Here is a 72,089-nt window from a genome sequence, read left to right on the forward strand (position 1 = left end):
GGTACCTGCAGCCCATACATAATGTAATCGCATATGACCTGCGGGTATATCCGCGACCATACAGCCCAATGGGCTCTATGGTCGCAGATTCTGCAGTAAAATAGAGCATGCTGCGATTTTTCTATTGCTCACATTTCATATCCACAAGTGTGAATGAATATTCGAAAATGCATGCCTTTCAAAGCCCGCATATTACCAGAGATCATCCGCGGAGACAGCGATCATGGAATCTGCAATTCAAATCTGGTCGTGTGAAAGCAGCCTTAGGGCAGTTGCTCCAGACGGAGATTCATAAAATTGAAATCTTAGTGACAAGATACGTTTCATTGCAGTTGATATTTTTAGATTTTTGTGTTTGTTATCTGCAAACAAATGTGATGAAGTCAAAGACAATTATGTCATTGATCCTTGCTTGACAGGTTACCTTTGGTGAACCTAATGTGAAAATTGAGTAAATTGTTTCTGGCATCAAAGATTGTTTTTATTTTAATTTCTTTACTTTTGTACACATTTTCTATGTTTCTCTGATAGGTCAGATACACAGACTGAGTCAACCTGTAAGTCAGACAATTTCTAAAGTTTATATAAAGTAGAACAAAAGTAATGACCACCCTTCTTATGAATTGAAAGAAGCCATTTAAAAACAAAATATTGCAAATGGAACACTTACAGTAAGTTAAAAAACAAACTTTTGGACTAGCTTGTACCTGCTTTGATCTTGTTGCTATGTTAGACATTCTATAGACCTACCGAACTTTCAGCATATCGTCAAGTCACATGATATTACATAAATATTAAAGTAATAATTCGAAACTAACAATGCTCACCATAGTATATAGACAACTAATTGTTTACATTGTACAACATAATCTAGCAGCATAGTCTGCTTCCTTTTATATGTATCTATTCTGTAGTATAGGTAGTATAGTCATGAGTGAAATGAAATCAGATCGTTCATCAGTTTTGTTTAAATTTACTGCATTCTTCCAACATACAATAAGATTACAGCTAAAAATAAAAGTCTAAAAATATATTCTACTTTTCTTCCTATAATGTATTTATATCACTATACAAGGATGCAGTTAGTTCACAGCGGGATTTCCCGCAGAATTTCCGCCTGTGCCTGCTACTATAGGATTGCAGTAGATAATGCAATCCTATGCAGACAGCCGTGATTTGACCGCGTGAAAACTCGCAGGTAAACAAATCACAGCATGTCCTATTTCTGTGCGAGCCGCACTGGCAATGTGCTGGCACTGATCTGCGCATGTGCGGCTGTGCAACAGCCGGCGCAGAGTGAGACACTGGGAGGAGGTGAGCGCCGGGTCACTGCAGGGGCATGGCTCGCATCCCACTGCGGGAATTCTTGCAACGGGAATGGACCCGGCCATCTGCAGGAGGCTTAAAGGCACTGGTAAATAGTCAGCCCATAGGCCAGATTCACCCAGCAGTAGGTTCCAGTGAAAGGATGTCAAAGACAATAAATCACAAAGGGTCATGGAACATGATGATAGCTTACTCAAACCACCCACATGCATCCAATCGAGCCCCTTCGTAAAAAGAATGCCTAATAATCAGAGATAATGAAATCCCTGAAAAAGTATGCCTAATGTCAGAGAGAATAACCCCTTTTCAACTATGTAGGTAAAACTACACAAGAGTAACATCCTGAGAGAGGAAGCAACTGCCCTTCATATGAAATCACATCATCCGCTACTCCTCAGATTCAAGGGGATTATTGTCAGCCATAAAAGTTCTTCTTCTTGAATTTATGCCATGTAAATAAAGGTGATTATTATTAAAATTATTATGAAAAAATAAGCCTCCTTCTGGGGAGAAGTAAGGTGGCTCAGCATTTTTGCAGTGCTGGGGTCCTAGCCTGAAATCTGACCAAGGACAACATCTGCATGGAGTTTGTATGTTCTCCCTTGTTTGTGTGGGTTTCTTCTTTATAATAATCACCTTTATTTATATAATGCATACATTGAAGCAGGAAAAGGGGAAGAAGAATAAATGGGTTTGATGGAAACTAACTGCCTGAGGTTTGGGTTTGCACTGAAGCAAACTTTTAGCAAAGTTCAGTCCAAAACAAGGTGCAACTGTTTCGGTTTGCACAACACTAGTTAGGAGTATACCCTTTTCAGTTGATAAAAAGGTGTCCCTCCGTTAGGTAAGCTGGAATCTGTGGTAGAGCAAGTGTTCAATTTCCCTGCCCTGCCAAGTAATAGGAAATAAACTTTACAAAATTCTCACTAAGATCATTGCAGTATGCGGAGTCCTTCAGAGTGAAAGATAATCTTTGTAGCTGTTCTTCACTGTAGCTAATTGATGCATTTTTTAAGTGCAAAGACCCCTACTATTAAAGAGAGCCTGTCATCGCCTTTAAGCCCTATAAGCTACATTATGGAGCTCAAAGGTATGGGAATGAGGGGTCCGGGAAACGGTGTTTCATGCTCACCGGGCGCTCCGTTCCAACACTGTGTCTCATGAAGTTGTCACACACAGCGTGACTCTTTTCAGCTGTGTGAGTGCGACTACCATAGAGATGAATGGGAGCATACATGCACACAGCCAGCTGAAAACATGCACGCTGTGTGTGCGGGGCAACTTCGCAGCGATACAGTGCTGGAACGGGCACCCAGTGAGTGTGCAACACTGCTCCCAAAATTCCCGTTCCATCATCTTTGAGCCCATAACATAGTTTGTGGGGCTCAAAGGTGATAACAGGTTCCCTTTAACTAAAAATTCCCTAATAAGGTACCTAAAAATTGGTTTTCTATATCAGACTACCTCTTTAAAGTGATGAATGTAACTTCTTAAGGTATACAGAGTGCAGAGAGAAACACAAACAGTATTTAAAGGTAGTCAAAAAAATAAAAAAGGTGTATTCAATCAATTGTTTCTTGTTGCTATGCTAGCTCTACTTCATGATTTGTTTCTTTCCACAGCACCATTGCTAAGCCTAGTAATTCATAATCTTGGGGGATGATTAGGTTAACAAGTGCACAGTCGAGTAGACTAGCAATCTACCGGTTAATTTGCTTCAGGACACTGATTCACATTTTTTAAGAAGATGTGCACAGCCAAATTCATTGAGTACACAATGTCTGGCGTAATCAGGTTTTATCTACAGAATGTGACGCAACTTGGATAGGTTTGGTCCTTCATGCAAGTTCTGATTGGTTTAGAACTTACACTCCCACTCATCTTTAAATATTACACTGCTATATGACACAGGAAAAGTCTTCACAATTGTAAGTGGCCCAAAAAATTTTTTGAAAGCGGTTGCCTAGAAAGTGTGCAAGGTGGATTTCGAGGTACAATTCTAAATTTATAATATTTCTTTGATGGTTTAGTTCTTTCACTTCGGAGTTTATGCAGTGTTCATAGAACGATACCATGTAATTTAGTTCATAAATTGGATTTAATAGAAAATTAGCCAACAAATCATTAATTCATATATTTTTTTAGCATATTCAAATTTATATCAATTTATTTTTCTATCATTATGCTAGATTTGATTTACTTTTAAATTGCTATTATCTGAAAACAATTTTTAAGTATTTGTAGAACTTGGTTGCTGATATAAGTCTATAAATATCTGTTTTGAATATCTGAATTTGAATTTACTCAAGAAATCTGTTCATGATATGTAAACCAATATGCTTTTTTGAATTCATTAATTTGATGTAATTTTGAGAACCCGTAGTTTAGTAAATTAGAATAAAGAAATGTCATGCTTCAGTTTTTTTGTACACATTCAGGATATCTTAACTACTTTAATACAACAGATTTATCACTTTTTTATTTTTGTTTTTTTTCATCCCCGCCTTCAAGGGCCATAACTTTTTAACTTTTCCGTTGATAGAGCCATACAAGGGCTTGCTTTTTGTGAGAGGAGTTGTATTTGTTAATGGTGCCAATTAATATACCATATAAGGTACAGAAAAACTTTTTAAAAGTTTTAAAGGGGGGAAAATAGAAATAAATGCAGTTGTGCCATTTTGGAGGAGTTCGGTTTTTATAGCATTCACATTGAAGCAAAAATAACATGAACTTTGTTCTGTGGGTTAGTACGATTATAGTGATACTAAAATTATATACTTTTTTATGCTTTTCTATTTTTAAAAAGTAAATACATTTTTTTCTTATACAAAAATAGCTTTCCATCACCATATTCTTAGACCTGTAAATTTTTTCATCAATTGGTCTGTTTGAGAGCTTCTTTTTTTCTGGAGTGAGCTGTAGTTTTTATTATTACTATTGTGGGGTGCATAAATCTGTTTGATTTCTTTTTATTTACATTTTTTGGGAGTCAATATTCCAAAAACAAAAAATCACAATTCTGACAATCCGTCCTATTTTATGGCCTTCACCATAAATATTGTGAAATTTTAATAGTTGGGATGTTTACGTACACGGCAATGCCAAATATGTGAGTTTTTATTTAATTGTTTACTTTTTTATAGGAAAAATAGAAAAAGGAGGGGTTTGAACTTGTAATAATTTTTAGTTTCTTTTTAACTGTTAAAAAAAGTTTTATAAAATCTTTTTAATCCTTGAACTTTGGAGCACATTGTACAAATAGCCAAACATATGATAAAGGAGTGTTCTTTTGGCATGTGCTTAGATATTGAAGTTTATGGGCATGTTAGATAGGAGATTTGTCTGCCTATCTAGATGTCTCTGTGCATATGCCCAATGTTTTTCACAGATGCGGCATGAATACAGCCTTAAGGGCTAGGGCAGATACGAACAGCATAAGGCTCCTATACAAGAACAGTCTCTAGGCCCCTTGACCTCCTATAGTTTATCATAGCATTCCAACGTTTATATTTCTTTAACAATAAACCAAAGATTAAGAACCATGAGGTTCATTAGCTCAGTCCCTTACATCTAATCTAATTGATAGTTGAAGGCTGTTTTTTAAGGTGGCATTTGGCTCTCCTTCCTACCTACTTAATTTATATAGGATTATTTTTACATAAATCATGGTAAAATAGCATAGTGGTTCATAGTAGTTCATGTTAAAATATCAAAGATGAACTAAAAAATCTTTCAATTTTGCCACAAATAAGCCCATTCATTTAGTAATCAATGGTCATCTGAGGGGATTGTAACATTTTCTTTATGTTTTGTTTGCAGTACAAAGTGTTCTGAAAGCGGACACATTGTGAGAGAACCTTTAATAAGAACAATAGTGTTTACTTTGAAGAAAAGTGTGCGTCAATTCATTAACTGCTGACTGCTTAAAATGGACCGCATGGAATTGCAAAGAGTCAGCACAGATCCTGATGATGACAGCAACAGTGGAGAAAGCAATGAAGATGGATATTGCAAAGATATGGATGCTGAGAAAGTTACTATAAGCAGGTGAGATGTGTAAATTAATAGATAAAAGCCTATATAGTTTATAGAAGACTGCTAAAGACCTACATACAATAACTGTCACGAGTGAAAATATATCTGACGCTAATCACTTAGCAAGAACCAAAGTATAATAGCTAAAAAAGCCTAACATACCTATTCGAACTTTGGGCCTTGCTTTCTTTTGAAGGTTGCCTTTAATGATAATGACATTCATGGTTAGCAATAGAAGTTTAAAAGTGACTCAGGTAGACACACCCAGGAGAACAAAAAGTTCATCTTTCTAGACAAATCTACAATGCTGATCCTCCACCCCCCATCCCATTGCAGACCCCACACTTTCCCAACCACGTCTTCTTTAAGCATGGTACTGTATGCCACTTCAATATGACGTAGCATTGTATGCAAAACTGAAAAAAGACCATTTCCATCCAGTTTACCCTGCTTCCACCCCTTCCTTGCTGATCCAGAGAAAGGCAAAAAAAACAATGAGGCATGTGCCAATTTACCCCATTTGGTGAAAAAATTCCTTCCTGACTGCATAATGACAGTCAGAGTAATCCCTGGATCAACATTTGAAAGTTCCTACCTGACTTCAAGACCCGGATCAACAACCCCTCTGGTCATTTAATGTCTATATCCTGCAATGTTGTAGTGCTCCAAAAAGACATCTAGTTCCCTCTTAAACTCCTCAATTGATTTTGCCATCACCACTTCCTCGAGCAGAGAGTTCCACAGTGTCACTGCTCTTACAGTAAAGAACCCTCTTCTAGTTGGTGATGAAACCTTCTTTCCTCTAGACGTAGCGGATGCCCTCTTGTTACCGTCGTAGTCCTGGGTATAAACAGATCATGGGAGAGATCCTTGTATTGTCCCCTCATGTATTTATACATAGTTATTTGGTCGCCCCTTAGCCATCTTTTTTCCATGGTAAATAATCCCAATTTTGACAGCCTCTCTGGGTATTCCAGTCCATCCATTATGTTTATTAGTTTAGTTGCCCTTCTTTGTACCCCTTCAAACACTGCAACATCTTTCCTGAGCACCGGTGACCAGAATTGTACGCAGTATTCCATGTGAGGCCTGACAAGTGCCTTATATAATGGAAGAATAATGTTCTCGTCCATTACTCCTATACCTCTTTTAATACACCCCAAAATTTTATTTGCTTTTACAGTAGATGACTGGCATTGATTGCTGTAGTTAAGCCTACAGTCAACTAGTACCCCCAGGTCTTTTTCCATCTCACTTTTCCCTAGCAGTACCCCATTTAGTGTATATTTGTGACATCCATTTCTCCTACCCATGTGCATAACCTTACATTTATCAATGTTAAACTTCATTTGGATTTTTTTACCCAAGCCCCCAGCTTATCTAGGTCCATCAGCATTGCGGTCCTCCGTTGTGTTAATTACCTTGTATAATTTTGTATCATCTGCAAATATCGATATTTTACTGTGCAGCCCCTCTATCAGGTCATAGATAAATATATTAAACAGAATGGGGCCTAATACTGAACCCTGTGGCACCCCACTAGCAATGGTGGCCCAATCAAAGTATGAACAATTTATTACCACCCTCTGCTTTTTATCTCCGAGCCAGTTCTTTACCCAGATACACACGTTTTAGCCCAGACTGAGCTGTATAATTTTATATATTAACCTATTCCCTTAGAACCCCTGGGTGTACCCCATCTGGGCCCAGTGATTTGTTGGTTTTAATCTTTTTTAGCCGGCTCTGCACTTAGTGGCAGTGTCATTTTATTCCCTTGCATCTCATGTGGCATTTATTTTTCTTTCATGAATATACTTGAGAAAAAATTATTTAATAGGTTTGCCTTCCCCCCCATCAACTTCTATGATTTCTCCTGCATTATTTGTTAAAGGGCCAGTACTTTCAGTGCAGATCCTTTTAGCATTTATGTAATTGAAAATTGGTTTGGGTTATTTTTGCTCTTCGGCAATCAGTCTCTCTGCCTCCTCCTTGTCAGTTTTTATCTTTTCCTTACATATTTAGTTGTTTTCCCTGTATGTTTTTAGCGCTTCTTCACTGCTTTCTTGTTTTAGTAATTTAAATGCTTTTTTTTCACTTATTTCCCCCCTTACAGTTTTGTTGAGCCACATTGGTTTCCGTCTATTCGTAGTTCTTTTATTTTTGAAGGGTATGAACTGCTCTCATGAGCTATTTAGGATGTTTTTAAACTTCTCCCATTTATTGCCTGTTCTGTTATTTTTGAGGACATTGTCCCATTTAATGTTACCGAGAGTAATTCTGAGCTGATCAAATTTTGCTTTACCAGAGTTCAGTTTTTTTTGTCACATTCTGATAAGGCTTCCTATTGAATGATAACTGGAAATTAATTATATTGTGGTCACTATTTCCCTAGTGTCTTTCTGTGCTATATAATAGTACAAGTATAAAAGCACTAAATGAATAGCACTGTATAATGAGCCTTAAAAATCCTCCAAGCTTCTCCTTAATAACGCCTGTTTGCCTAAGCATATGTGCAGAAATGGCCTGATAATCAATTTTTTTCAGTATCATTTTAGGGTACTTCTACACAGATCGACAGTCACCCAAGTAATCACTCAAAAGATAGATTACAGGTGACTGTCGTCCAATGCAAACATGGGACCCAATAGGAATCACTCACTTGTTGGATTGCTTGGTTTTTAGGTGAGGTAACCTAAAAACCAAGTGATTATCGGTCCATGTAAACAGGCAGTCGTTCATCTTTTACCTAACCTTTCCACCACAAGGTGGGCAGATCTCTTGACTGATTCAACTATAGTAAATATTTGACTGTAAAGACCCTTGGTCAATCTTGTATTAGGATCTCCCACTTATTCTACTAAATTGCATACATACTACTACGGTACTGCTAATGGTAATATTGATAATAAAACTATGTTCATTATTATGCATGCAGTTTGTTTTTTTAATAAACTGTGTATTACCCTAAACAAGTCAATGTTCATTATGTGTAATGGATATATTTCACCACTTTTCAACTCAGTCAATATGCTGAAGAAGACGCCGAAAGTCAAAAGTTTCTAACTAATGGAATGGACAGGAAGAAGAAATTAGATGACTACACAGAAGAGCATGTAAGTACTGTGCACTGAGACAATATACAGTTTAAAAAGACAACTTTGGAAATATCAGTGTTCTTCTATTTGATATATGGCAGAGTTTTCATTAAATCTCTTTTATTCTACTATACTTAGTCTTCCAAGAAATAATGCTTCCAGCGCTATCTAGTCACTAGCATATGTCATTTAACCAACACAAAGCTGGATCTAAACTGCCACTCTCATATTCCTCTTGTGAAACACTGCCCTTAACCCGCTGACCTTATCTATGTGGCTATGACACAGCAAGTAACAGCAAATGTAAGACTGTGTCAATAAGTTTGAATTGTGTATAATTATTAACTAAGACTTGCACTACGGTTCTGCACACATCATAGATAAAAATTGGCAGATGATTGAGAAATCCATGATTTCTTGGCAGAAAATGAGTCCATGTAAATTCCAACTAAAATGTAGATTCCGGAAAATGTAAATTCCAGCTATTAACAAACAGCAAGTTTTAGATTTTAAAAGTTTGCGCTCGTAGAATATGCAAGAAGATAACCCTAATAGGTATTCAATCCGAGATAAACAAGAAATAAGAACGGCACTTACTCCGGAGGAGGGGGATGTATAGAACAAGAAGCCCCCTCCTTGAAGTGCTGACTCTTCAAAGACTCTCCGATCGCAAGTATTTCTGCATGGCAAGTGGGTCAAGGCTTCACTTTATTTATAGGTGGCATAGGCAACGTGTTTCGGTGTGGCAAAAACACCTTTATCATATATATTGGCTTGATAAAGGTATTTTTGCCACACCGAAACGCGTTGCCTATGCCACCTATAAGTAAAGTGAAGACTTGTCCCGCTTGCCGTGCAGTAATACTTGCGATCGGAGAGTCTTTGAAGAGTCAGCACTTCAAGAAGGGGGCTTCTTGTTCTATACATCCCCCTCCTCTGGAGTAAGTGCCATTCTTATTTCTTGTTTATCTCGGATTGAATACCTATTAGGGTTATCTTCTTGCATATTCTACGAGTGCAAACTTTTTTATCTAAAACTTGCTGTTTGCTTCTTTTCTGGGGGCCTTGAGAGAAACCCCCACATTGTCGTTGCAGCTCTCCTTGACTATGAAGGATATGAAAATGCACAGACGGATAACCCACCATTAATCCTTTGGCGCTATCTGAACTGTTGTAGCTATTAACAAAGTCCCTTTACTTTTATCAAAAGCATCCTGGAACCACATCATTTGGAATGTCAGTGTTCAACCTGGGCAATGCCATCATGGGCAGTGGAATTCTTGGACTTTCCTATGCCATGGCTAATACAGGCATTGTATTGTTTGTGTAAGTACTGCTACATAATGATTCAGGCTACTGAAACAAATCATATAAATGTAACAGTAATTGAATATGTTAGACGTGGATACTTTTATGTTACACCTATTGGGATTTTACTAACCACAGTCCAGAGGTTAACATGTAACACTAAGATCTTTTTTCCAACCTGGCAAATATAAATATCTATTTTCAAGTCAGATTTAGAGCACTAACTTAGAAGAAAATATCATGGTGGAAATATTGAACTATTCCCTTTAGTATTTCATATTTACTGAAATCAGGTAATAGCGTAGACTTGGTTCATTAGTCCTTCCTATGTTACTCTCAGTATAATGTGGTTGTTCCCAGCAAGAGAAACCACATAATCTTGTGGATATGATACCTTTTAATGGCTAACAAAAATACATGTTGTTATAGCGAGCTTCCAAACCAACCCAGGGTTCTTCTTCAGGCTAAAATGAAATAGATCCGAAGAGACATGCATATTTATACACACATACTTATGATAAGGCACAGACATGGGTGTGAATAATTTGCACTTAAAGAAATACTATAATAGAAACACAAACATATTTAAATAGTCACTGATAAGGGAGCGAAGGTTTAAAGGTTCCTGAATTTCTGAATACATTACTATTAGAGATGAGCAAGCGTACTCGGTTCGGGTGTTTTTGCACTCGAGCACTGCTTTTTCCGAGTAACTGAAACTGGGGGGGGGGGGGGGCGGCGTGGTGGAGCGGGGGGCAGCAGTGGGGAACAGGGGGGGAGCACGCTCGCTCATCTCTAATTACTATGTTACGTAAACAGACAGGAAAACGTAAGAACATTCATGCTTTCAGCTTAGTTTCAACCCAGTGAACTCAATGACTTTTATTGGTCAGTACTTAGCATCTCATAGACTTACAAGAAGTAACATAGCATGGGCAATATGGTCTACTGAAGGAAGTATTGTGCACAGGGCTGCTCATTTTAAAGTGCTCAAGTTAACTGGTTTTGTTCAAGTCTTGATTGAGCACTTCGAGCAACCAGTTCACATATGTAGAGTTATTTTATTTATTCCGTAAAGTGTCTAATAATGATAAACCTACATAAACCATGACTAACAAAATATGTGTTTTGTTATCTTTAGGATTCTTCTGCTTGCAGTTGCCATTTTATCATTGTATTCGGTACATCTTTTATTAAAGACAGCAAAGGAAGGAGGTAAGACTATTTATATTTGTCATTATACCTAATAGAAGCATTAAAGCAACTTTCTGTTTTTGGGACAAAATTCTGTACCAGGACCGGAGAGGGAGGTTGTTCTTCTCTGCCATCTATCTGATTCAGTAGTTCTAGGTCTCATATTTAGCTGACCAAGAAGGCCAACACAATGTTAAAACTACCTAATCCTAATCTCCACAGTGCACTGGTAGTGTTAGACTACCAATGGACTATACCTGGTCACATGATCAGCACTGGCCAATCAGAGAGCAGTGCACAATGGGCAATAGGTTGTTACAAAATTGCTGGAACAACCTTGTACAGCCAAAAAAATGGGACCTGGAACTGACAAATTGGAATGGCTGCAGAGGAGAATAACTGTTTATAATATACCTCCTCCCCCTTTTGTTCCGGGACAGAATCTGGAGGTTAACTTTAAATTATAAAGTAATTTTACTCATATTACATTGACTGTATTTGCATGTGTTCCTGCCTTAAGCAATTGTACATCAAGCTCATATGCTTACAATATGCTAATCGGAATAAATATCAACTGCCCTAGAACCAGCTGATGGATATAAAATATGCTGTTACATTAGTATCACTTTAGCTTCTCAAATCATTATGAGCTCAAAAATATATATATTTTAACAGGTTCATTAATTTATGAGACATTGGGTGAAAAGGCCTTTGGATGGCCTGGAAAAGTTGCTGCTTTCGTGTCCATTACAATGCAGAACATTGGAGGTGAGCTCCTAATCACATTATTCAGTGGTACAAATATGTATTATAGTATTTTTCCTCTTAAAAGCACAAGGCGGATAAGCTCTGAGGCTCTTCCAAGACTTAACGCTGTTTTCAGACAGCTCCGTAGATTGTGAAGTGGCCCAGGTTGGAACTGCAGGCTGAGTCCCATTCACTGCAATAGGACTCAATCTTCAGTACCAATCTGGGCCACTGTGCAATGTTGGGCGCTGTCTGAAAAGTGCTAGAAATGGGAGAACCCCTTGAACACTAAGAATTCAGTGATCATTAGTTAATGAATGGACTTCCACTTATATGTCTCCAACCATATAAAAACATTAATAATGAAAGAGACTAATGGTCATTACTTTTTATTTAATAGTAGTACAAATTACTAATGTGTTAAACCGTGCCCTTTGTACACTGTTCAAACAATTAGCGAGATCCCAGAAATAAGATACCCCAAAAAGTCTGGTGGGGGCATCATAATAGCCAGCTGGGAACTAGTGGTGCTCAACCACAATGCTGCGGCACACTAGAGGTGCCGCAGGGAAATACAGAATTTTTGCCAAGGTGTACTGTGAGCTGAAAAAGGTTGGAAAACACTGCTGTGGACTTCCTTCTTCTTTGTGGGCCATCATTCAGAATAATCAGTTCTTACTGACATCCATACAATCAGCTATTACCGCTTTCTTTCAACCTTTTACTTTTGCAGCATACAGCTTCTATACAGAAGACTTTATCGTATACTGACACCTCTGCTAGTTCTTATTTTTAGAATCTCAGTGTTAATTAGAGATGAGCGAGTATACTCGCTAAGGCACATTACTCGAGCGAGTAGTGCCTTAGCCGAGTATCTCCTCGCTCGTCTCTAAAGATTCGGGGGCCGCCGCGGATGACAGGTGAGTTGCAGCGGGGAGCAGGGGGGGGGGGGGGGGAGAGGGAGAGGGAGATCTCCCCTCCATTCCTCCCCGCTTTCCCCGCCGCTCCCCCCCGGCCCCCGAATCTTTAGAGACGAGCGGGGAGATACTCGGCTAAGGCACTACTCGATCGAGTAATGTGCCTTAGCGAGTATACTCGCTCATCTCTAGTGTTAATCATTTGTCTTTTGTGAATGAGATGACAAAAACTTAAGTAATTTCTTCCTAATAAGATCAGTAAGCTTCTCATCTCCAGTTTCCCCATGAAAGTAAACATAGCATACAATTTCTCATGGGATAAATATAAAGCTAATAGCAATATGAGGTAATGGGAAACTTAGGACCGTCCAGAATACGGTAACATCGCAGTAAAGAAAGCGTAGCATGAATCGAATCCATTCAATTGCTCACAAAGAAATTTCTCAGTCAATTCTACTTTGGTTGTGACCTCAGGGGTACTACTGATATTTTTAGCATTTGTGGTTTAACTGTGTTGTCTCCAAAGGTTTTATAAATGAACCACAAAAAATTGAAAGAGACCTAAAATAATAGATTTTACAGCATTGTAAGTGATCATTTGCATTGTCTGTGATTTCTTTGCTGGCTTCTGATAATAATGAAAACGGTTTCCAACAGCTCTGCTATTGAGCTATGAAACCACTTAGGGCTCCTCCCCACGACCGTGGTGTTACAGTGTACTCCGCACGTGGGTTTTGCACATGGAATGCACTGTATCATCTGCATAGGCTCTCATGCTGCTGATCAATAACAATTATAATAATAATCTTTATTTGTATAGCGCCCACTTATTCCACAGCGCTTCCACACGTATCGGGCAAAATACATGTGCAATAAAGAACGCCTCATGTCCTATCTTTGCATGTATTACGCGCGAATACACGTCAGGATAGTGCATGGCAATTGGCAGCTAAATTGGAGGGTTGCAGTGCATTTGTGGAAGAGGGACCATTGGCTATGACCAATAACACATTTACAACATATCAAATTAATATGCCATAAATGGCTTTTGTGGCAAAAGCTATCAGAGTATCTATGCATGTCAGTTTTCTGTATGTCCTATATAATATACACCACTCCATCAAATCCACCAACCCAAAACTCTCAGTAGTATATTAATATATCCTTGTAATACACATAGCAGCAACAGGCTTGACTGGCGCCACATTCTACATAGTTGTGATAGTGTGCTTACACAACTCATGTTGCACTGTAGTCACTGCAAAGCAATGACTATGCAGATATTATAGCGCATTAAACAAACATGTACCACGCTGAACTTTCATTTGGTAATTTCTACATCTGTATATATACTTTGTAAAAAAATCCAGCACCTAGAAAGAGTTATCGTTTTGCTGCAAAACTCGGCATGCAGTTACATCTCAGGCAGATATACAAATGATTAGAGTTGTGGCGTGATTAGATGAACAGTTTTGCCACCTGACTCCCTATAAGAGGTTCCACCTATGATTAAGGGCTCTTTCACATGGGCGCCGACAGCCCGCAGTGTAGCTGCATGCATAGCTCGCTTATGCACTGCTCTAATGATCGCATGAACGTGCTAATTCAATCCGAGGTGCGGGCTGCGTGCTTTCCAGCTCCCACAGGAGTGTATGGAAAGCACGCAGCAAAGATAGGACAGGTCGTATCTTTGCGCGCACCTCTGAGCTGACATGCGAGTTTGCACTCAAATGTCCTATCTTTGCTAGATGCGCGGATTCCATGCATCTAACAATCATCCTTGTGAATTTAATATTGAAGTTGCGACCCCCTTTACTTTTCTTCTTTAGGACCTAAACAATGGTCTTGCAAATTTGCCGTTTGTGCAGTACAGATATGTGTTATTAGGTACATTACATAGGGAGTCGCTTACTCTTGCACATAGCATTGAATAATCAAGTTGTGACCCCTTTACTTTTCCTATTTAGGACCTAAACAATAGTTGTGCCAAATTTCAAATGTGCACAACGCCGGGAATTTAGAGAATTAGATTAAGTACATTACATAGTTACAGTACATTACATTATACATTAATAATGGTTGTGCCAAATTTGAAGTTTGTGCGGTATAGATGTGTGGTATTAGTTACATTACATAGGGGGGTCACTTACTTTTGCACTTAGCATTGAATAATCAAGTTGCGACCAGTTTACTTTTCCTATTTAAGACCTAAAGAATGGTCGTGCCAAATTTCATGTTTGTACGACACCGGGAAGTTAGAGAATTAGTCGCTTTCATATATATAGATTCACAAATACTTGCATACAGTACTAGCCATAATGTCCCTATTCAACTGTAGTCTCAGTGGTTACCATCAAAAACCGTGTCAAACAACATTCTAAACATCTGTGATGTCTTTTTATCATCCAAAGTAGATATCCAAGTACACTGATTATCTATACATTATATTTTGTACATACCATAAATGTTAAGTGGAAAGTATTATAAAGTATATGCATATACATTGTGACATAACCCAATTAAATAGACTATAAAAGCAACATGTCAGTAGATTGTGTCAGTCCTCACAGTCATTTAATAAGATAAAGGAATTAGCAGATATAAAAGTCACAGCAGTCTTTTGCATAACAAGGGATGTCCCATTAAGGCTATAATCACACCTGTCCAGGGCTTATGGCACAGATCTGGTAGAAAATCACAGAAGGAAAAGCATAGCAAGCTGCACAGCTTAGTCCAGAAAACTTTTGGCCAGCATGCCAGAAGTTGGACGAGCCCTATAATAGTCAATGGGGTCCAGTAGGCACTATTTGGACCCAGCATGTGCTGAATTCAGCATTTCCAATATTTTTGTTGTTTGACTCTGAAGATGGAGCTGAACACAAATCAGCTGGAGGCCTTAACACATGTCTGAATGTGGTCTAAGGTATCAGTCATGTTTCTAGAAAGCAAAGAGAATGGTAGAAAGTAGAACAGCCATTTATGAGTGCAGTAATATTCATTAGTTCTTCGGAAATGAAGATGTGTAGATGTTCTGATATGAAGAAACCATGTCCAAATGACACGTCTCACTTAAAATAGTATTTATGCAACAATTTTAGGTTATGTAACAGTTTGTTCATTTAATCTTTATTTTACTTTTTCAGCAATGTCAAGTTATTTGTTTATTGTCAAATATGAACTTCCAGAAGTGATAAAAACTTTCTTGAAACTAGAAGAAAATTCTGGGTATGTGTCTCTTGTTATTGTATTTTTTGTATGTATTCACTGAACTTGATTTTGCCCATTGCTGTTTTCTTCATGGTAATTCATGTTTTATCTGCAGGGAATGGTACCTAAATGGAAACTATTTGGTAATATTTGTGTCTATTGGAGTTATCCTTCCGTTGTCTCTTCTGAAGAATTTAGGTAAATTTGAAAGTTTGTCTTAAAATATGTAGAATGAATCAAGTATTGTACAAGCTAAAAAGCTACGGTTACGTTTGTGCGGGATGCAAATATGGTGTCCCTCATGGACATCTCTAACATATCAGATTCAGATGTAAGGATAGTCTACAATGGACCAACGTAAACATATTTTATCACTAAAACATGGGGCACAGAAAATAGGGCAAATAAAAGTAAGAGAAATATGGGGTTTGGGAATACTATCCCTAACCAACTTTGGTGTGGCAGACTCTGTCCAGAAGCAGGGCGATCGCCTTGATAGGTGCGGCCCCACGGCAGGAACATAGGTGGCCTGTCTTAGATGGAGAATAGGGAAGGGAAGATGTTTAATGCAGACGGAAAGAGCAATGTATATTAGATGGTATAAGGTAGAAATGAAAAAGTTCCACATCAGGAATCTAGATGGCCTAGCCTGTCCCTGGATGGAGCAGAAGATGTTTAATGCAGATGAAGATAGTAATATAAAACAGTATCTAGTAGACATAAATAAGCCCCACACAGAATGACTAGCCACAGATACTTAGCTGACAGGAGTTCACTGTCTCACCAAACACCTCAGGCAGAACAATAACGGTCACCCACGTGGAGGTGGACCAGAAATCAATACACTTCCATTCCGCTGATTGGCAGGGTAGGGGAAACACCTCCCTGTTGGCCAATCAGTCCATACACCACAGGAGATGTTGTAGCAGGGGTGTGAGGAAGGGTACATTGTACCCTGAGCCCACTGAGGGATTTCCAACAGACAACACCTCAGGGACTATCTGCAGTGACAGGAAGAAGGGAGCACAAGTGTTTTTCATTAGTTAGTTCATTTGAGTCTTCCACACAGGGGAGTCCAGTCTATGGACAGCTTGTATGCCATTATTTATTACATTCACTCCAAACCAAAAGTTGTAAAAGAGGATGAAAAACCTGTAATGTGTCTTGAGTGAAGGCACTCATCAAGTGCTAAATGACAGGGTTAAAGCGTGGTCACATGGGCAGGGGTCGACGTTGTGATGTCACCCTGGCTCCACTTCCTGATTGTTGCCGATGCGCCACAACAGATGACTTATGACTAGAGATGAGCGAACGTACTCGGATAGGCACTACTCGTCCGAGTAATGTGCCTTATCCGAGTACCTCCCCGCTCGTGCTGAAAGGTTCGGGTGCCGGCACGGAGCGGGGAGCTGCAGGGGAGAGCGGGGAGGAACGGAGGGGAGATCTTTCTCTCCTTCTCTCCCGCCCGCTCTGCCCCGCTCCCCGCTGCGACTCACCTGTCAGCAGCGGCAGCTCCCGAACCTTTCAGCACGAGCGGGGAGGTACTCGGATAAGGCACATTACTCGGACGAGTAGTGCCTATCCGAGTACGTTCGCTCATCTCTACTTATGACATGACAAATAATGTGTATGTCTAGCCTTCTCTAATATTATATTTATCCATTTATTAATATATTGTGTTTTCACATGAACAGGTTACCTTGGGTACACAAGTGGATTTTCGCTGTCTTGCATGGTGTTCTTTGTCAGTGTGGTAAGAGCTCTTTTCTAATTGTACTTAAATGTCTCCTTTCGTCTATATATTGAGCAAATGGAACATATTTGCTAATCTACATATTGTACAAATATATACCCATTACAGAATCAGAATGTTTGTACTCTTATTAACATATAAAACCAATTAGTTAAAAACACCATATTGTAAAACAAAGCAGCATAACCATAATTTAATGAATCTCCAACATCATTCCTTCCTACGATTAAGTTGTCTATGCAGTGGTTTGGGGAATATTCCTCACTTTACCTGTAATTGTTTGTCATTTATAATCATCGTGTCTTTGCATTAATAGAACTGACTTACTGATGAGCTTATGGTGGTCTTCTGCTTATTTATAGGGGCTAGTCTGAACAAGCAGAGCTGTTGTATCAGTTATAAGGCACAGAGCAGCAATCTGAACCTCCTAATAAAAAATAGATGGGTTTCAAAATGGTCCTCAACTATAAAATAGATGGGTTTCAAAATGGTCCTCACTGTGAATGTAAAGTTGTCATTTAAGGGCTCCTTCAGATGTATATATTTGCACAATACGCAAAGAATAGAACCCATAGATATCAATAGGCTTGTTTTCATTCCCCTTTTTTGTGTACTCATTTCTCGCATGCACAAAAAAATAGAACTCGCTCTATTTCCCTGTGTATTTCTGCACAAAGAGTTCCCATCGAAGTCTATGGGAGGTGTGCAAATGCGTACGCAATACGCAACAGGATGTACAATATGCCACGCAAACCCACCAGGAAAAGTTCACACTGGTGTGTCATTAGTCATTAAATCTTGGCAGGCGGGGAAGTTCCCCACTCATGTGAACATGTTGTGCCTGCACAAATACATACAACAATGTACGAAGACATGTGCGCAAACAAGCTTCGTTCACTGTGCAAATACATTGCACTGAGGCGAGCATGTTTGTACATATGCTTCTTTGAAGCTGCCCTTACTCTGTAGGTTAGTATTGAAATAAACACTTAACCCCTTTAGTGGCATGCCCGTAAAATCTCTGGGGCTTGCTGCACTGACCATGCAGTTAAATACTGGAAGATTTCCGTGGACAGCTCTAGTGCTGAAATGCTGGCCAGAACACACAGTTATTGTGCCACTGTACACGTTTTCCACTTTGAATTACCCCAGGAAAATCTCCAGGGCTTGCTGCGCTGACATGGTAATAAACCTGCCACTGAAGGGGTTAATGCACTTTACTATACCTACTGCAAAGTACGGAGAAGCAGCTCATGATGCAGGGATTTAAAATACACCAAACAGAGAATCGAAGCATAATACTGTGCATCAGGTTTATCTGGATGGTTCCTTTTAGGGTACATGCACACGGACGGATTTAAAGTTGTGTCCGTTATTCTCGCACAAGTCTGTTCTTCTCCCCTTATATGGCCATGAAAATCATGGCCATAAAATAAGACAAAACGAAACCACTGATTTCAATAGGAATTCAGTGGTTTCATTTTCACGATTGGAATTTCTCGACCATGAATATTATGGCTGAGAAAAAATGGGATCTGCCCTATGCTCCACACATGTACTGTTTACATTCAAAGGGCTTAAACTCATGCGCTAATACGTTCGCCGCTAGGGAGCGCATTTGTACATGGCCCAGTAATTTTTTTTGACTATTCTAACTCCACGCTATTGCACATGAGTTAAAAAAAAATAGGAAGATATGTGCTGCCCTATCTTTTTCTACTTGCAAGAAAAATAGGCCAAGTCCTATATTTTTTCATGCTTTGTATTTACACGCGAGAATCCAGCTAGTGAAATCAATGGTTTTGTTTCATCATGTCTGGTGGGCGTGAAAATCGTGACAAAATCACAGCCATCTAAAGGAGCCAAAACTTCCAAAAACTGATGTCAGGAAGCACCATATAATTGAGCAATCCTTCTGCATGTGACAACTCAGCTCTGCTTCTTCTGTATTCTTTTCTACAGGTCATCTATAAAAAGACGCAGATACCTTGCCCATTACCTATGTTGGATCACCATTCTGGAAATGTAACAAACAGCACTTATCATTTGCCCCCCGTTATGATGCACAACTATACCCCTAGTTCTGGTGTGAACTTCATGATGGACTACACTGAAGAAGGGACAAGCCTGAATCATGAGCACAAAGATAATAACCACAGAAGTGGAGTAGAGTTTGAAGCCCACACTGATGATAAATGCCAGCCCAAATATTTTATATTCAATTCCAAGGTAGGTGTATACTATGATACAGTCGGTCTATATCTGTTTTCACACTCAAATACATATATCAGCCTATATGCATGCAATGATTTCTATACAGGTGCTATATTTATAGCATGCTATGGAGACATTGCTGTAATGAAACACAGCCACCCAACAGCCAGGGTCCCTGAGATCAGCTCCATATCTGATACAGATTATCTTACAAACATAGGACACATTTAGTACTCTTTTAATTAACGCATACATTGTTAATATCCTCTGTCCTTAATTCCTATTGCTATTGCATACAACATATTTTTTTGTATTTACATTATGACAATATTATATGTTTAGAACCTTTTAGAACGTTGGAACATTTTGCTTCAGAGAACAACTGTCTGACCTTATATCTTTCAGACGGCTTATGCTATTCCTATACTGGCTTTTGCTTTCGTTTGCCATCCAGAAGTCTTACCAATCTACAGTGAGCTCAAAAGGTATGGGTATTAACTTGGGGAAGCGTTACATTGATCCTGTAGTAAAACGTAAGACATGCTAAAAAGTTCAATAGAGGGTGAGCACAAAAACAGTCCTTGATTTACATCCTATATCTGTTGGAAATCAAGGACTATTTATGTGCTCACCCTGTGTGTGCGCATAAAATAAAATAGCCGCCGAAGGAAAATGAAAATAAGACCCTTTGATCCACATAAAACATATGAAAATATTTTATAATATCTTACCTTAATGCTGATATTAGCACTATTGGAAGATTATAAAGACAAGCTGTCTCCTGTTCTCTATTTAATTTTTTAAGGAGACTATGGGGGACATTCATAAAAGCTTTGACACCAGTTTCTGGTGTAAAAGTAGAGGTTTGAGCAAACATTTGTGACTTTTGGGGTTTTTGTGCCACCCTCACTGCTTTGTAAAAAAGTGGGTATGGCCTCCTGAGACTAACGCAGTTATGTATAATTTTTGGCCAAAAGTAGCGTAAATTATACCACAAAAGTTTGCCAAGTTGGAACTGAGGAACATTCCAGTGTAGGCACACAGATGCGCTGAGATGCACATAATGTTAGAAGAGACATACATTGTGCGCCCAGGGAAATCCTATTGAGACCAGCATTTAAAATGCCAGTCTTAATAAATTTCCCCTTATGTGTGAATTGATTTTTGGATTTATAATGCACAATAAATGCTTCACATGGATATATTTGTGCACACAAAATTTAGTGCCCAAAATACAGAGCATAGAACCCATTGATTTCAATGGGTTCATTCTCATTTCCTTTTTTTGAGCACACATTTTACACACACGCAAAAAATAGGACTATTTTATGCACATTTGCGTACCAAAAGGCGCAAATGCACACGCAATACGCAATGGGATGCGCAAAATACAGCACAACACCGTGGGGAAAATAACACATCTGGACATCATTAGGCTAAATAGCCTTTTAAATCAGGGCAGGGTGTGTCCCGCGCCCACGTGAACATGCCCTGCGTGCCCCAAAAAATACAGCAATTTGCATCAAAACACATGCAAAAGTGCCTCGTTCACTGCGCAGATGTCTTGCACTGAGGTGCATGCAAAAATGCATGCGCTCATGTGAAGCTGCGCAATGGTCCGTTTTTGGCAGCCTTCTATAGTTGGAGTTGGTACCACATTTGGTGTTCTCATTTCGGGCAACCATTTGAAACTGTACCACTAGACATTGGGCCCTTTCACATAGGGCGATGAATTGTTCAGATTCTCGCATCCAGCGGCAATCTGAACAATCATGGTTCAGTGTAAATGTAAGCCCGACTGAACGATGAACGAGAATTCATTCACTTCTCATTCGTCGTTCAGTTTTTGCATGCATAAAACTGGACTGCCTGTTTACTATGCATGGATTCGGGTGGGGCGGTACGAACCACGTCCCACTCCACCTCCATTCTCTAACAATGATCATTGCTGTGTAAAAGCACAGGTATGATCATCACTGGGACGAGCTGTTGGGCATCTGTACCCGACAGGTCGTCGTCCCGGGCAAAAGGGCCAATACAGATGTATTTTTCTTTAGCTTGACTCTACTATCAGGATGGTTTATTTACACTTTAAATCGCTTTACAATGGGTTTTGTTGTTTCAAGATAGGAGAACAATGGCATTTTAATAGGTATTCATATTCATAAGATGATTTTCTGATCAAGCAACATTTGCTGAATCTGTATGAATATGTCTGTATGCCTATACAGTTGCATATGTCTATCATAGACTGAGATTTAAAAAATGTATACAGCGCAGTACATGATTTTTCTTTTTCACATTGAGTTGTATTAGAAAGCACAGTTGATTTCACATTTCAGTACAGTTGGTATACACCAGTCAAACATAGTAAAAGGATAGCCTTTAGGCCAGCACATATATTACGATATGGCTCAGCAATTAGGCAGTGCATCCCTTGTGACCAATCTGTCTCACTACTCTATTACTCCACTCAAAGCTGGGTTTGAAACTGTGCTGACAGCAGAGAAAGTGGAATCCAACTAGGTAATGCTCAAACCATTCAATTCCCAACTGTTAAAGCAGTAGATGTAGATCTCCTGTGCCACAAAACCAATTTGGCTTAGAGCTAGATCTGGGGGCTGCATGATGGTTCTCTGGTTTTCACCCTTTAAACCCACCAATTGGGATCTGGTCTGCACTGCAGGGAACCCCAAACTGTTGCACCAGAAGTACACACGGTTATGAGGCAGCTGACGCCATTAGGTCAAGGTTACCGTAATGTGATACCAGAAGACGTAGATAGAGACATGGTCATAGAACAGAGCTGAGGTCATTACAGGTAAAATACTTTCATAACAGTGAAACAGGCTAAAGGTTAGGGCAGGCAACAGACACAGTAAGCGTGCTGAATAAACAAGCCAAGGTCAGGAGTGAGGAAAACGGGAATGCTTAGTGAAAGAGGCGTAGAGCAAAACCTAGAACTGTCAGAATAGTAAACACCTTTGCACACATTGGCGCTTTTAAGAGGCAGGCTGTATGCGTCAACACTCTTCGACAAATGTCTAATGACAGATGTCCTATGATAGAGGAAGATGTGCTGTCTACTGCCAATGACATAAGCAGGAAGATGGGGCCATAGTCACAGTACATAAGACCAACTATCATACTATTATTAATTTATTGAATTATTAACAGTATTTAGGATGATATGTTTAGGGTTAATCTAAAAAGTAGACTATTAATGTGTTAAAGGGGTTTGCCATGTAAAATATTATTGTTGACTTATCCTCAGGATAGGTCTTCCATAGTTGATTGGCTGGGATAGACTGCTCAGGACCCCAGCTGATTAGGCACCCACAATATACAAGGGTCAGAGCAGAAAGTTCCTGCTCCGATCCCAATGTAGTGGCCGGTGCTTTTAACTGCAAGCTGGGGGTCTCATTGAAATCAATGGGAGCTGCTCCTGCAATTACAAGTGCCGGCCACTACATAGGAGTCAGAGCAGCAGCTTCCTGCTCTAACATCTGAGCATTGCGGCGCTACCGGCAGGCACCCGATCAATTGATCACCCACGGTGATGAATGGCAGATCCTAACCGATCAACAAATGATGACCTATCCTAAGAAAATGTCATCAATACTATTTTGCATGGAAAACTCCTATAATATATTATAGTATAATAGGATTTTGGTATTAGGTGCACTGATGTAATTGAAAAAATATAAAAGGAAATATAAATTAAAGGGGAAATTTGAAATGATTATGACAAACTGTAGAAGCTTGGTCACTGAGCAATGGAAAAACATCACCTGGTCAGATGATTTCAGACTTTTGTTGTACAATGCTGATGGCCAGAATTTGGTGCAAGCAGCTTGAATCAATGAACCCTTTTTGTCAGGTGTCAACAGTTCAGACTGGTGGGGGTGGAGTAATGGTGTGGGTAAGTTTTCTTGGCACACCCTGGATTCTCGCAATTCCAACAAATTGCTGCAGTTCTGAAGGCCAAAAGAGGTCCAACTTGCTACTAGATGGTTGTCTCTAATGAAGTGAACATTCAGTGTTCAGCAGTATACAAAGAATGATAAAACCAGCAGTACTCTAGTGAATGATAGGCAGAGTGATTCTCTTTGTTGTAATAAGCTAATTAGTAAATGCAATGTCTCATGATAACCTGACATGCATTTTATGTATCTCCTTCTAGCCGTTCCCGAAGAAAAATGCAGAATGTTTCTAATCTGTCAATAGCTGCAATGCTGGCAATGTATTTCTTTGCTGCACTGTTTGGTTACCTTACATTTTATGGTAGGTACAAAAAACTAATGTGGTTAATGTACACTCTTTGTAAAAAAAAAAATCAAGCAACTAGAAGGAATTGTCATTTTACTGCAAAACTCGGCATGCAGATACATCTCAGGCAGATATGCAAATGATTAGAGTGGTGTGATTAGATGAATGGTCTTGCCACCTAAAGATCCTAAAAGTGGTTCCCCCTTGGCCTATAAAAAGGCTCTCAGAGGCTACTTGTATGTAGTGGACCTCTTTTTCCGCTTGTGTAGAGCTTGTTGACCGCTAGACATGCCTCTACTATGCAATTAAAGAGATTTTGCCCAGTTAACAGAGTTTGGGAGTGGGTGCATTATTGGAATGTGAGAAGCTGGATGGTTGTATAAACGAATTGCCATGCCACCTGGGCTGTTCTCACAAGACTGTTAGTAGGTGTTGGGACCAGTGGATGCATGTGAGCAGGCACATGAGGCGACTGGGCTCAGGATGCCCTTGGCAGACCACCAGCAGACCAGAGCAGCTCCAACTGTTTCGTTGTCCGCCATCCAGACAGGTGACACCATTGTTACAGGTCTGTGTCTGTCATAACCATTTCAAGGTGCTTGGCGGAAGGACATTTGGTCTCACAGTGCGCATTACCTGTATTGCCTTTGATAATCATCCACTGTTGCCTCAGTTTATAGTGATATCGGGAAAAATGAAACTGGGCTGCTATGGAGTGGATCCCGGCTGTGTTCAGCAACAAATCCAGGTTTAGTTTGGGCACTGATGACAGCTGTGTTTATGTCTAGAGATCTAGGGGTGGGCACTTCAATCCTGCCTTTACTGTGGAGTGGCACACTGTCCCCACTGCTAGTGTGATGGTCTGGGGGGTCATCACATACATGAGTCGGTCATCCCTAGTAGAGATATGAGGGACAATGACAGTTCAGTGATATGTTCAGGGCATCCTGCAGCCACATGTGTTCCTCTCATGGTGTCTTCCAAGAGGCATTCTCCAACAGGATAATGCTCTGTTGCACCCCAGAGTGTTACAGGAGTCTCCACAACATTGCCAGCTTCCGTGGCCTGGCCGGTCACTAGTTTAATCGCCAATTGAACATGTATGGGACTATCTGGGATGCCAACTTCAACAGCTTACGAGTTTGCACGATCTAGAAGCTCAGTTACAGCGAATGTGGACCAATATGCCACAGGCTACCATACAGAACCTGTATGCCTCCATGCCCGTCCGTATCCAAACTAGAGGCAGTACAACAAGATACTAAAGCCTCCATGCCCATCCGTATCACATCTTACATCCAAGCTAGAGGCAGTCCAACAGGGTACTAGAGCCTCAATGCCCGCCTGTATTACTTATTGTATCCAAGCTAGAGGTGGTACAACAAGGTACTAGAGCCTCCATGCCCACCCGTATCACATCTTATATCCAAACTAGAGGTGGTACAGCAGGGTACCAGCGCCTCCATGCCCACCCGTATCACATCTTATATCCAAACTAGAGGTGGTACAGCAGGGTACTAGAGCCTCCATGCCCACCCGTATCACATCTTATATCCAAACTAGAGGTGGTACAGCAGGGTACTAGAGCCTCCCTTCAAGTGTTCAGTTTTCTGCAATTATCCTTTTGCTTTGATATCGTAATCACTTACTTATATCATCCTTACAATCACACATATAAAGTTTAATTTGATTCCAACAACTCCTTCTAGGTGCTTTATTTTTTTTTTTTACAATGAGTGTAATACAGCATTACATTGAATAGGAGATAAATGTGAGAAAAGCATTTTAATAACAACTCTTATCATTCTGATAAAGGTCATCCTGTTTTTTTCTTAGTGATGCTGGTAGAGCAGATGCAAGGAATTGTATTTCCCCATTTTGCTGTGTAAGGGTTCATACACAGGGGTATGCGTCCTGCATATTAGGCGCGTATTATTCACGCACGCAAAACATGCAGTGCACAGAAAATAGTCATATACAGGCTTATTTGCTACGTATGTTAAATCCCCATTGTCTATATTGGTGTGTAATTTTTACTTTTGTTGAACTTACGAATTAGGAATTTTCGTCTAGTTTTTCCTGCATACTTCATAAATTGCATTGGTAACAGACCTTTTAAACTTATTCATGTAAAAGCAAGGGGCAGCAAACTATGTCTTACATGAAACACAAAACATATCGAAAACTAATATTCTTAATATCTACTTCCACACTCCAATATTTGGGGAAATAACTGTCACTTCTTATGCCCTGCCTCCCATCACCAATTTTCTTCCTTCCTAATAGGACAGCTCAGATATTTTGTCAAATTAGTTTGGGATCATATAGATTATTACACTGAAATATGACATTGCAAACACAAAGTGCCTGTTTGAACAGTTGTACCACTTATAGACAAGCTTATTACGAGTGCATTCTTGCATCTATATTACTGAACTCACAGCATCAGCATCATATGGTGCAGTGCATCAGTAGATCAGCAGGGGTCAGTAGATATCTAGAGGGGCCAGGACACTTGTTTGGGACATGAGCAGATAAATGTGCCCATAATACACTCACCTGAAAGTAACCTTTGTTAGACTCATTAATAGCTATTAGTGCAATTAATTACTTTTCACTCCACTATCAATTCACAGCAACTGGCCACTTTAGGACATAGAAATCTTAATGTATCATTGTTTAGTATTACGTAACAATCTATGCAATGAATGTATTCAGCTTCTCCAGTGTTTAAGTTCTCTTTCTGTTATGTCCTTCATTTAGCATCTTTGATTATGAAATTGTTCAAATCTAAACACTTTTGCTGTGCTGTAATCCAGGCAGACAGCCAATAGTTTGTTGCCTATAATCCCTGGTAGGAAGACATATTCTACAACCCCAATTCAAAACCGTTGGGGCGCTGTGTAAAATGTAATAAATGTAAAGAAAAAAAAAGAATGCAATGATTTGGTAATCTCATGTATTTTATTCACAAAAGAACATAGAACACATATCAGAAGGTGGAGGGGAGACATTTTTACAATTCATTAAAAAAAACTCATTTAGGTAACAAATGGCTGGAAAAGTAAGTTGTACTAATGAAATACAGCTGGAGGGTCACTTTTCTACTAAGTCACATGATTGTGTATAAAAAGAGCATATTAGAGAGGCAGAGTCTCTCAGAAGCAAAGATGGTCAGAGGTTCACCAATCTGTGAGAAACTGCATCTAAAATTTGTGAAGCGGTTTCTGAAAAATGTTCCTCAGCGTAAAATTTCATATCCCACCATCTACAGTACATAATATCATCAAAAGATTCACAGAATATGAAGAAATTTATTTGCATAAGGGACAAGGCCGAAGGTCAATATTGGATGCTCGAGATCTACGGGCCCTCAGGCATCACTGCATTAAAAACAGGCGTAATTCTGTAATGCAAATCCCTGCATGGGCCCAGAAATATTTCCAGAAATCACTGTCTGTAAACACAGTTCGCTGTGCAATATACAAATTCAAGTTAAAGCTGTAGCATGCAAAGAAGAAGCCATTAGAGATGAGCGAACGTGTTCTTAACGAGTACTTACGCACCCGGACACCGGCTTTTCCGAGGACTTCAGTGTTCGCGCGTAAAGATTCGGGGGGCGCCGGGGGGCGGGGAGAGGCGCGGCGGCGCGGGCGGCAGCAGCGGGGAACAGGGGGGAGCCCTCTCTCTCTCCCTCTCCCCCCCACTCCCCGCCGCACCCCCCCCCCCCGCGCTGCCACGGCGACCCCCGAACTTTTTTCGCCCGAGCACGGAAGTCCTCGCAAAGTTCGGTGTTCGGGCGAAAAGGGGCGGGGCCGAACACGTTCGCTCATCTCTAGAAGCCATACATTGACACATTCTAGAAACGCTAATGTCCTCTCTGGGCCAAAGGTAATTTAAAATGGACTGAGGCAAAATGAAGATGGTTCTTTGGTCAGATTAATCAAAATCTTGCTATGTCCCGCAGACTCAAGAGAAGAGGGACCATCACAGCTACTTATTAGCACACAGTTTAATATCCTGCATCTCTGATGGTATGGGGTTGCATCAGTACCTATGGTATGGGCAGCTTACACATCTTGAAAGGCACTATCAATGCTGAGCAGCATATAGAGACTTTAGAAGAACATATGTATGCTCCATATGCTCCCATCCAGACAACGTCTCTTTCACTAAAGGCCTTGCATATTTCAGTAAGATAATGCTAACGCACATACTGCATCCATCACAACAGCATGGCTTTGCAGAAGAAGAGTCCGGGGCTGAACTGGTCATCTTCAGTCTAGACCTTTCACCAATGGAAAACAATTGGTGCATTATGAAACAAAAAATCCAGCAAAGACGACCGAGGATTGTGGAGCACCTGGAATCAGCCATCAGATAAGAATGGGCCAACATTCCTCTCCCAAAACTCCAGCAGCTGGTCTCCTCACTTCCCAGAGGTCTATAGACTGTTGTAAAAAGAAGAGGGGATGCTACTCAATGGTAGACATGGCCCTGAAGCAACTTTTTATGAGATGTGTTGCTGCCAACAATTTCTAAATAAGTTAATTTTTTAATGAACTATAAAATGCCTCCTTTCCACCTTCTGACCTGTGTTCTATTGCTAATAAATTATGGTTATATGAGATTTCCAGATCATTGCATCCTTTTTTTCTTTACATTTATCTACATTTTTATCTCAACTTTTTTGTAGTTGGGGTTGTAACTGTGATTAACTCAAAGTGTAGTATATGGGGATATTGATGTATCCAGGGGAACCTAAGGTTTCGCATTAGATTTCAATAATAACAGTGTTACTAAAGTTTGAAAACTTTCTCATCAATACCATAATCCCAAATGCTAGTTGTTGTTTTTTAATGTGTAGACACATTCTATAGGAAACAATAACCCAACTTTTGAGATAAAACCATTACTCCAGAGCTTTTGCCATGGTGGTAAATAAAAAGCATATAACTCAGGACACTTCCATATATTTTTGATCTCACTCTCTCCATCGGTGTGCCTCAAGGCTCTGTCCTGGGACTCATATTTTTATCCATCTATATTTCTAGCCTGGGAAAAAGCATAGAATTCTATGGCTTTAAATACCATGTTTACGCTGAGGATACTAAAATTTACCTCTCTAGCCCAGATGCCACCTTTCTGACATCTAGAATCCTAAAGCATTTATCAGATACTCTATATCCTTCCTTCTCCCAGTTCCCAAAACTCTACATGAAGAAAACTTAATTTAGCATCTTTCCCACATCTCACTCAAACAACCCCTACCCCCACCAGGCCTATATAACACAATTAATGCCTATTTATTGTACTTGCCTTTTGGTCTCATATTTGCACTTTAAACCCTTTTCAAGTGTACAGTGACGTGGAATTAATTGCATGTGAAAATAAAAATATTACTCATCTGAGATTCCCACTTCTCAAAGCAGACAATGTATTAAGGCCGGCTTCGCACAAGTGTAAGCATATTTGCACATATGTTTGCGCTGGTTTTTGCGTATTTGCGTACGCATCTGCATTTTTTACTTCTAGCATGAATAAGTCGTGCAAAGAATATGCACCGAAGCTCCCAGCCATTGAAATGTCCCAATTCTTTAGTGATTGCCAGATGTTTTTTTTCCCGTGCAAACGGAATATAGAACATTCTGCGTTTTTTTTTGCGCGATGCAATTGTGCACACAAAATACTTGTTTTGTAAACTAATCATTTGGAATCAATGGATTCTATTTTTTGCATATTCAAAAATTGAATGCGCAAATATGCCTGTATGGATCCGGCCTTAGATATGTAGTTCTCATCTTGATTAGCTTTCAGATTGGTTGCAAAAAAAAGCCCTAGACTAATTTAGTTATTTTATAACCATGTTCTTTTATATTTCCATACAATCTTGCAGGGGAAGTTCAAGATGAATTGCTTCACACTTATACAAAAGTGTATCGATTTGACACTCTCCTTCTCTGCGTCCGCCTGGCGGTACTTGTGGCTGTAACCTTGACCGTGCCAATTGTATTATTTCCTGTAAGTATTTCTATTCACCTAAAGTCTCCTAAATAATGTGTGACAAGCTCATGGATGCCAACAGAAAAGTGCACATGCCTCTAAATTCAATGACTAGGTGTGTAATAGAAACCAAACCATGTTGATTCAGCATTTCAGAATCCATAGGTATACATGTAAGCGCTTGTTATGCTTGTGCCAGTTGTACCACCAGTCTTGGTCTTGAGTGATAACTGTTAGGAATTATCATTAAGTAAGTTCCAAGTGTTGTTGGTGGGACAGGGATTTTCTTCACTGACATTGTACTGTGCTTAGTTGTAGAATTTCTGATTCCGGAAGCAAAATTCTGTAACTTGTACGTGATGTCTGCAATCAGCTTAAACCGGTTTTACACGGCCGAGATTCTTGCACAAGATTTGTGTGTTGCGAGATGCACAAATCTTGCACAAATATGAATCCCATTCTTTTGAATGGGGTCATACACATGAGCGATTTTTTTCAGCATGTCCTATCTTGTCCTTAATGGAGCCAGCGGCAGCATTGCACTGCGTGCTAGTGACACGCGGTGGGATGCAAGGTTTCCCCATCGAAAACAATGGCAGACACTCTGCGATCCTCCGGTGCGGCTGTCAACTGCGGCGAAGGATCGCTACTTACCCGAAGTAATGCAAGTTGTTTATACAAAAATGCCTTGCATCCGCAGGTAAATCGCATGTTGGCGATCGCATGTTGATATTGCACTCACCCGTGTGAAATTAGCCAGAATGAGGAGGCAAACTCCACTTCAAATCTGCACGAAAATCCATATCTCGCAATGTAATGACCTATCTGCGCATGTTTTTGCACATGGAGAATATATAAATGTGCGGAAAACTCAGAGAATAGAACCCATTTATTTACAAAGTCAACATCTGCTCTATCTTTCTGCATTTTGTGCAGCAAAGGCCCCCATTGAAGTCTATGGTTGGTGTGCAAATACGTAAGGGAAATGCGTGAAACACTGTGCAAAGCCGCAAAGAAAAGAATATATCTTTTTAGAATATATTATTAGGCTAAATAGCCTCGTTCATATGCAAATATGTTGCACATATGCTCATGTGAAGGCTCCCTAAGACATAAAGATCTGCGCTATATGTACTGCTTGACTTTTCATAGCATTCAACAAAAGGCTAAAATGGTATAGACTTCAATGCCGATTTGGGTGCAGAATCCATATGCAAATCTGCAGTAAAATTCCACAGTGTGAATAAAGCCTTAGGCGAGTTAGGTATGCATTGTGCCACTGCAAATTATCTGAAAATGTTTAGCTGCAGAACATTTACAGTGAATATGGCCAGTGTGACCATTCCCATAAAGAAGGGTCCTAATATTGTTGGGATGGAGAAGAGATGTAATGCATGAAATCAGGGGCGTAAGTATAGGGGGTGCAGAGGGTGTGGTCGCACCCGGGCTGAGGAGCCCTAGGGGGCCCATAAAGTCTCTTTTCCCCATATTGCAAACCAATACTATCAATGAAGCTTTATAGTTGGGGGCCCAGTTCCAGATTTTGTACCCAGCAGCTTAAAGTTACGCCTCTGCATGAAATGAATTTGTAGATTGAACAGAAAGCAAGAAGTAGAACATCATCTGCAAGAAGCCTTTCATTAAGTGACAGTTCAACTAATATTGTCACTGTGAAAGAATAAATCTGGAAGTGCATAGCTCTAGCATGTAACTGTACAAAACTAGTATAAGCATCCTTATCTATAGCGCCCTCTGCTGTCATGCTGGCAGTGCAGCTTGTATGCAGTAAAAGCTTTGAAATGAAGATGAATTTTCCTAGCAACTCCCTTCTCTACAGCCTCAGCTGTGAAGATGTAAAGCAGCTGTTAGCTTGTTATGGCACGATTGCCTTTCCTGTACTCTAAATATAATCTTATCACAAATCGCTCTATGTTTCCCCAGAGACACAGCTGCAATGTCTTATTTTCAGTGCTCACATACAAGTTATGTATAATTAAGAATTCAGTATTACAGTCAAATGTAGAACTGTAACAAATGCATTAAAAGTGACTGATAGTCCATACTTGTCTAAATATATGAGAACATGTTTTACCTGTCAATCTGGATACATGTTGTCTGCAAGTAGCACTGATGCTAAAGAATGCGAAGCAGGTAAAAGACAGCTCCCAAAATATCACTAGCCATCCGCACTCCAAGATGACGGCATTTTCCCTATTTAAATGCAAACTGATATTGTTTCTATTCATAAATTAAAATGTTCTTAAACTGCAAATCCCACATTCCCAAAAATATACATAAAAATGTGAATGTTGACAGATTCCATCAAGGACATTGCTGCTTGGTTATTCTGCTTGGGGCATGAAATTAAAATCTTTGTCCAAGCATCAGACACTATCCTTATCAATCCCAGTTCACCAATGTCATATATAACCAATCATGCATAAATAACTAGGAATGCAGTAAAACATGTTCTTCATGTACTATATATACCTTTATTTATATCCTAATGACCAGCTCTTTGAGGGACCTTTCACACAGGATGGAATTAATCCATTAGTCTGTGTGGATAATTCTGCATCACAATGTTATCCCTATGGGGCTTGAATTCCGCACCTGTTAAAACCTGAGCGTCTTTACTTCAAAACCGTATCATGAAATTCTGCAGCGGACAAGTTTTCTGCTGAGGAATTAGGAACGTCTTGAAGAATTGTTGTTGAGGATTTCTAACAGACAGAAGATGTAACTCTTGCGTGAGACAATAGCGCATGCTGTCTGCCGCACTACTCCCACTATTACTTTGCTTGTGGAAGACACTATATAATGTAACTCTGACTCAAGTTATATGATATCATTTGTGACTGATTTGTTTGAGGAAGCTTCCATTATACACTTGCAAGTATTATCTGATCTGTGGCGTAGAGTTTAGAGATGAGCGAACGTACTCGTTTAGGGCGATTTCGCAATTGAGCATCGCTTTTTTTGAGTAACTGACTACTCGAGAGAAAAGATTCAGGGGGCGCCGGGGGGCGGTGTGATGGAGCGGGGGGTAGCAGTGGGGAACAGGATGGAGCTCTCTCTCTCTCGCCCTCCCACTCCCATCTGCAACCCCTCACTCACCCCCGGCACCCCCCGAATCTTTTCGCTCGAGTAGTCAGTTACTTGAAAAAAGCGATGCTCGATTGCGAAAATCGCCCTAAACGAGTACGTTCGGTCATCTCTAGTAGAGTTCCCTTTTTGAGGGCACATATGCCCAGAGATGTGCCAAATATATTAAGAGGTGTACACCTTTTAATGCATTAAGCACATATTAGTCCAGCAGTGTTCATGCTTGGTGGTTTTCTGCGATCTAGCTTGTTAATGTGGGTTCTCCTTTGTACGGAACATATGATATATAACACGATATCCTCTTAGCTTAGCAGTAACAGTGTATGTTTATATATATGTGTGTGTGTGTGTATGTATTTTATATCTCTTTGTATACATACATTTATGCATACAAGGTGCTTTGGGCCTCTCTCACACAGACACTTTTGCACAGCGTTTAGCGCTGACCTTTCAGCGCAGCGCTAAACGCTGTACAACGCTCCCATTCATTTCAAGCATCTATTGCTAGTGACGGGGATTGAAATAAGTGAGAGATTGCTCTGATTAGTTCAGGAGCGCCAGCTCAATGAATGGCTGTAATTGGTGCATCCAGAGCTGGCTGTGATTGGCTGAGCCTGCTGACAGCAGGCTCAGGCAATCAGATCGATCTCTCAAACCCCATCACTAGCAAAAGATCCTCTGTCGGCGATGACAAGTGTCGGAAGCTCCGGTGAACAGCGGCGGGGACCCGACAGCCCCAGCTAGGTGAGTTTTGATTTTTTTTTTCAGCATCTTTAGATGCATTTTCAGCTGTGCTGAAAAAGAATCAGCAAGAATCAGCAAACTGATCATTCAGTCCAACTTAGCATAAAAATCGCAGCTGATCGGTAATACCTCTCTCTTTATGAACAGGAAAATGTACAGCAGACCTATAGGGACAACGATGGTAGTAGCGACTGTTCATACCCATAAACCTGTTCGCAGCCCATGTAAAAGAAAATTAAATGAGTGCAAATTGAGCTACAAAATATGTTACGTCTAAAAGGATCTTTAGGCCTTACTGACACAATAATTTTATCGCGGCTATTGTGCCACGATAAAACATCGTCTGAAAACCGCAACCATCTGAAGCATTAGATTCTAATGCATTGGTTCAGATGGCCGATTTTTAGCTGTGCCAATACATCACGGCCACAATAATAGGCCATTGATGCCGAATACGTCAGCTGATGTTTTGGTGCTTGTAAAAGATTTCACCCTATCTTTTGGACATGATCAGCTCCCATGGGCTTGAATGCGGTCGCCGAAAAACACTTCTGAATGAGGTCTGTGAAAAACAAAATAATCTTGCAGTTATGATTCTTTCTAATTGCTAATAAAAATAAATGATGCTAAACAGACTGCTTAGGTTTCTTCATCAGGCATGTTACAACAACGTGTCTGAAGAGCCACAATTATATACACAAAAGAGCAGAGACATGCTGTCATACATTGACATAAAAAATAACAACAGAGTGATCTTGGAGAGCAAATGAATTAGTCTACAGATTAGAGTGTGAGAGTTTGATTGTCTGTGAACGGATGATAGTTCCGAGACCTTGTGCCCACACTATCTCTGGAGTACCAAGGAGTACCTTAGATGTGGTAATGTGGAATAACTCCTTGGTACAGATTGTGTTCAGTGTATCAAAAATGGTCATAAGTTTGTATTCCCATACGTTCCTGTCTCTTTGGTATTTGGAGATACCTTTTAAAACAACATCTTTAATATGTTCTATGCTGTGTCCAAAGCTACAAAATTACTTAGCCACAGGTGAATGTGTCTTTTTTGTCTTTAAGACCTTATTCATGCCTGTGCCCTCCTTCCAGTCTTATTTCCATTGTTTGGCTCCATCCTTTGAGGCCCGAATGGACCTTATTTACTATAATGGGGTCCATACAGCTTCCGGTATGCCGCCCAAAAGTTTCCCTGATTAAATATCACAGCAATGTGTACTATTTTGTCCAGGATTTTGTGTCGGATCTGTGCAGATGTGAAAGGGGACTAATGCTGCGATATGACCTCCTCTTTGGATTATGTCTTGTTTCTCCAACATAAAGACCCCCAATAGAAAATTTACTGCACAGAATCAGTTAGACAACATTAGATGTAAAATGTGATTCTCCTAGAATCTTGTCTCACACATGTTTATAGGTGCATGCATATGTATATGTGTACCCTGAACTTGCGGTTTGCTACCAAGATCAAAATGTCTCTTCCATGGGGCCCCACGATCACTTGTTGCTCTCTTAATATAATGGCTGCTTACTGAGGTCTAGATAACTCAGTATCACAACCAGCGCTGGATGCACCAATCACAGCCATTCATTGTATGGCTGTGATTGGTGCATCGAGTGCCATCTCTGATTGGCGAAGCCAGCTGATACTCAGCGGCCTCAGCCAATCAGAGCAATCTCTTGCTAGAGGCTGGGATTTCAATCCCAGTCACAAGCAATAGATGCTTTTTTGGCCATGACAAGTGGCCAGCAGCCTGCACAGAGCTCTGGAGAACAGCGGCAGGGACCCTGACATTTTGTTGGGGGGGGGGGGGGAGTGCAGCTAGCACTTGCGTTTAGCACTGCCAAAAACGTGGTATCAAGTGGTGCCACATTTACAGCAGCGCTGAAACTGCTGCCCATTTATTTCAATGGGCGATGCAGGGCTGAAAATGGGCAAAGATAGAACATGTATCGTTATCAAAGCGCAGCGTTGAAGATGCTCCGTTTTGACGCTTGTGTGAGCAGCCGCATTAAAATGAATGGGAGCGTTGTACAGCGTTTAGCACAGAGCTGAAAAGGCAGCACTAAACGCTGTACAAAAACGTCTGTGTGAGGGAGGCCTTAGGCCTCTTTCACATGACCATATGCATTTTTTAAGCTTGGCCGATCGCAGCTAAAAATCACATGAATGAAGAATAGCCGAGATTAAGTCCCGATCTTAATTCGCTTTTTCTCGTCCAATCACATGGACGGCTGCAACGTTTCAGCAAAAATATACGCTGCAGTGCTCAAATTCATCAGTTGGCAGAAATCTTTGGAATGACTGCTAATGCTTAAATAAAGCCAGCTGTCTTCTTTTCCCAGTGTTGGACGCGGCTAAACTCCCTCCCCCCTTTTTTTTCAGCTCTCATAGAAGCCTGTGGGAGCCTCCTATTTTTCCCAGCGCGATTTTTTTACGCATCCCTAGATCGTCCATCTGAATGAATACATTGGAAGCCAATTCTTCAGATGGTTGTGGGAAAAGATTCAGTATAACTATTCATTTTTATCTCTGCTCATTCTGAGATTAAAGGTCCAATGGGCGGTTCTATCAGTGACAGGCAGTCTTCCTTGTATATGTTTGCATACAGACATAGCAGTCAATCACTGATAGGACCGCCCACTGGACCTCCAAGCTCAGAATGAGCAGATATATAGAGTTATGCTTATACAGAAACTTATCTCACAAAACTATACATCAATCTGCTGAGCTCCTCCTCTATAATGTGCTGCCTGCCAGAATAGACTATACAAGTAAAGATTATTATTATTGTTCATGGTGACAGCTTCTCTTTATAGATTTCAGAGCTGTTCGGTATAATAATAATGAATCAGTTCTCTAATGTTCGACAATTTATTGTGACATTTATGGTAAATTTCCAGAACAGACAAGCAGGAAACAAGCTGCCTCACATTTTCCAATAGTGATAATAACATTGTGGCCCTTCCTCATTTCTGATAGTAATTCATGATAAGGTATAGCACAACACATCAGTGCTATCGCTGTTAATGGCACTGCTTACTAATGTTAAGCTTATGATATTTATAGCTTTTTAATTAGAGATGAGCAAGCATACTCGGTAAGGCGACATACTCAAGAGAGCATCGCCTTTTTCGAGTACCTGCTGGCTCGTCCCTGAAGTTTCGGGGGGGGCCGCGAGGGTGAGCCGGGGGTTGCGGAGGGGATCGAAAGGGAGAGAGAGAGAGGGATCTCTCTCACTGTTCTCCCAGCTCCCCCTCGCTGCCCCGCGCCACCCCTGACCCCTGCGGCACCCCCGAATCTTCAGGGATGAGCCAGCAGGTACTCAAAAAAGACGATGCTCTCTCGAGTATATAGCCTTACCGAGTATGCTGGCTCACCTCTATTTTTAATGTAGCATTATTAATGGATTTATATGAATCTTTCATGCAGAAGTAGCTTTCTTATTAATTTTAAAAATCCTGCTCATTGTCTTTGAGTAGCCGCAGCACAATATTTTTAGTGCGGTCTGACCCATCAGCACTTCTACATGGTTCCACCTAGCTGCTGTCATCACTGATGATGCACTGGTAGCGTCAACAGAGTAAACACATAGCTCTTTGTTGTCGGCCAGATCTATTTTCGGCCTTACATACTATGTTACTATGTTCTGGGCTGGTGATGCAATGGTCACATCACCGCCCACTTCATGAAGGGGTTGGATTTTCTTTCTTGGCCATTGGAGAGGCCGCATTACTGATAGGGGATAATGGCTAAAGTCCAGTACTCTGCACGACTGTCAGAGCAGCTAGAGCTATTCAAGTCTGCAGTGGGGCACACTTTTGTTACCGTCATACGTAACCAAACGTCCGCGAATAGTCAATGGGAAAAGTCACGCTGCCACATTCCACCTGCTACTGTAGAGGACATCTTGCCGACTACTCCAAAATGTAATAGAATGACGATTGAGGTGTTGCGAATGGTGCAGCAGTGGATAGACAGAGGCGATACAAATTTTGCAGCAAACTCAAAGCTTTTACTTTACACATATCACTTTTAGGCTGGTAACGTGATACTTGAGTCAAAACCCACTTCTTTCACGCAGCGGAACTTCTCTTTTGACTGCTTTAGTGGCCCCGTCACTGACAGGGGGAGGATCTACAGTCTGGCGCTCTTTGCGCCTGTCAGAATGTAGATTTTTACATGGATACATAGTAGATTTGAGCCTTTGAATTGAAAGAATGAAATCTGATGTGCACGACCTCACAATTCACACCAAAATCCAAAATGCAAAATGTGGTATAGATCCGCACCAAAATCTGCCATGTGTGAACGCACCCCCAGGCTTCCATCATACATAAAGGGAAATTTATAAAAACATTTGAGCTAGAATTCTTGCAAAAATGTCCATCTTTTTCCACTACTTTCAATGCCTTTCAAAAAGTGGGTATGACTTAGTAGAAATGACAGGGTCACCAAGGACTAACAAATTACCTATAGTTTATGCTAAAAACTGGTGAACGTAGCTGCGCCTACAGCCGTCTCAAACTCCCCTTAGAGATGGAAAATTCTGTGTACGATTCTGCAATGTGAACATACTCTTACCGTATGCTTCCACTGTGGAATTCATCACAGAATTTTCCATGTGAATTCATGAATGGGTGAGTGAGTGCTGCCTCTGATTGTCTGAGCACTGTGACCAATCAGAGGCAGCTCTCAGCTGTCATTCAATAGCTGAAAGCTACCTCTGATTGGTCACAGTGCTCAGCCAATCAGAGGCAGCACTCACTCACCCATTCATGAATTCAAGAATGGGTGAGTGAGAGCTGCCTCTGATAGGCTGAGGGCTGTGACCAATTAGAGACAGCCCATTCAGCAGGTGGGGATTTTAAATCCTCGCCTGCTGAATACTACAGAAAGCAGTTCAGGAGAAGAGCCAGCTGGATGCGGCTGATCTCCGGCGGCTGCAAAAAGGTGAGTATATATATATTTTTATTTATTTTTTACACTTTTTGGATGGTTTTCAGGGAAGGGCTTATATTTGAAGCCCTTCCCCGAAAATTAATACAGCGCTTGCTGGCAGCCCATTGCTTTCAATGGAGCCGGCTGTATTGCAAGTTCCATTGAATTCAATGGGCGAACATCGTTCTCCTCTGCCACAGCTATGGCAGAGGATAGCGGATAGCACCCGTGTGACCGAGCCCTTCGGGCTGATAAACACTGCTAGCAGAGTTTTTTCAGCCGTGACGCCGGCCTCGGTCACGCGATTTTTTTGGAGCGCATCCATTATGCGCACCGCAAATCGCGCGAAAAATGCCCGTGTGACTGAGCCCTCATAGTGCAAATCGGTGCCAGCTAATAGCTAGCGTTGATTTGACTGTCTGGCGCATGGACAGCAAGAGATGTGACAAATGTATTAAGAAGCATGTCTAATACAAACACTGTGGTTTTCTCCTTGTAGCATTTTTTTTACTTGTGTTTTTGGGGTCAATAACATTTTTTGCAATTGGAGTAGACTAGGTTTCGTATTGCCTTTCTGGTGTTTTTACATGGGCTCTTCTCTAGGACATAAAGAATGCTTGTTATTAATAACATGTAAATGAAATTGCAAAAATATGTAACAGAAAATGATTGCAGCCGTTTGAAAAATTCCAGCTTTTCTGCATGCATTTTTGGGAATAAAAATGTGCAACCAAAAAAACATGCGTGTGAAGGAAGAGGATTATGATAACAATCATTTTCTCATACAAGCTTCATATTTACAGCACATTGTATTATATTTGTTTGTACAGTCATCATGTCTGGCACATGCCCATTTAATTAATGTTAGGACATACTGTACATTGCAAAACAAGTTCCGTCAATTCCATGAATACATAGCAGACTGCACATCCAGCAGTTTCATCTAATAATCCAATGTAAACTAATTAGATCTTGCAGGTAACTACATCTTTCTCTCCACACCCATAACATGTTGTTCATAGTCATTTAATTTATGGCAAACTACTCGTGAGCTTTCACCTACTTCTTTCTCATCTGCTGTGGTAAACACCACATATCTTACTTTGATCATCCCCTCCAATGGTTGTGTGACTGAGGAGAAGAATGTTGTGTGTGCCTGGGAAATACTTGGAGTGTATGTTAATAATGTGTTACCCAGAGGACTACATAGAAGAGGCTCTTTAATAGAGATGAGAGAGCGTACTCGGAAAAGCACTACTCGCTCGAGTAATGTGCTTTATCCGAGTATCGCTGTGCTCGTCCCTGAAGATTCGGGTGCCGCTGCGGCTGACAGGTGAGTCGCAGCAGGGAGCAGGGGAGAGCGGGCGGGAGAGAGGGAGAGAAAGATCTCCCCTCCGTTCCTCCCCGCTCTCCCCTGCAGCTCCCCGCTCCGTGCCGGTACCCGAATCTTCAGGGACGAGCACAGCGATACTCGGATAAAGCAAATTACTCGAGCGAGTAGTGCTTTTCCGAGTACGCTCGCTCATCTCTACTCTTTAACTAATTCCATTGGAAGGTGTATATTATATATATATATATATATATATATATATATATATATATATATATATAATATCTCATGGAATTATATATGGATGTGTGTATTATTTCATCTATATTTATGTACTGCTGAGATGACATTTTAAGGGCTTCTACAGACAGGCGCATGCACAAATACGCTCGCCACTACCGAGCACATTTGCGCATGACCCAGATCAAAGTCTTTTTTCTTTCCTACAGTTTAAACTTTGCACTATTGTGTACAGAAAAAAAGGCAGGGCCAGCCCTATCTTTTTATCGCAAGTAAAGAAACTACATGTTAGAAAGATAGGGCAATGCCTGTTTTTTCACTTGCATAATAATATGGCACAAGAATCATGCTAGTGAAAACAAAGCCGCTGAAATCAATGGCTTGGTTTTGTCACGTTTTGCAGGCGTAATTTTAAGCAGGAAGGGTGATTTCACACTTAGCATATTCCCATTGTTTTTGCGGCCAGATGTTAGCAGTAAGTCAGTAGGAAGTTATGAAATGCAATACAAACACAGTGTTTTTCAGTGGTGTTTTCATTCACTTTTGCAGCATGTTTTTGGGCTCATGCCTTTTTTTCCAAACACGTCATGTTCTAAGTATGGCGTTTTTTTAAGCCATTTTCCATAGACCTCTCTATAGAACTCTAGAATGCTCAGAGTTCAGGTCGGGAGACCCATCTTCAGCCCGGGACACTCTTCTGTATTATGGGTACATAAATGAGGCTAGAATACGTTCCTAGGTCATCGGCCTTAACCTGGGTCCACACGGGGCTGACTTGCAGAGGAATGTCTGCAGCTGGCATCTAATGCAGATCAGCCGCGGAAAACCTGCCTCTAAACCCTCAGGTTTTGAAGCGGGTTTTATGGCGAATTCCTATGCGGAATTCATCCCCTCCTTGAGAAGAGGTGAATACCGCAGCAGAAATGGCAATAAAATTGACATGCTTTGAAATTGAATTCCGCAACGCGTGTCAATTTACGCACGGGTTTTGTGTGGGTTATTTCCGCAGCTTGTGGAAAGAGATTTTCAAAATCTCATCCAGTTTGCTGCTACTGTAAATGTAGTGGAATTTCCGTGCGGGCGGAGGGTCCACACAGAAATGTCATGGGAAATCCAACCTGTGTGAACCCCACCTTAGTATAACAAAGTCCTTGCTTGAAAAGCTCATTAGCAGAATTTCATAGCAACTTGTGTTCTCTCACTTCATCGTGGGCAGCAGCTCCCTATCCTTGAAGCATGGTGACTACTATAATAATGTCATTTCTGGACCCCCTGGCTGCTGAGCAATGGCATATACATTTGTCATCATGTGGAATATTGGCTTCCATAGAAAATATCTGCTAAAATGTGACTATGTTGTAAAAGATTGATATACGATTTCTTCGAGATCAGTAATGTTCCGCACATGAGATCTCCGCACAACAAATTCCTTTTGTCTTTCCAGATTCGTTCCTCCATCACTACACTATTATTTCCTGGAAGAGCATTTAGTCTACTACGGCATTTTCTAATAGCATTCATTCTGCTGGCTTTAAACAACACCATGGTTATATTTGTGCCCACCATTAAGGATATCTTCGGATTCATAGGTTGGTTATCACAAGTCTCATGTTTTATATGTTTTATACAATTACATGTTGCTACATACAGTTCAAGCAATTTGAGCATTTAAAGTATTTTTACATGTAGAATATTTGCAGAAATTTCATGTGATACAGAAACAAGTGCATTGGGATGTAAGGATGGGATTTTTAGTTGCTGCTCATGAAAAAACTAATTATTTTTAAATAAAAAGTTTTCACTTTCTAAAAAGTTTCAATCTATATTATTGACTTCATTATACATTGCAGCATACTGCTTTTTGAAGGGAATTAAAGGTTAATTTAAGAATAAAGCTACAAGATTAGCTTTGGCATATTTATTTACATCCACTACCCGTGATTCCAAAAAAGAGACATAACAAATGTGTGCTGTATGATCTCTTCTGCACTGCCTTTGGCCTATGGCCTAGGAGCTTTTAAGGCCGCTTGCACACGGGCAGGTTTGCATTTGTGGAATCAGAGGCGGGTGTCCGCCCCCGGGTTCCGCAGCAAATACCGTCCATAGCATACTTTGGAAAAGTGATTCTTCCTGCACGCGAACAGATATCAATTGCTCTGCTCACAGAGGAAAAATCGCGGCATGCTCCATTTTTCTCTGGATTTTGTGTGGACGGCTTCTATTGAAGTCAATGGAAGCCATCCGACCCGCAGCCCTACTGCAATTAGCATTGCGGAAAGGTTGCATGCACCCGCTTCATCGCCTAGCAATAGCGCAGGAAAATCTGTACTGCGCATATCCTACAGCGAGCCGTCTGCAGTACAGAAAAATAAGACGACTGACAGGTACGCAGGGTCACCAGCCGCGGTCAGGGCTGGTTTCCGCATATGGAATCCGGCTCTGCCGTGTGCAGGGGGCCCAAAGGTGATCGACTACTTTTAGGGGGTCTTTAAAAATAAGTATTAATCAGAAAACCAGTGCTAAAATAAATGAATATTGTGATAAAATAAATAAATAAAGTATTAACCATGAAAAACAGTTTATATCTAGCCTAAGAAAAGAAATAGCTTAAAAGGGTTGATCACTTTTATGGGAGTTTTTACAAATGAGTGTAAACTACTGTGTTTGGTAACTTATACAGATTTTATTGAAAATATGCCTGATGTTATTATCACTGAAGCCGGACCACCTACGCCTGGCCAGCCTTCTGTCTCCTCTGGACAACACTCCGGTGCATAAGATAGCCGTATATGGATGGGCATGTGATACACATGACAGAATGCCTCCTTCATTGAGCACAGTGCGCCTGACATCTGTGCATGCCCAGATACTGGATGCCAGGAATGAGTGCACTGTGAGAATATACGATGATGTGTGGGTCACATGTCCCTCCAAAGGCTGCCAACTTATGGACTGACCATCGTTCAAAAGGCCGGCTGAGTGGATGGCGCGTGGCTTCAGCGAAAATCACACTGGCGCAATTTCAGGAAAGTCTATATGAGTAAGTTACTAAACACAGTAGTTAACACTCACTTGTTTGGCACTGAATACATCTGCAACTATTTGCCTGTACAGTAGCATATAACTGCTGTTCATCCCACTTAGGCCTTAGTCAGACGGGCGTTTTTTGCCGCGATTTGCGCATGCGTCCGGCGATTTTATAAAACCATTGCTTTGCAATGGTATCGGACACATGAGCGCTTTTTATGCGCTCGTCCGATAAATTATAGAACAGAAATCGCAGATCGCACCTATCTGCGATTCCTGTTCTCTTCTCTATATGCGCTCAATGGGGCCGGCGGCAGCAGCGCCGACCCCATTGAGAACATATAGAAGACAAATCATTCTTCTCTGCCACAGCTGTAACAGCTGTGGCAGAGAAGAACGATGTTTGCCCATTGAATTCAATGGAGCCGGCAATACAGCCGACTCCATTGAAAGCAATGGGCTGCCGGCGTGCGCGGGATGAATTGTCAGGAAGGGCTTAAATATATAAGCCCTTCCCTGCAATTCATCCAGAAATGTGTTAAAATAAAAAATATATAAATACTCACCTGCTCCCGGCAGCCGGAGTTCCGTGCGGCCGGCCTGCAGTGGGTGTGAAGGGGGTGTGAGTCAGACCTGCCCCCTGATTGGCTCGCCCGCAGCGCATTGCTTTCAATGGAGCGGGCTGTATTGCCGGCTCCATTGAATGCAATGCGCTGGACAGCTCCGGCCCGTTTCTAATGAAACGCGGCTAGGAGCAGATTTTCGGGCGATTTTCGGGCACCGGTCACGCGATTTGCGGATGCGCATCCGTCATGCAATCCGCAAATCGTGCGAAAAAACTCACGTCTGACTAAGGCCTTAGGCTGTATGGTAAGCCTTACAAGAAGGAACAGTGTAGATTAGGCTCCATCACCAACCATGCCCCATCCAGTCTAGAGATGCATTCTCCTGTTCTAGGGAGGGTTTCCACAGAATGCACGGATGACAGCCATTTTATTGAGTTACTGAACAACTCTTTATACTAATTAAACGCCAATTATTTATAGCTATTAACCAGTTATAAGATATATTTTAAAAGATGATTCTCACCATATTTAATAAAGAACTATTTCATCTCTCTGATAGGTGCGTCAGCGGCAACCATGTTGATCTTCATTCTTCCTGCAGCATTTTATTTGCGAATAGTGAAGAAAGAACCTTTCCGTTCACCTCAAAAAATTGGAGTAAGACTAATTAATTAATCTACCATTCTTTAGGATTAAAGCAATGTTATTATCCATTTGCATAGGCTGCAGGTTGTAGCACAAGTTTGTGACTAGTAGAGGGAGTACTGTGCCTTAAAGAGGTTTTCCATGGAAATACTATTGATGACCTATCCTTGGGATAGGTCATCAATAGTTGATCGGCCGGGGTCCGTTGCTTGGGACCCCGACCAATCAGCTGTGCGGGTGCATGCTGTCAGCGCCGCAATAACACAGAGGTCAGAGCAGAATCAATGAGAGCCGTGCCTGCAGTTACAAGTGCTGGCCACTACATGGGAGGTTGGTACGGAGGTTTCTGCTCTGACCTCTATTATTGTGGCGCTGACAGCATGCACCTACACAGCTGATCGGTCGGGGTCGGCCGCTTGGGACTCCAACCGATCAACTATTGATAACCTATCCTGAGGATAGATCATCAATAGTATTTCTACGTTAAATCTTTTTAAAAATTGGAAAAAAAACTCTGAAAAAATGTAAAAATATGGTAAATTCACAGCATATTTTTGGATATTTGTTAGCAATACTGACAAGTGTGTCCAGAGGCGTAACTTATAGCTCCTGGGCCCCAGTACAAAATTTGTAACTCATTCTACCATGTGGCATTATCAACACTGGCATCTTCGTTTGTGTGGGATAAGCCTTCAGGTCCTCTTCAGGCACTGAGGCAGATACGACTACTACCTCTGCACCCCATATAGCTATGCCTTTGAGTGTTTCAGACAAACAGCACTATTTGACTGCTGGGACCCCCACCAATACTGAGAATGGGGGCCCCACTGGTCTTCACTTGACATTGTTGAGTGATTATACTCAGCAATTTCCGGTGCTTTCATTTTAATAAATGGAATAGCGGCGTGTATGTTGGATCACTGGGACCCTAGTTCTTGGCATCAGTGGAGGTACCAGTGTCGGACCCCACTAATCATAAAGTTATCCACTATCCTTTGATACAATCCCTTTAATGAGCACATGTTCTATCAAGTAATATGACTTCTGATTCATATTATTATCATACTTTTCTCAACCAATTAACAGTGTCCAAACTTGTTAATATTGTGCCATGCACCCAAAGAATGTACAGACAACCTTTCAGGAATTAGTCATCACTCCGAACAGTGGAAAAGATAGATTGTGTCAATGTGAATTTACAACAATAGAGGGCGCTGTGCTTCAATAATAAATCAATATTTATTCCGTCTATAGACTCAAAATCAAAATATTATGGTAAAACAGTGACTATATATTATTATACCTTATCAATATAATGCCACTATATTCCACAGATAGGGCAAGCATATATACATAGAGGGAAAGACAGAGAAGCAGCTTGATGATGAAATGATTATAAATTCATTGTAACGTGTGTATTTCATCCCACAGGCTCTTGTTTTTCTTCTGGTCGGTTTCTTATTCATGATCGGAAGCATGTCACTTATTATATCCGACTGGATCCACAACCCACTCTCCTCCTCCAAGCAGCATTAACCCTTGCTCTCTCTATATATATATATATCCTTTTTCTGGAAGCCAGTGTGGATGACTGGAAGTTACGATGCTAGATGAATCCAAAGACTGTTGCTGGTACCAAAATGTGGAATAGAAAATTCTTTTTATACTAGCGTTTATTATTTATGCAGTTACACATTTAAGTGTATTATTAGAAACCTTAAAATCTTATAGTTGCTGTTAATACTGGAGGACACTGGTAAAGATGGACTGCACCATGACTGTATTATTACTGGGTTTTTTTTTTAGAAGAGACTGATTTGGGGAAATTTCGAAGTGTTATGGATCTTTACTTATCAACTTTGGGACTTTTTTAGAGCTGTAATCTGGTATATGTAAAGGTTTTCTTTTTATACTATACATTTAGTAAAGAAGCAGTATCAAGCTTTGGCAGGCCCCCTTTCCACAAGAGGCACTCCTTTCCTCTGTCTTATCTGAATTTTCCAGAGAAACTTCTTGAGAAACAGTGACACTGATTTCTATGTTTTTTTTTGTTAGATTCTTCAGACATACATAACATAAAATACTCCGTAAGTATGATTGGTATAGTTTAAACAAAAATGACCATAGCACCATTGTTCATGAGTCACTAATAGGGAACACATCCTGATGCAATTAAAAGATGATGTGGAAAATGTAAGGTAAATGCCCACCGTGCAATGCCATTAATTTTATAATATATCTTTATAGGAGCCAGAAACCTTTTTTCTTTTTGGGGGGAGGGAGATTCAAATAACCTGCATAGATGTAGAGTTAAATTACTAAAATTTAACTGCTTGCAATTACCAGTAGGTGGGATTAGGGAGTGTTCTCACTGCAGTTTTTATTTCACTGTGGGATTACATCAAGGTATTCCATTAGGACTGCTGAAAAAAGAACTGTGATGGAACCCTTGAACGAAAAGGAAGTGAAACGTTTACTTATAGTAATGAAACAGACGCTACTTTAATGTGCGGTTTACAATGGTTCGACTAGTTTAAGTTATATTTGGAGTATGATATAACATAGTTGACTATGTTATTCCTTACTCCAAATATTTTAAAAAAAGGAAAACCTGTCAATTGGACACAAAAGTGGTATTCATTTCACTAATGACAGTGAATGGTTCTGTTCGCTTCCATTTGGGGGTTCTGTCACAGTGCTGTTTTCGGTACCTGTGACACAATCCCCTGATGGGGTTCCACAGCATAGTAAAAAATACTGTGGGAACACTCCCATACTTCACACAGTTTTATTATTGAGTGTAACATATTAACCTCATAAACGCCCCCTAGCTGTGCTGAAGGCAACCAGATTTCATTATAAACGGGTCCCTCTGGACAGTCGGGCATAAAAATCAAATAACGATTGGCCCGTGTAAACAGGAATTGTTGATCATACTATGAAGTGAGTGGCCAGAAGGAATCTCTGGCCTGCCCTGCTTCCATTTGCTGAATGATTATCGTACATGTGTGAAAGTACAGGAGCGATAATCTTTGGGATGACTTAAGGGCCCAAACATCATCATGTCCAAAATTACCCTTAGTCTGCAGTGTCTATATTTCAGTGATATGTAGAAGCTGCAGAACAAAAGCAGTGCAAAATTTTTTTTTCAACCCTATTGCAAAAATACTTGTCAGCGCAAAATACATACGTTTAAGGGGAAAAAATGTTACATCAAAGCCAAAAATAGTGTATGCAATTCCATCCACTATTTGGACCCCCATAGAGTCAGTCTGGGTTCCAGAAGCAGCATGCTCTGTCTCTTAAATCTCAAAAAGTTAACATCCTTTATCTAAGGCTTCAGTGCTATAGGGGAGAGTGGCCTGAGCTCTTCACCAGGTGTGCTTATAAAGGGGTTGTCCCACATCTAACAGTTTTGTGGCAGGAACTAGACAGCTCCGTATATTCCGCAGTGGCTCAGGTTGGAACTGCAGGCTAACTCCCAATTACTTGAGTAGGACTGAGCCTAATGCACCAACCCGGGCCACTGCACAATATACAGAGCTATCTATTTACTGCAGCAAAACAGCTCAAAGTGGGACAAACTCTTTAATGGATTGCAGTTGTATATATGAGAGAGCAATCAGTATATATGTATAGAATCTTATGGCATGCATGTGTTAGAGGGGTCTATCCCAGTGACAAATTCAACACCAATACTGTACAAAAAGTTCTCTTGATTTAACTATACATATTTTATATTAGCCAACATGTATAATGTTCTCTTGAAATAGCATTTGACACTTTAGACAATGCTCTAAAAGCAGCTACATTCACTCATTTTCTTAGGTACCTAAATTGATAACTTTAACACATGGCCTGTTGTATATAATATAATACATGGTAGTTCATTTACTACTGTTCCATGCTAAGCTTCCCAAGCAGAATTCCTGTTCGGTTGGTTTATTGAATAGTCCTATGATATTTGGTGCTGGGTGTTTAGTTTGTAATGACTTTTCTCTGAACAATGTCCATTCACTGTATGGCCATGTCTTCCAGTATGACTGAATGAGGAGTATTGAAAGCACTTAGGATGTGGTGATTAGGAGGTGATTTACAATGACTGGACACTCAGTTTGATTCATGCTCCTTCTTCATTGTAAATATATATAAGCAATATTTCCGGTAGCTAGAAATCCTATTGTTTAATGGACACTGTTCGCACAATATGGCAAGTACATGGATTTTAAAATCAGCCAAAAGTAGTTTTGTAGTTTTTGTACTGATTATTATACTTACAGCAAAGTAGTACAATATTTGATAAAGGAGAATTCTGTTAGATGACATTGATGGAAAATGTACATGTATTCTTCTAGACTCTTTTATTCTAATTAGCATGCTAATATCCTTAAAGCTATGTTTTTTAGAGGATTTGCTTCTGTTACATTTCACAGCAGACTAGGAACCTCTTATGATATAAAAAAAACAACAGATCTATTGCATTTTGTGATTCATTGCATTTTGAGCATGCCCGTAAAATGCAGCTTCATTTTAGTTCAATAGTCCTGCATGTGTTGATATGAAAAATATGACTTCTAGCAAGCACTGGCCCTATCTGCTTCATATAGCTGTATCATATTGGGCTCGGGAACATCATGCACTGCAGCTCTTTACCTACATTTCACTGCCATTTAACCCTTTCCAATCCACTGTCTGACGTCCAAAGACATTCCGATTGAAAACTGTACAGCTCCGATGGTGGAAGACGTCCGGCAGGGTATTCTTACTGTAGATTACTGGCCACTCTGTTGTCGGGGGCCTCTCCAGCATGTCACACATCGCAGTACTGGCTCTAGCCAGCATATGGCGCCATTGTATAATGGCAGAAAGAGAAAGCCCCCTAGGAAACCCTGAATCCAAAATTGGATTGCAAAGGGTTAAATGATATACATTTCTTTCAGCATGGTAGAATGGAGTTTTAAGGGATCCCATAGTAAACTAAATCCACCATCTCATCTCAAAAAGTTTGGAAGCTATATATAACCACTGTAATCTATGTGAATATGCTAAGTAAACCTGTTTTAGATTATTGTGGCGTCAGTTTAAATTAATGCTCCAAGTATAAGGGCTTATTTATACGGGCGAGAAAATCACACGACTTCTGTGCATTTGCAAGATGCACAGAACTCGCAGGTTGTATTAACCCATTACTCCCAATGGGTTAGTTTACACGAGTGTTTTTTTCGCTCATACTGATGGTGCGAGATGGAAAAAGTAAAAGCTTATCCTATTTTTTTGCGATTTCACAGAAAACGTTGCTTTTTATTTGCTATGTGCAAGTTGCATGTGAGTGCGATGCAATTTAAAAAAAAATAAAACAACATGCGAATTTCATACACGTAATAAACATGCGTGAAATTTGCATGTACCCCGTGATTTAATGCGTTTTTCTTGCAAAATGCATCACTCTTGAAGGGAAAAGCTTGGGTTCAAGAGTATGATATTGGTCAGAGTTTATCAGACTGATATCACGCTTGCCTGCGTAATTGCTGCCTAAGAGCAAAGACACATGGGCATATGCGCAACTAAGCTCGCCACTACAAAGCGTAGTTGTGCATGAACAGGGGTTTTTGGTTTTTTTCAGGCCCTTCAAACTCCACATCATAGCTTGTCAGTTTGAAAAAACCTGCGGGGAGATAGGTCCTGCCCTGTCTTTTCTCGCCCATACTATTAACAGGCGAGAATACCGCTAATAAAAGCGTAGCCATTGCAATCAATGGTTTTGTTTCATCTCGCTATGCGTCCGTGATTATCATGCCCGCATAATGAGACTAAATCTGAAAAAGCCCTAAGAATGTTACCTATACAAAATAGCGTTAAACATCTCCTAAGGTCCCCTGCACATGGGTGGAAATTCCACAGCAGGATTTCCCGCAGAATTTCCGCCCCTGCCTGCCTGCATAGGATTGCATGCAGGCACGCAATCCTATGCAGACGGCTGCGATTTGTCCGCGTGAAGACACACGCGGAAAACAAATCGCGGCATGTTCTATTTCTGTGTGGGTCTCGCAGAGGCATGCACAGAAATATCAGTAGATACCCGCTGGCTCCGCTCTGTGCATGCGCTGGCTGGGTGGCAGCCGACACATCACAGAGAAGAGGAGACTCCGGGAGCGGGTGAGCTGCAGGTCTCTGCAGGGGCACGGGTCCGTATCCCACTGCGAGAATTTTCGCAGCGGGATCTGACCCAGCCGTCTGCGGACAGCCTATGTCTCCTAAAAACAAACCCTGTGTGCACTCTAATCCAGCAGTCATGTGTCGTTGCCTTTAATCTGCCTCTCCTCTCAGCTTACTATGAGACTACACACAAGGTTTGTTTTTAACAGGTAGATCTCCCTAGGAGCTATGGACAAAAAACTGTAGAATCTTTTTTGTCTAGATTATTTTGCATAGGTAGCCTGTTTTAGATGCATTGGAGCAACATGCATATATAGCAGCCTTTAAAGGGATTCTGTCACCATAAACTGATCCAGCGAAGGTCAGGGCGGACTGTGCAGCTGGACTGCTGGATGCACACTGTGCGCGCGCATGCCTATAGCAATGAATGGATCTGTGATGACTTTCGGAGTGAATCGGGGAGCCCAGTAAGTATGCGAAATACCTCCCTGCACTCCAGGGAACCTACCATATAGTTTATGGTCCTCATACCTGGTGACCGGTTCCCTTTAAGAATGCTTGGTGCCATCCAACAATGACTTCTTTTACTCATGTTAAAGCTCAGTGTAGAAGTGGTTTTTAATTCTACAGTTTGCTTTGACTGTACAGTAAATTGATTCTGCCAAACTCATCACTTTTCCCTGGGGAGGGGGGGATGGGCACTTTCTTCTTCTCACTCAATTCACTGAAATTTTCAGAGAAAAAGGAGGAGTTTCCTCCCATTGCTCATAAAATGTATCCCATGGCCAGCTTGGCATATTTCATTTGTTCCCACTGATTATTATTAGTCTTTCAAAACACTTTGGAAACCCCAATTTGAATTTTTTTTTATGCTACATTAATATCTCTAAAATGATCCTGTTCATCTCTAAAATTGACTGTTTTATACTATTTGCTATCAGAAAATACCTCATATAATGCTTTCAAACATCTTCTCAAATATAACGCCAAGCCAATGTCTTTGTACTGTAGTCCCTGAAAAGTCATGGTTTATACTCTGTTATTGGTATTCTTTGTATATACCGTATTTCTTAACTCTAACAATATTGTATAATGTATCTTTCACTTTGCCTTTGCTTTTACTAGGTATAAGTAACTTGAACTCTAGATTTTTTTCAACACATTAATATATTGGGAGACATTGGCCCTGACTTATCAACACACTTGCATCAGTTTTTTGGAGTAAAATATTTGCACGTTTCGGAATGCACTTTTTTTGCGCAAAAAAGACACATTTTCATTATTAAAGCCACTTTTCCAAAAAGTGGGCATGACTTAGCTAGAGGGGGCATGGCCTCCTGCAGCCCAACATGTTTATTATAATTTGCACCAGAAACTGACATGAATTATGGCACAAATCTATGTAGATTTGGTTTATTACATACGGACTGCTGTAAAAAACATGTTTCACTTCTTACTCCAGCGGAGTTTATATAAAGACAGACATAGGAAGCACCTGCCTTGATAGATCAGGGTCATTGTGTTGATATCTTCAAAAACAAATTTCAGGGATCATGCTCTAGGTTGATTTGGATGGATTTTTCAAATCGGAATTTTGATGTTTTGCTATATTAGTTTGTATAATACTATAGTTTATGGGATTTTTATAGTATGAATAAAAACATTTTTGGAAAAAAGATGTGTTTTTGTATTTATCTGTAATATTTCTCAGGAAATAACACCAATTTTTGCCAATTCCCTAATGAGAAGAAGTTGAGGTCATAAGTATCTTGTGGATTTCCATGGAAGGGGAGGCAGTGGGCATTTCCATTTATTTCCTGATTCATAATGTTTTGATGGATGAACAGCAATCTATTTTGGTTACTAAATTACTCACAACTTCCTATTCTATGAGGGATGTTATTTTTACTGCGGAGAGCAGATCCTGAACAGATGGAAAATTGAATATGCTAATAAAATGCAATTGGAGTTGTTACCAGGCTATCAATGGGTGAATGGACTAAAGGTGCATCATACATGTAGAATAATGCATCCATAGTTGAATATTAACCATATTGATATGGAAAAACATCATATAGGCCACTTGCACACTGCAGAGCCGAATTCCACATGCGGGATCTCGCAGCAGAATTTGGCCCTGGCTGCAGTGGCATCCGCGTGCACCTGTCTTTCTATCTCTTCATCTTTACTGCAGATGGTCTGCACATTTCGGGGACGGGTCAGACATGCGCAGTACATTTTTTTTTTTTTATGCCTAGCGATGATGCAGAATCCGTAACCTTCCCACAATTACAATTGCAGAATGACCGCGGGTCGAGCGGCTTCATTTGACTTCAATAGAAGCCATACGTGCGGATTACACTCAGAAATGGGGCATGATGCGATTTTTCCTCTGCGAGCGGAAACTGCAATTGGTTTCTGCTTGTGTGCAGGAAGAATCACTTTTCCATAGCATGCTATGGATGGTATTTGCTACGGAACCCGGAAGCGGATGCCAGCTCCAGATTCTGCAATGCAAATCCGCCCGTGTGCATCCAGCCATAAAGCGAATACATAGATCCAATAGAGTTAGTATCCCAAGGTGCTAAATAAAACTAATTAAGGTAGTTAAAGTGTAGCAGAGAAAGTCAGCAACTAAGGGACCTTTCATGTGGGACGGAGTATTCTACAACAACGTTGCAGTATATGCCCTCCTGCAGAGTATTCAGCCCCAAAATCTGCTATGCTAAAGTATGGATTTGAATATAGCAGAATCCTGCTGGCAATTCCGTAGTTAGCAATGTGGATTTTAGTGAGGAATTCAGGGATGGCATATCATTTAGACCAAATAAATATACACATGCAACACCAGTAAGGCAAGTTTCAGCCAGGATTTGAACCCCAGTCCCCCATGCTGAAGATAACACTATCCAGCCACTCCATGTTACAGACACAAATGCACAGCGCCAGCTGTAAATTGTAGTGCAATACACACATTTGCATTTAAGATCCTTTTTGCAGTGAACACCAATGCTGTGGAATGACATGTAACCCTTATATAACACTCGACATACCACCATCCAAAAATGTAACCCTTATTACTTATTGGCCCACTGTTATACATGTTGTCATTGAATAAAACATGAGCTCCTATCTATGAATAGATGACATTCTACTGCCCAACGCGTGACAGCCTTCAGAGCGGTAACAGCTAGAGGGAGAAATCTCCTTCACATACTGTGGAAATTTTCCATGACAAATCCGCAGCATTTTTTAAAATCGCTGCAGATTCTAAATCCGCATTATGTCTATTTATGCTGCAGATTTCTGCTACAGAATTTCAACTCTAAATAGTGTTGATTTGGCCAGTGCTGATTCATTGCAGAATTGTCGCGGGTATTCCGATTTGTGTGAGGGTAAAAGGTCTTTCCATCGAGAAATTTTTGTTTTTCTATTAAAATAAAAAAAAGTTTAAAAACATTTGTATAAAAAGATAAACCCAGCAAAAAAGGTTGAAATGATCAGTCACGTTACATTAAATACCACACAAGTATCTCTGAAATTAACCAGGGCTAAGCCCTTGCAGCAGATGTCCAAATCCTTTCTAATGAAATTTTGTAAATAGGAAAAAAAAGTATGTTTTAGCAGATTAATTCATATCTAGGCTTCATCTGAATTTATTCAATGAGAGTAAGGTTTGGTCTTATTTGGAAAGAAAAGTAATTGTTTTTTATTTTTTTCTTTTGTTTGCTTTGAAAATGTCTTCTACACTGACCTTGAAGGAAATGCTAAGAGATTTATCATGTAATTTCCAAAATTAAACTTTTCATAAATGAATACATTTGTCCTCCTTTTACAACTGTCTATCAAGTCAATATGACCCTTCCAGTTCAAAAGGCGATCCTGCAATGATGTCAGCTGGACACTAAATGACAGAATTTGACTTTACCTTTACCAGCCACTTTTCCTGGTTAATAAATGTGTCTCCCATTACTCAGATTACCCCTAGGACTTAAAGGGGTTGTCCCGCGCCGAAACGGGTTTTTTTTTTTTTTTCAACCCCCCCCCCCCCGGTCGGCGCGAGACAACCCCGATGCAGGGAGGTAAAGAAAGCTTACCGGAGCGCTTACCTTAATCCCCGCGCTCCGGTGACTTCAATACTTACCGCTGAAGATGGCCGCCGGGATCCTCTGTCTCCGTGGACCGCAGCTCTTCTGTGCGGTCCATTGCCGATTCCAGCCTCCTGATTGGCTGGAATCGGCACGTGACGGGGCGGAGCTACACGGAGCCTGCATTCTGCACGAGCGGCTCCATAGAAGACTGCAGAAGACCCGGACTGCGCAAGCGCGGCTAATTTGGCCATCGGAGGGCGAAAATTAGTCGGCTCCATGGGAACGAGGACGCTAGCAACGGAGCAGGTAAGTAAAAAACTTTTTATAACTTCTGTATGGCTCATAATTAATGCACAATGTATATTACAAAGTGCATTATTATGGCCATACAGAAGTGTATAGACCCACTTGCTGCCGCGGGACAACCCCTTTAATGCTGAGCTGGATAGTGTCACACAACCAGACTTGCAATAAAGTACATATCAACAAATGCAAAATTAGGAATGTCTTGAAACAGACCCAACACAGAGAGGCAGACAAGACACAGATCAGACAGGACTCAGACTGCAAACACAGAACTAAGACAGAGCAGAGTGACCAAAGAAAGCTGAGTGTCAGGAACTAAGAAACACCAATTCAGAGGTGACAAGGAAGTGCATAAGCTCAGCAATAGGGGAGTAATGCATAATTAACCCTTCAGGTGAGCAGAGAGCTGCTTAACCCACTCAGTACTGGTTAGCCCTCTCAGTGCTGGATGAAAGCAGACAAGGAGAGCAGAGGGATGCTAGCAGCTGCCCGGAACCACATGAGGGCGTCAGAAGAAGAGCAGCAACCTTACAGAGACTAGCCAATAGGTAACTCCTCCCTTCATAATGTTGGCTGAGTAGTAAGGTCAGCTGATGAACTTTAAGAGGGAAATTTTTCTAAGCCCACTATTTTCTGCACTGGTCTAAGTACAATTTCCCTGGGTGCACAGTGTACTGAATACATGAAGAGACACAGGCCTTCATTAGGGAAGAGCGAGTTTACTCGCTAAGGCACTACTCGCTCGAGTAATGTGCCTTAGCCGATGATCTCCCCGCTCATCCCGAAAGATTCGGGTGCCTCCGCGAGGCGGGGAGCTGCGGGGGAGAGCAGGGAGGAACGGAGGGGAGATCTCTCTCTCCCTCTCTCCCGCCCGCTCTGCCCCGCTCCCCGCCTCAACTCACCTGTCAGCTGCGGCGGCCCCCGAATCTTTATGGACGAGCGGGGAGATACTCGGCTAAGGCACATTACTCGAGCGAGTAGTGCCTTAGCGAGTATACTCGCTGATCTCTAGCCTTCATGTATTCAGTGCATCCCCGACAGCTCCGTACGCCTAGACAGAAATGTATGCCAGTTCTGACCTGGCATACATTTCTGGTATAATTTACGCCAGTTTCTGTTGTAAATTATGCATAAATCTGTGAGCCTGGAGTGGACACAGCTCCTCTGAAAGCCCCATCTACTTTTAAAGAAGTGACAGGGCTGTCACAGAAACGAGAAAAGTTGCATGTTTTTGTGCAAATACATGTTTGTGTAAACGTTTGTGACTTTTCTTTACACCAGAAACTGGCGTAAAACCTTTCATAAATGTGCCTCTAAGTGTTTGATTAAGCTTAAGGACAGTCAGAAACACATAGGTTAAAATATTTTGTGTTGCCTTGTACACATATATGTACTTTTAGGGCTCCTGTCAGACGAGCGTGGTTTACACGCTGCTAAGCAACGTGTAAACCATGCTGCTGACATGCAGGGATTATGCGTGTGACTGAGCTGCCCCTAGCTCCACGGAGCAGCTTGTTCACATGTACGTGGTGCGGGCAACCTGTTTCCACAGCTCCCTTAGGAGCCTATGGTAAGCACCCTGGCAGCGCTCACCACAGAGCTGACAGGTGAATCAGCACTTGCTGTCTATTCTTTTTTAGAAGTGCAGATTCAACAAAACAATGACCGCACAACTAAATAATGGTTGAAAAAGAAGATTTGTGTTTTTGACTAGCCAAGCCAGAATTCTGACCTTAACCTTAAGGAGATACTTTGATATGATCTGAAAAAGCCTGTGCAGACAAGACATCTCAGAAATATTGATGAACTGAAACACATTTGCAGGGGGCATGGTTAAACATTCCTCCTCAAAGTTCTGCGAATCTAGGAAGGTAATTACTTCTAAGTAGTTATTAAACTCAAGGGTTCAATCAGACCACATTTTATTAGTAATCAACGCAGAAATCAGGTAATTCCAAAGGGTTCCCTGACTTTTACTTGCATCTGTTTATGCACCAGATTACACTAAGCTTTTTTAATCAAACCACAGCTGATGTAGTCACTTTTATGCAAGATCTAAAATAAGATCCTTTAGTCATTATGCCAACTGTGTCAGAGCTATCAGTTCCATTGCAAGTCTGTCTTTCAGTGGAGGGTATCTATTTCATGTGAGAAAAGGAGGAAATCCTCTTACATCTATTCAAATCCATTGCAAGTAATCTCAGTGAATGGAAAATATAATCATGATGATCAATATTTTATTGTTTATTACTGTAGAGGAAATGTATCACAACAGCTGCAGATATTTACAGCAAATACCTGGACTAATTAAAACAAAATCATAAAACTAGTCAACATGGGAGAATGCTGTGGCCATGTTCTGTGAAGGTAGTCATTGTGCAGGACGTGGGATGTAGGGACAGAAGCTGACAGTCGCAGAAATGTCTGCAGCAATATTGCCATCTGTGAACCTACCCTTTTGTGTTACAGTTAGAGATGGGCAAGCATACTCGATAAGGCAAACTACTCGAGCGAGTAGTCTCTAAAGATTCGGCTGCCGGCGCGGGTGACAGGTGAGTTGCGACGGTGAGCAGGGGGGTGCGGGGGGGAGAGAGGGAGAGAGAGATCTCCCCTCTGTTCCTCCCCGCTCTCCCCCCGCTGCTCCACGCCCCCTGCCGGCACCCGAATCTTTAGAGACGAGCGGGCAGGTACTCGAGTAAGGCACTACTCGCTCGAGTAGTTTGCCTTATTGAGTATGCTCGCTCATCTCTAGTTACAGTACATTTCATTGTAATATTGCTGTTTGAAGACTTATTATCCTGCCTACCCTGCTGCCGGTGTACACACCACAGCTGGAAAGTGACTGGAAGCAACAGCCAATTGGGAGACTCAATGGGCAGTGTGAAGGCTGCAATATTTCACAATTTATTTATTATATAGATGGCCACACAGAAAATGAAAATGCCAGCAAAACATGGTTTTTTACATAAAAAACTTGATGCAAATAGTAAGTCCATTAGTGCTGATACATTCCTATCTCAGTGATGACACATTAAGTCAGATTCCTGACATTATGACTGTGCTTAAATTAAAATTTACAGAATTACATAAGCAGAGATATTTTAAATACATAAGGCTGTCGAGCCTGAGATTCTCGGGCTCAACTTGCCTCTCATAGAACGTGGACAACGCATCCATGTTCTGTGTGATGTGCGGGACACAGCAAATTTGCATGTACTATTTTCATGCAAGACTCACACAATAATAGGACATACTGCGATGTCTCCATCTGGCAGCATCACTGCGAGAGAAAATACGCTCATGTGAATAGAGCCGTTGAAAACAACGGGGTCTATTTTCCAGCTATGATCCACGGCCGGCCACGTCACAGGCCACAGCGCGGCTGAAATTTGTGTTAATGAGAGGCAGCCGTGACCAAGTCATGGCTGCATCTCCGGTTTTAATGCCCAATCAGACGACCAGGCCTATGGCGTATATACAGCGCAGCCCAGGATACCGTCGGAGGGAGTAGAGATCTTAGCTTTGCTAAACTGCCCCCCCCTTCCCTCCCCCTCTCCACCCCTTGGCGTCTGTCAGCAAAGGGATGGGGCAAGACTAGGTGGGACCTAGTGTTCTAAACTCTCACCCCCTCTCTGACCCTTGCCAGCTGCCTGCAATGGGAGGGGGTGAAACGGAAAGGAAACTAGTGTGCTCACCTCCTGGTCCGTCCCGCCCCCTCCTATTGCCAACAGCCAGCAAGGGGCAGAGAGGGGGACTGAAGAGGGAGGGAGTTTAGCAGAGATTCTGCTAAACTTCCTCCCACCTCCCTTTACCGGCAGCTCTCAAAGAAGTCTATGGGCTGGCGTATTCTGGCCAAAAGATAGGTCCAGACCTATATTTTCCAGCCGGGCCATTTTATGCACTGGACAATCGACCATCTGAACTGATGCATTGGAATCCAATTCATCAGACGGTCGTCATTTTTGGCCATCGTTTTATTTCGGCAGAATTGCTGCAATAAAATGCGTGTGAATATAGCCTAAACTAGACAGTTACCTGTAAGCACAATTGTACTTAATGATATAATCACAATCATTACAGTGCTGCAATTACATGAATTTGGTGAAATGAGAATGTAAAATGTGTAAGTCATATCACCTTAATTGGATGGCTATGAACATCACAAATCCTTAACGATAGGATATCAACAACCAGAAAGTTCAAACAAAAACATCTTTGAATGAAATAAAGTAAATGTTTTACTTTAAATTAAAATTAAATTAATGTTGTTCTGAAAAAGTCAATTTTTTTATTATACAGGGTGGACCATGGAAAAGTAGTCCACCTCTAACAATACTTTGCTAGGATGAATGAGCAACTGGATTGTTTTTCACAAAGCTTTATTGATTAATCCAAATTGCAACATAAGCTGGAAGTGGTCCCCTTTCACTTCGATGCATTTGTGGCACATCGCAACATGTTGCCTGATACTGCCTGCAGCTCTTCAATAGTGATTTGGCAGATAGCATGCATGATATTTTCCTTGAGCTCATTCAGAGTATGTAGATTACTGGCATACACTCTCTGCTTTAAATTTCCATACAGATAAAAACTGCACATGGACAAGTCCGAGGAATGTGCTCACAGCTCATTCTTCTGTAAACAGTCTATGAATCTGTTCCAGTGAGTTGCAGGTGTGACATGTTGCCCCATCTTGTTGGAAAAGCAGTACATTCTTTCTTGTGTTCAAACATGTCCAAATGAAATGTTATATTCACAGTTGATTCAAAGAAAATTGGGCCCACTATTTCTGTTCCTGACACTGGTTGAGCAGTGGTATTTCTTGCATCAGGAGAGCATTTTCAGTAGACCAGTATCTCATATTTTGTGAATTCTGGTGACTTGATAAATGAAACCATGTAATGGGTCCAAAAGTCCTCCAGCAATGATAGTCAGCAACCATTTACAGTAATTTCTCTGTGCAGGTTTGTTGAGCTCTTTCAGTACCTGTACACATTATTTGGTATGGTTTCAGATTCAGAGATTTCAGCTCTTGCCAACACGTCATTTGTGATACAATAACGTGCCATATGGATGGCTTCAAGGGCTTTGCAATCTATCATTGAATGACAACTGAAGGACAACTTCAGATGTTCAGACTGATGGAGACCTCGGTTTTATACATGTTTGCAACATACCCAATTTGCTGCCATTTCTGAACAAGGCTCTGAATACAATATTTAGCAGCTGATAATGTACCTGGGTATTTGTAGGTGAAGGCTTCTTGTAGTTGATCCGCTTTACACATAGCCTTCAACAATAACTGTTTGCTGTGGCAAGAAGAACACCATCTTTCTGATGCGACATGCACAGAAGAACTAAATAGCAGGGTAAAACAAAGTTAGAAAACTGCACACAGGGCAACATAACATCATCAGACATGGTGAAAGCAGCTAAAACCTCCTCCAAAACGTGTGGTGTCTGGACTGGAGGCGGGCTACTTTTCCATGGCCCACCTTATGGTAAATGTGACATTTTAATTTGTATAACAAGTAAATTAGGAGGGCTTCTGAAAAAAAGTCTGTTGTTTTAATTATAGTAGCAGTGCTACTCTTTTCTATGGACTGTATCTATTATCGCTGCTCAGCCCCTTCAACAGAATTTAAGATACAGGTCATGGACAAGAGCAATGCTGTTCTGGGGAGAAAATAAAATACATTTTTTCTAATCTCTTACTACCCCTTTAATTTATTCATATTCAATCTTTATTACCTAAACCCAAATGGAAAAGTGAAGGGCAGAAGAACACAAATACACAAGCAGATTGTCTAATAACTGCTGCAGTGTCATATGCTGCCCAGGCTGCTGAAGCCATATGTCTGTAAAGATGTTAATTCTATATTGGCTTAATCAGGCTATAGACATAATCAGAAAAAAATAGCTTTTACACATTTTCATTATTAACCTGCAATGTATATTTTATGTTCATTCTATAATAATTTTACCATTTATGAAAAAGTCAATGTAAAGAACAAAATGTACCTGGCAAATGTACTATCAGTACTTCACTATAAAAAACTGAATGCTGTACATTTTTGAACCAAGCTCTAGTTATCAGTGTGAGAAACAGAAACTTCAGCGTCACACATTTTCATGTTCCCATAACAGTTTGAGAGTTATTAACATAAATAAAGGTTTTGCCAGGCTACAACATGGAAAGTGTCATTTTATTAATAAAACTCAATTGGTCTAACCTGCCTCATATTATTATTTGTTTATATAGTTACATAGATCTAGATAAATATGTATACACACACATGTATACAGAATACATATATACACAGATGGATAGATAAATAGAGGAACTGCAGAATATGACACATATAACAGTTATACTAATAACAATGTCATAGTAATGCTATCTCTTAGTAAGCAAAAAATATATGTTTTTATATAGATCTTCATTGATGTCATCCTTGTAGGATAATAATGATGATAGGGCTAAAAAAAATTATACATGGAAGTCTATAAATTCTATATTTTGTGATTTAGCAAAGTCATTTCGAACTATCATGCTCTTAATCTTTTCTGAGTTTTAGAATTTGTTTGTATCAACTGATGCTTATGTATGATAAGGTCCAATACATATTCTCTGGTGTGGGTAAATATGTGCCATGTAAATATCATTCATTAAATTGGTTGCCTTGCATTATAACATTGATCAGTGTGTCCAACTTCAAAGACCTCCATGACCAACACCGTGAAGGGGTTGTGGCGATGCTGCCAGTACCACATTAGCAATTTGCATGGGCACATTGGTTTGCCTCTATGAGCAGCTGTACATAGTACTGCAGGACAGGACACTCAGTGGAAGGATTTTTTTCCCTTAAATATGGAAAATTGGCTTCTGCCTCATTGGGGTTTTTTTGCCTTCCTCTGGATCAACATTGGAAGGAGAAGGGGGTAAAAGGCTGAACTGTGTGGATGTGTGTCTTTTTTCAGCCTTACATACTATGTTATGGAATAAGTTGGCGCTATACTAATAAAGATTATTATTATTATTACTATTATTATGTTACTATAGTATATATGTAAACAATGAAGCAAACATAGGTAAGCTCACTCCTCCAAAAATCCTCTCTCTACCTATGGGTAGAGCAGAGTCCAGCACAAATATCAAAGAGAAGAAAGTCCAGCAGCATGGCAAAATCCAAAAAAAATATCTTGGATGATTGTATCCACACTCCAAGAAGGAATCAATAAGAACAAATATTACAGTAAATAGAAATGCAGTCACCTGGTGTCGGGAACCCATCTGGATGACAGGTCTCCACACTGAAGGTCCAAGTAAGCCTCTAGGAATAGTCACAAACACCAATCCCCAGCAGGTCGTAGGCAGGCAGGGAGAGCTACAATGGAGATACTGAAGGTTTCAGACCTGGTTCATAGAACATAGGGACTAGAAGGGGAAAAAGCTCCTGCATTACTGTGAGTGTTTGACCAATTATATAATATTGGTCAAACAAATACAGTAGTGCAGAAATGTTAGCCATTTCTAATGAAGACAAGTTATTTAATTGGGAATCAGGGAATTGTTTATCTTAGATGCATGTAAACAATAAAGGTAGCTCTTTCATTGTGCTGATTAGATCTGGGATGCCAATATTATAATGCCTGAGAACTCCTTCAACTTCCTCAATGCAAAAGTTGAGAAAAAAAATCATTCCATTAGGGCTTTTTCATATTTTATATGTAGGATATACAGGATGCTGGATGTCAAAAACACCTTGTACAGATCAGACGTAAGAGTTGTCAAAAAAGGACGGATATTCACACTATAAATAGAAAACAACCAATAATGAAACTAAACAAAGTGGAAAGGGGAAATTGTACCCTATTATAATAAGACTAGAAAACTCTGACTTAAGAGGGGCAATCGCCCTGACAAGTGTGGCCCCACAAACAGAACCTGTGGACTTCCTAAACTGTCCCTAGATGAGGGAATGACAATATACAGATGTTAATAGTAATAGTCACAACAGTATAGGAAGCAAATGTAACACCACTATATTAAGTATGAACACCAGGAACCTATCTGACTGAAGGTTGAGATCTGGGGGACATGGATCGAATTAGAACTCCACTAACACAGAGGAATAATGGACATCCTTTGAGATGATGGGCCTGAATATATATATATTATAACAGTGGTTGATTGGCCTGCTGGAGACAACACCTCCTTGACAACCAATCAGTCCACATATCATCGGATTGATGTAGACTCATCGGTGTCCAACGCTCAATAACATGGTGTATGCATTAGCGCCAATCTCACATGCTCTGGGCTGACATCACAATACTATCCTGGACCCGTGGCCGTGATGCCGTGATATTGACGCAGCCAATGTGCCATGACACAGGGGCCATGGAGTTACATAAGCTGTTCTTTCTACTGTGGTAGCCAGTGCCATCTGCAATTTTCTGTGAACAGTAAACTCATCCAAGGTGTTTCTTTCAATATTCACTTTAATGGCAAAAAAAACTCTGTGAAAAATGTATAAATGTGGCTATGTCAATGTGATCATGTATGGAAGCCCGTTTAAAAATTTCATAAAACATGCTGACAAAGCCTACAAAATGGATAAGTAAAAAGCATATAGAAAGACTCTGTAATAACATTTTATTGAGTCTCCTGTTAATTTATTATAACAGTAATCTTTAGAAAAAAAGATAATGCCCATTTGATTTCAAAGATTACACCTGCTTCGCTTGGGAATTTGGATCTTCTAGCTTCCACTCAAAATGGTACAAAGCAGTAGTAGGAACATTCCATTAAACCTAATCATGCAGAACTCAAGTTCCTTGGCAGAGCCACAAACTGGCAAATGAAGGAATACAAAAACCCAGATATGGTGTGTTGGCACAGCTGGCATGGAGCATCTGAAGAATCTGTCTGATCATGTCTATAAAATAATGTTGCACGGGTGAAGCCAAAAAGACGTGGACTGAATCAGTGAATAAACATGCTGGAATTCTTTTGGCATTTTCCAGAATGTTATGAGATTTGTCTTTATGGTTCTGTGGAATTTTACTTCTATTTCATTCATTTAGCAATGACATAAGACTTATTGGTTATTGATTGTACTTCTAGTACTTCAACAGAGAATATGGGATGTTTAAAACATTACTGATTTTGGAAAAACACACATTTACCATTTAGAATGTGTTGATTAGCCAGAATACAATGTTGCTGTAAGTTCTACTACACCTTATTGTATTTTGTCTGTATATAATATATAGCAATCAGTATATGTACTTTGTTTGAATGTTCAAGTACATCAGATTTTCACTGTGGCTAGGAGAACATAACCACATGCTATGGATAGGTTATTACATCTCAGACACTCATGATTATAAAGTCCCTGGTCCATTTATACACAGAATGATCATGGCATTACAGCTTGCGCTTGACATCTTGTGATCAGTAAAGCAGTACAATGTGATGGCAGCATCATGATCTGCTCTCAGATAATGTGCTGACTACTCTTCTGCACAGCACGAGGAAACATTTCGCAGTCATGGGTAAATGTGGTGACAAGTGACTTTGACGGTGGGCGGATTCTTGGTGCCGAGAGGTGTGGAAGACTGGTTGATGCATGGACAGGCATCTGACAAAAGATCACACAGTGGCAGGCCACGTACAGTTGATCCTAGAGGCAAGTGTTGGGCTACACGTCTAGTATTTTAGCAATAACTTGCCACAGTGAAGCAACTGACCCAGCAGTAGAACAGCAGGAAGTTTAGACAAATTTCAACAATGGAAAATATTTTTTCTACGCGTAGGGTTAAATAGCAAAAGATTGACAAGGGTGCTCCTGATCACCTTGCTTCATTACAAACAATGCTTCACATGGGCCCAAGAAAAATATCAGTGGACCTTGGACACAGGGCAGAAGGTTATCGGGAGTGATGAGTCCCATTTCCTGCTGAACCATACAGATGGCCTGGTCCATACCTGGAATAAACAGCATGAAGCCGTATCCCATGTGTACACAATTGCAGTTCAACAGGCTGGTGGTGGCAGTGTCATGGTATGGGGAGCATTTTCTTGGCATGGCCTAGGACTATTGGTTATCATATAACAATCCTTGAATGATAAACACTACAGATACCTGTTATCTGACCATCTGCACTCATATCTTCAGGAAGTATTCCCTGACCACAGTGCCATCTTTCATCAGGACAACGCTCTGTTTCATCAAAAAAATTCACAGAAAGCAGCCATACTTACTGATATACTATTAACAGGAGGGCAGGTAAAACATCACATCTCTCAACATGCAGACGGCCAAACTGCTAAATGGAGGACCAATTGCACAGGTGCAAGGTGCCAATAAATAGTCACTCACACACCCTCCTTATATTGAGGGGGGCAACTGCTAAGTAATATTTTTGTACAAAAAAAGGCATATACAGGGCGTCAGGCCACATAATACATGCAGTGCATCATGCAGGCTTACAGCCTATTAATGATGCCATATTTGGATCCAGCAGGCACCCTGGGCTCCCTCAGCGTTTAAAGCCGCACTGTGTGTTACTGATACATACTGATAAATACGAGGTAATGGTTAATATTGTGGCCTAAATACACAAGCTCACAAGTCCGCGTCAAGGGTCCTCGTTTATTTGTGAGTCCCTACACTAACATCAATCAAAATCATAGTGTCTTGGTCTGGGAAGCATTTTCCGGGCATGGCTTAGGACTATTGGTCATCATACCACAATCCTTGAATGATAAGCACTGCAGAGACCTGTTATCTGACCATCTGCACTCATATCTTCAGAAAGTCTTCCGTGATCACAGTATTACGCCAGTTACTCATACATGCCTGACTCCTCCTATTTCTGAGAGACGCGGGCATCATCTTGCTTGCTCTGTAGTATGAACTGCTGCACACTTTTTTCCAGCACTGCAGGGGTTACCTTCTTCAGTGCATCCAGCTCAGCTGTAGGGTAATGGACAATTTCCTCCCTATTTAGCTGAGCTGGGAACCCTCCATCATTGCCTGAGTGTTGATGTGTTTTGCTTCTGCTGCCAGCACAGATCCTCAGCATTGCTAGTGGGTCTGCACCATTCCCTGCCTTGTTATTTGTCCTTGTCCCTGCTCCGTTACCTACCCATTTGCTCTGTGTCGAACCTGTCTCTGCTCCAGTTTCTGGCTGAACATACTGCCTGTTTGCCCAGTGCCTGCACCCGTGCTTCTAACCCCCAAAGGTCAGCTGCCAACCATGCAGGGACTACTCCAAGAGGTAGCAGCCTGATCGGCTCTCCGCATCGGAGGCCAGATCCCTGTACAGGGGTAAAAGGGTGAAAACTGGAGAGTCAGTAGGATAACTCCCTCAGGTTTAGCCCAAAGTCAAGGCTGTTGGTTGGCACAGTGGGTCCTCACTCGCTGCCCCTAACACACAGTTCCATCTTTCAACAGGGCAATGCTCTCTTTCATCAAGCTCAGATCACTAAGGAGTGGTTAGAGGAACACAACAATGAACTGGTTGTGAGATCTGCTGTCAGTTATGCGCAAAATGTGCGCCAACTGATGAAGCTGCTGCACAACCCTCCCCCAATATGCATATAAGAATGTTTTGCTTTTGTGGAAAAACCCTTTAAACCCACAAAAGCACACACAAAAGTGAAATATGATCTCTAAACTTCTCATGGTTGAACATGTATCTACTAAATCACTTATCCATACAAGATGCTGTTACAAACAAACCAGCAGTCAGTCTGAGTATGACTGTACAAACAGGAGTAGCTGTCAGACACTGATGGGACCACCCATTGGACTGTTCAGCTAAGAATGAGCAGAGGTTTAACTGAATAAAATACAAGTTATACTAAATCTTTCCCCATAAAGCTATATATCAATCTGCTCAGCTCTTCCTGCTACATGACATGATGCTTGCATTTTGGACAGCATGTTCCAACTAACAGACTCCCTTTAAAGTCCAGTCAAAAAAAATTCTAAAAGTGTTGAGTGCTTTAAAATAATAAACTGATCTATACTCACATACTAATGACAAGGCACTCTTGTTCCCCAGTACTCCGGTCCTGGTTATTTTCTAATCATGCAGTCCTTTTAAATGCACAGAATGTACACTTAATGGATACAATATGTACTGCATTTTTTACTTTCAAGCCAATTAAGCGAAAGCATTTTTTAAGACATTCATCAGAATTCCAGTGTTATCATCTTGCATGTTACATAGTGTTCAAGGCAATAAACAAATAAAACTGTTCTTGAAACTACGAGGAAATTAAGTAATGCAGAAATCTGACAATGATATTTTAATGGGTAAAAGCCAAATCATTGTTTCCTGTTTTTAAAACATTCTTCTAATTATGGAAGGAAAATATGGGTCTGATTTAAGGCTCTATTACATTAACATTTATTTACAATACAATTATTATGTAATAGTAGAGCTTAATTCCCAGCTTCAGGGCTTATTCACACGAGCGTATATCACCCGGCATTTTCACGCCGGCTGATATACGCTACCATCTGATGCACGGGCTCACCATATGTGCTGTCGTGCGGGGAAGACACCCGAAGGCATATGCTGCTGGTGGAGTCACTGTGCCCACATCCCCTCCGGGTGTTTGCAATGGGAGGGGGCGGAACTAAGCTCCCCCCTCCTCCCCTTGTCTGCAGCAATGGGAGAAGGTAGGATGGAGCGGGGCTTAGCTCCACCTTCATCCTACCCCCTTTTATTGCCAACAGCCAGAGAGGAGGAAAGAGGAGTAGAGAAGAGGGAGTCACGCTGCCAAACTCCCTCCCATCTAACTTCTAAGTCCGCTGTTATTGGCTCCCATAGTAGTCTATGGCAGTAGCCATAAACCGGCCAGGAAGATTATTCCAGGACTATTCCTGCCTGGCCAGGAATAGTGTGGGAATATGCCTGTGTGATCTGATGCATTGGAATCCAATGTATCAGATGGTAGCATATATCGGCTGGCCGTGAAAATGCCGGCCTATATACGCTCGTGTGAATAAGCCCTTAGACTGCAGCTTTCCCCATTCTGTCTAATATACTATTAGGTGATTCAAATAAAAGTTATATACCTAACCCCTTAATGCTACAGGGCATAAATGTACATCCTGGCTGTGGGGTACTTAACGCAACAGGTCGTACATTTACGACCTGTGGATAGCGTGAGATCAGGAGAGATCATGCGCTATCCGGCAGCGGGAGCCGGCTGTTAGTGATAGTCGGCCTCGCACTAAAAACAGCGGGGGTGCATCGGGACAGCGACCTCCACTGTTTAACCCCTTCACTGCCGCGATCTGCATAGATCGCGCTATCTAGAGGGTTCACATAGAGAGCGGACTCCCTCTGTGACGTCATCGGACCCCGGCGAAGTAATTGCGGTGGGTCAACAAGCTGCCATGGCAACAGGATGCAAGGTACAGGTGTCCTGCTTTGCCATTGCCTATCATCGCTGTTAGAAGTGATAACGCATTTCAGGACTTCTGTCCTGCAGTGCTTTATTATAGCGATCATAGGTGTTATGGTACAAGTCCCCTATATAAATTCACCAATTCAGTCTAGAATATATCTCCTCGTAGAAGCTGTAGAATTGTTTGACAGGATTGATCCCTCATAAACCCATGCTGATATGGAGTTACACATTTATTTTCAATGAGATACTCCAGGATATCATCACTTCAAACATTTTACCCACAATAGAGGTTTGATTTATTAGTTCCCAGACTTGTTTTTTGACCTTTTCAAATACTGGCAAAACATTTGCTATGTGTCAGTCTTGTGGAAGACACTCCGTCACTATAGTGTTCTTAAATTAGAATTACTTAGTATCAGAAATAAGGATACACATCTTTCTGGGTTAGACATTTAATGGAGAGTTTACCTTATCGCTCTGCATTTCACCTGGCATCTGACATTTCATTATCCTCTGTAAGTATAGATGAGAAAAAGCTATTTAATAGATTTGCTTTCTCCTGTTTACCCTCTACTATACTTCTCTCACTAGTTTTTAAAGGGGCAAAAATTTCAATGTCAGTCTTTCACCGTTTCTTTGATTGAATAATATATTAGGATTTGTTTTATTCTTTTTGGCAATTAGTTTCTCTGTACCCAATTTTGCTGATGTTATCTGTCTTTAACGCTATTTATTTTTCCTTATAGTTTTTAAATACTCCTTCACAGCCTTCTTGTTTTAGAAGTTTAATATATATATATTGGTTGATTGACTTTTATTTCATTTTTCGGGAAGGGTTGAGTACATTGTCATTTTTTTTAACACCATGCAGTATAAATACTATACTTTTTATATTACGCTGATATGATATGATTGTGACATCTGAAGAGTTAGACATCTAGGATCATATATCTGATCCCAGCCATCAGAGCAGGGACCGCTAAAGAAAGAGTGCGGATTTTTATGCGGTTTTTGGCACAGATTTTGACACAGTTTTTTATGCGGAAAATCCACACCAATTCCACAACATGTGAACATACCCTACTAAAGGATTTGCTATTTACCATCCATGGAGCTGGATATTTTTTCCTTGTTTTCACTGGTAAGTCATGGTGCAGGCAGTTGTCTGTAAGGGAAAGCAGAACTACAAGCACGTTCTGATGGTTAGTAGCTGTCAGGGCATTCTGTGAGTTGTAGTTCCCAAGGGGAAGATGAAGACAGTCACTGGATTTGGAAGAGTAAATTGAAATTCTTTAACTGTAAATACTTTTTTGTTCTGGAGGAGACTTTTCCTTTGCAGTCTCAGCCTGCTACCTGGTGGGTATTTGTTCTCCAAGATTTTTCCTCATTGTGAAAGGAGATCAGAGCAGGATTGTCTTTCTCTGTCTCTGAAACCCTGCTGCTGTAATCTGCACTTCACTCCCCCAGAGATATGCTGAAAGTGGGAACATGCTTCCAGAGCTGTACAGTTATGTCCCAGCCATGCCACAAGTTCAGGGGATGAGTCCACATGACGTGAGTAGATGGGTCCTGGCCCCACTGCTGAGCCAATCATACAGGACAAACGCCAACGACAAGATGTCATGTCATCATGGCATACGCACTGCAACACGTAGCAGAGAAGGTTTAATGACTTACGTGCAGTTCAGCATGGGGTTGTGAGAGAAGTTGCCTATTGCAGACCCAGCAGCCTGCAGGGACCTCAGGGATTCTTGGGCTCCCCGATTCGCCAGTCCAAGTTTAGGTTTAATCCAGTTTCTAACCTTTTTATTTCCATAAGGTATATACTTTTCACAATGAGTATTTAAGATTATTTTAAAAATGTCCTATTTAGTGTTTGTACTCTTAATCCTTATTTAAACTAGAGCTTATTTCATAAACAAGACAGGGCATATAAGGTTATATAGGGTATCTTCTAAGACATATATTCTTTTAAGCATCCTAGCAGGGAACTGAGAGGTACAGTCAAACCTCTAGTTTTGTTGGTAATCCGTCCTAAAGCAATCGGCTAAACTTGAAACTAATGAAATTGAGGCAATTATTTCCATAGGAATCAATGTGAATCCAATTAATTTATTCTAGATATTCCAAAAAACACATCAAACTACATTTTTGTAAAGCGTTTAGTGCAGCTTTTTCAGCACAGCGCTAAACGCTGTACAACGCTCCCATTCATTGCAATAGGGCTGTTCACACAAGCTTTTTCGGCCCTGTGTCGCCCATTGAAATTAATCGGCAGTGGTTTCAGCGCTGCCGAAAACGCAGCACAACTTGATACCGCATTTTTGGCAGAGCTAAATGCCCTAGCTATACTACCTGAGATTAAAAAAAGAACAATACTTACCTTGCAGGTGCCGACGGTGTTCCAGGGGCCTCCATGCAGGTTGCTGGGCACTTTTTAAGCCGGAAGAACATCTTGCTAGTGATGGAGATTGAAATCCCCAGCCTCCAGCAAGAGATTGCTCTGATTGGCTGAGTCATCTGAGTGACAGCCCGCTCAGTCAATCACAACTAGCGCTGGATGCTCCAATCACAGCCATTAATCCATGAGTGGCTGTGATTGGAGCAATTCATGAATGGTGTGATTGGACAATGAGGCCACGTAGGCCAGCAGCCGCTGGCGGAACTAGAAGCAGCCGGCGAAAGTAGAGGCAAAATTCCGCCTGGAAAAATCAACGAAATTGGAAAACCAGCGAAAGAAGAAGGCAATGAAAGTAGAGGTATGACTGTATGTAATAGAGGTTAATGAGATATCTCTATGACCTTGAAGTGTTCAGCAAACTGTTCTTCAAAAAAATTATGAAGTAACTAAAACTCTTATCACCAAAACTGTAGGTGAAAAGGAATGAGAAAAAAAAAAGCTTTATGAATATTATTTTGTCTTCTGATAGCCATACGCTTCTGTTATAAAACATGTACCTATATGAATTGAAGGAAAATTAAAACGGTGATGCCACTGACAACGGAAGGTTTACATTTCAGGGAAATACTATTCAAATGTTCTCTAACCAAGGAGGAGTTTGATTTGAAGCAAAGAAGATAATTGACCCTGGAATGGCCAGGCATTCCAGGATCAAATCATTTAAGAAGCTTTAAAATGCAGGATTTTAAAAAAATATTTAGGCTGCACACCATACGAGGAATGATAATTATTGATGTTAACCCTCTACAATGACAATAATTGTAGCAAAGCAATGAATGAACTTAGGGGTAAATTTAACAATCCATTTATGCCATTTTTGGGTGTCAAAAAGGTCACAAATTTAGAATCATGTCATAATTGTGCTCAAAGCTGTGACTTTTCTCAATACTTACTGCTTTTTGAAAGTGGTGAAAAAAGTGGGTGGGGTTAATAAGGACAGTGTCAGCAAGTACCCAAT

General features: G+C 40.8%; 1 protein-coding gene across 1 annotated transcript; it reads left to right on the forward strand.

The window, feature by feature from the left end:
* The first annotated feature begins 5,190 nt into the window (after positions 1–5,190).
* On the forward strand, positions 5,191–46,737 carry SLC38A4 (solute carrier family 38 member 4). The gene is made up of 15 exons (XM_066589879.1): positions 5,191–5,373; positions 8,384–8,474; positions 9,667–9,782; positions 10,906–10,979; positions 11,634–11,726; positions 15,766–15,847; positions 15,945–16,027; positions 17,524–17,582; positions 19,545–19,811; positions 20,202–20,281; positions 23,980–24,080; positions 29,962–30,086; positions 41,886–42,030; positions 44,594–44,691; positions 46,111–46,737. The coding sequence occupies exons 1-15, from the start codon at positions 5,255–5,257 to the stop codon at positions 46,213–46,215; spliced, it is 1,638 nt and encodes a 545-aa protein (XP_066445976.1). The 5' UTR covers positions 5,191–5,254; the 3' UTR covers positions 46,216–46,737.
* Positions 46,738–72,089: the final 25,352 nt, after the last annotated feature.

The sequence above is a fragment of the Eleutherodactylus coqui genome, chromosome 2 (assembly GCF_035609145.1).
Source record: "Eleutherodactylus coqui strain aEleCoq1 chromosome 2, aEleCoq1.hap1, whole genome shotgun sequence".
NCBI classification, from domain to species: domain Eukaryota; kingdom Metazoa; phylum Chordata; class Amphibia; order Anura; family Eleutherodactylidae; genus Eleutherodactylus; species Eleutherodactylus coqui.

Excerpts from the sequence above, each read along its gene's own strand:
- SLC38A4 (XM_066589879.1), top strand. The coding sequence starts at position 5,255 with ATGGACCGCATGGAATTGCAAAGAGTCAGCACAGATCCTGATGATGAC. Across the intron at positions 19,812-20,201 it reads ATTTTATATTCAATTCCAAG|ACGGCTTATGCTATTCCTAT; the intron begins GTAGGTGTATAC and ends TATATCTTTCAG. Across the intron at positions 24,081-29,961 it reads TGGTTACCTTACATTTTATG|GGGAAGTTCAAGATGAATTG; the intron begins GTAGGTACAAAA and ends ACAATCTTGCAG.